Source organism: Urocampus carinirostris, chromosome 19 (genome assembly GCF_059441175.1).
Source record: "Urocampus carinirostris isolate Australia breed hairy pipefish chromosome 19, RoL_Ucar_1.0, whole genome shotgun sequence".
Taxonomy (NCBI): domain Eukaryota; kingdom Metazoa; phylum Chordata; class Actinopteri; order Syngnathiformes; family Syngnathidae; genus Urocampus; species Urocampus carinirostris.
The window spans coordinates 22279502-22345340 of record NC_142367.1 but is presented as its reverse complement, the minus strand read 5'-3'; the positions used below and the strand labels follow the sequence as shown (position 1 = coordinate 22345340).

The window sequence follows — 65839 nt, the reverse complement described above, 5'->3', positions numbered from 1 at the left end:
ATTCCTTTATCACTCGTTTTCTGTTGCAATACCCAATACAGGAACATCTAGTGGTCAGGTATTACACAGTGTCCCTTTAAGTCAAGTCAAGTCCTGTTTATTTGTGACGCCCTTAATCACAAAAAGTCTCAAAGGGCTGCACAGACCACAGATTATTGCAAACCACAGACTATTATGACACCATCCCCTGATCTGAAACCTTCATCCACCTGCTACTCCAATGGACCAGTTAAAGTCATGTCACACAAAAGGTAGATACAATATACTTTTTCCTTCACATGTTGATTATAATGTTATTTAATAATATTACGCTTTAAGCACATGTGTTGGTTAAACATCACAATTTCACCCTGAATGGAAAAAAAGGGAGGAAATTAAGGAAAGGTGGTCATTATTTCTCCCTATTATGTGATCACAATAAAAGCTAGCCAGTAGCAATCTGTCACTCTCCCATGGCTCATAATTGGTCCATTATCCCCAGTCAAAACCTCTTTTATGCCAGGCGGAGGGAAAGAAAATCCATTGGATTGGCCTTTTATCCCCCTTTTGTATGGATATATTTCATTTTATTTTAGCGTTGGTGGCTTTTCTCTAACATTTAATTCGTTTTTGAGTTTCCTTCGAAAACACTCTACATTGGAATTTGATGTTAAGGGAAATGAATATCATCTGGTATCGAATTAAAACAAGGCTCCACAATGTCCGCTTAAGCCAGGGGGTGTTGAACTCACAGGGGCCGGAACAGTAGATTACAAAGAAGAGAGAAAGAAAAAAGTGAGGAATAGAGAGAGAGAGAGAAAATTGAAGGGAAAAAATAGATGGAGAGAGAGAAAGTAAAGAAAGGACAGAGGAAAAAAGGTAGAGAGAAAGAGAGGGAGAAAGTGATATAGAAATACATAGCGAGTAATTCAGAAATAAAAAGAGAGAAAAAATATGAGAGAGAAAATATGAGAAAGAGAGAGAGAGAGAGGGAGAGGGGGGAAGAGGGAGGAGAGAAAGAGAGGGAGGGAGGGTAGGAGAGAAGAAAGAAAACAAAGACAAAAGTGGAGAAAAAGAAAGGAAGAGAGAAAGAGAAAGAAAGATAAAACAAAAAAGAAAGTGAGAGAGAAAGAAAGAGACAAAGAGAGAGAGGGATGAAGGGATTCATAGAGGAATATGAGGAAATAAGAGAAAAATAAAAAGAGGAAGAAACATTAAGAAAAAGAGATAGGAAGAAAGAAAGACAAGACAGAGAAGGAAGAAAGAAAGGTAGAGAGAGAAGAGAGAGCAAGAGAGACAAAAAGAGAGTGAAAAAGAAAAAGAAAGAGGGTGAGATAGCAATAAAGAAAAAAATAAAAGAGAAAAAGAGAACGAAAGTAAGGAAGAGAGAAAGGGAGAAAGAAGGCGAGACAAAGAGAAAGACAAATAAGGAGGAAAAAAGCAAGAGATAAAGAGAGATAAAACCAAGAGAAGTACAAAGAAAGAAAAAAAGATAAAAAAAGAGACAAAAAGGGAAAGAATAGAGGATACAAGACAAAAGAAAGGAACTAAAGAAGAGGGGAGAGAAGGAGAGAAAGAGAGAGAAGAAAGAGAAAGGGCGACAAAAATGGAGTGAGAAGGAAAGAGTGAGATAAAGAGAGGCTGAGATAGAGAGCGAGAAAGAAAGAAAAAATAAAGGAGAGAAAAATAAAGAGAACAAAAGAGAATACGAGCAGAGAGTGCAACAAGGGAGAGAAAAGAGAAAGAGCGAGAGAGAAAAAAAAAAGATAAATGGACTTCAGTCATATCGCTGAAGTCTTCCCAAACCACAGTGTCTTTGGAAGTGGCACTCAAGTTTGGTGACACCAAGCGGAACTTATTTGAACCTGCATCTTGTTTTTCTCTCGCGCTTCTCTCACCGGCCAGATCGCGTCTGTGAACCGGCCCGGTCCGGCCCGCGGCCATTACGTTTGACACCCTGGGCTGAAGCGAAGTGGCCGAGGCGTGTTGCCTTCGAGGGAAATCGGACACATCCTATCAAGTGCCTTCAAAGAGATGGATAGCATTACAACACAATTAGTGGGATGGAGTATTTACTTCATCTCAAGTATGCTAGTACTCCGGTCCAGTACTTCGGTCAACCCCGAGAAAAACTGCAAATGTGTCACATGGACCAATCAAAACACAGAGATTAAAAGTTAAAAGTTATGTAAAATCAACAACAACATTTGTAGAATAAGAAGAATAATCTTAAAATGGGCAAAATTATTTCCTTATGACTACATTTGTTCCCCAATTTTACTCTTCTTTGCAAAATTGTTTCAGATCTGCCATATTGAAAGGTTTTCTAGCATGAACTGCTTCATTTTGGGGTTTTCAAGCCATTCAGAGGTGGACTTGCGAGTGTGTTTTGGAAGGTTGTCCTGCTGCATGATCCAAAAATGAATTTTGTCCCACTCTTCTTTGCAAAATTGTTTCAAATCTGCCATATTGAAAGGTTTTCTAGCATGAACTGCTTCATTTTGGGGGTTTTAGGCCATTCAGAGGTGGACTTTCTAGTGTGTTTTGGATGGTTGTCCTGCTGCATGATCCAAAAAAGAATTTTGTCCCACTCTTCTTTGCAAAATTGTTTCAAATCTGCTATATTGGAGGGTTTTGTAGCATGAACTGCTTCATGTTTTAGCCAATCAGATGTGAACTTGCTGACGTGTTTTGAATGGTTGTCCTGCTGCATGATACAAAAATGAATTTTGGCCCCCTCTTCTTTGCAAAATAGTTTTAAATCTTCCATATTGAAGGGTTTTCTGGCATGAACTGCTTGTTTAAAGTCACAACACGGCGTCTCAATTGGATTTAAATTCAGTCAAGGCCACCTAAAGGGCTAATGAGGATAATCAAGATGCTTTTTGACGAATGTGAGACAACTGTGTGTTCTTTTGTGACGGCAGTTATTTTGCCTGGGAACACTACCTCGGATGCCATTTTGGCCCGTGCCTTTTTTATGGCGGAGTCATGAACACTAAGTGGTCTGCGACGGCATTGCTGCCTCAGGACAAGGACAACTTGCCGCGGGAATTCCCATGTTTACCAGAAGATCCTGAAGGAGAACATCTGGCCATCAGTTTGTACCCTCAAATTCGCCAGGTCGAAGTCTGGATTTGAAACCAATAGAGATGCTGTGGTGTGACCTTAAACTAGCAGTTCAAGTTAGAAAACCTTCCAATATGGCAGATTTGAAACAATTTTGCAAAGAAGAGTGGGCCAAAATTTCTCCACAGCGTTGAGAAAGACTCATTACCAATTTGCGTAAACGTTTGATTTATGTTATCGCTGCCAAAGGTGGCCAAACTTCCTATCAGCTTCAGGGAGCAATAACTTTGGTTCTGATTTTTATCGGTTGTCTCTGTGATATTTAAATTGTTTTGATGATCTAAAACCTTTGTGAGTGCATAGATATTGAAGGATTTTAAAGATTTGACTATAAAGGATTTTATACGATTGACTCATAATGCAATGAAGATTTTCAATGAGTAGGCTTTAGTTCAAGGACAGGTCGGGCTGTTCCAAATGCAAAATATTTTGTCTAGTTCTGTTGATAACAGTACTCTAACGGAGGAGGGCAGGCCCCGATGACGTAGAAACGCTCGGCATTGTTTTGAGAAGCCTCACGTTGGGCTTCCTTGGCACACCCATGGGAGGAGCCGGCACACCATCTTGCGGGGATACGTGGGCCAAGGAGAAAAAGAGCCAAAGGACTTCAGAAGAGGGCTAAATCTCATCTCATTAGCTACACCGCGTATCCTCAGTAGGGTCGCGGGGGTGCTGGAGCCCATCCCAGCAATCATCGGCAGTGGGCAGGGGACACCCTGAACTGGTTGCCAGCCAATCGCAGGGCACAATTTGGTATACGCAACATTTTGATATTTTAATTCCCAACAATACGCAAAAAACATGGTAATCGGCAGGGTTGGGTAGGGTTACTTTAACTTGATTACTTTCAATTACTTTTGGATTACTCCAATACCAAAATATGCTAATAAAAGACAAAAGAAACTAAATATAAATAAAATGATGACTCGCGGTAAGCTTTCTCTCCTGGCTTTGATCTCTTTGATCTCCGGGAAAACTATTTTTGCCGTTCCATGTATTCCGTTACTCCCCAAGCCTGCACAAAATGAAGTCATTTGATTGATATTTAGTTTCTTTTGTCTTTTATTAGCATATTTGGTATTGGAGTAATCCAAAAGTCATTGAAAGTAATCCAGTTCAAGTAACCCTACACAACGCTGGTAATCGGGAAGGCAGGAAAGATTTTCAGAGAATTGTAACTCACTGCCATTCTACGTTTCTTCTTCCCATGTTTGAGACATTTCAGGATGAGGATTTTGGAAAACAGAGTGTTTACATTTAAATTCAAAATAGATAATGGACATCTATAGCCGTCATTGGCATTTAACGAACAAATTGAATTGTAATGGCAAAGACTTTAGTGTTCACCACCCCCCGCCAAACTTGATACGTGCAGGATATCGATGACATTTTTCAATCTTTGTGAGTGGATTGCGCTCCATGAGCCAACGTTCTCAAGGAATTAAAGACGCTTGGGTGAGCCTGGCCTGCAGGCGGGTCTTCGTTTACCCGGGCGGTATCCCACGTGGTGCCCACAGGCACCAGGTAGCCCCCTGAGAACAGCTCACCAGTGATGGGTGTTTGTGATTCTTCCAGGAATATTGATTTCGAACTGGGGTGATGTTTTAGTGTATGCACTTTTCGCGGGTGGTTTTGGTCCCCATTAACCGCGATAACCGAGGGATTACTGTATTATGACCCCGTCCCCTGACCTAAAACCTACACGAGGGAAAGGAAAAACTCAAGTCAAGTCCTGTTAATTTTTTGGGCCCTTAATCACAAGGAGTCTCAAAGGGCTGCACATACTATTATGACACCATTCCCTGATCTAAAACCTACATGAGGGCGAGGAAAAACTCAAAATCCTTAAGAAGAGTCTAGTCAAGTAATGTTTATTTGTAAAACCATTATCACAAGGAGTCTCAAAGGGCTGCAAAAACTATTGCAAACTACAGACTATTATGACACCATCCCCTGATCTAAAACCTACATGAGGGCAAGGAAAAACTCAAAAACCTTAATATGAGTCGAGTCAAGTCATGTTTATTTGTGACCCCCTTAATCACAAGGAGTCTCAAAGGGATGCACAGACTATGGCGAACTACAGACCATTATGACACCGTCCCCTAATCTAAAACCTACATGAGGGAAAGGAAAAACTCAAAAACCTCACGTCAAGTTCTGTTAATTTTTTGGGCCCTTAATCGCCAGGAGTCTCAAAGAGCTGCACAGATCAAAGACTATTGCAAACTACAGACTATTATGACACCGTTCCCTGATCGAAAACCTACATGAGGGAAAGGAAAAACTCAAAAACCTCAAGTCCTGTTAATTTTTTTGACCCTCAATCACAAGGAGTCTCAAAGGGCTGCACAGACTATTGCAAACTACAGACTATTATGACACCGTTCCCTGATCTAAAATCTACATGAGCGCAAGGAAAAACTCAAAAACCTCAGGATGAGTCAAGTCATGTTTATTTGTGACGCCCTTAATCACAAGGAGTCTCAAAGAGCTGCACAGATCAAAGACTATTGCAAACTACAGACACCTACATGACAAACTACATGACACCGTTCCCTGATCGAAAACCTACATGAGGGAAAGGAAAAACTCGAAAACCTCAAGTCAAGTCCTGTTAATTTTTTGGCCCTCAATTATATCAAAGGGATGCACAGACCATAGCGAACTACAGACCATTATGACACCGTCCCATGATCTAAAACCTACATGAGGGCAAGGAAAAACTCAAAAACCTCAACATGAGGAAAATGACGAAACTTTGAGAAGGGACCGCAAAGAAGATGCGGTGGAGATAAGTGATCATGGCTTTTTGAAGTAGAGAATATCCTACTTTCATCTTTTAAATGACACCGGACCTTTAAGTAGTATCTCAGCCATACTCTGTAATAATGAAACCCGTTGTGCTCCTCTTAACGTGTGGTTTCTCATGTCCCAGGCTCACCGCTCATAACGCCGATTGAAGAACGGCGCAGAGATGTCCACGTTGGCCGACTCCATGGTCACGTGCTTGCTCCTGCGCAGCCTGGTTCTGATGACCTTCTGCTTCCACCACGCCGCCACAACCTGCTCCAAGAACTGCTACTGCTCGGAAAACGACAACGGAGGCAAGACCGTTCGCTGCAGCAACCAGCGCCTCACCGAAATCCCTCGAGACGTCCCCAACGACACCCGCCGCTTCTACCTGGACTTCAACCTCCTGACCTCCGTCCCGGCGGACGCCTTCCTCGGTTTATCCCGCCTGGTCGAACTGGACCTCTCGCACAACGACATCAGTCTACTGCAACCGGGCGCCTTCCGAGGCCTGAGCTCTTCGTTGCAGTTCCTGGACCTTTCTGCGAACAAGCTGGTCCACTTCGACGCCGACTCCTTCCGAGGTCTTCGGGCCAGGGCCAATTTGACCGACAACCCTTGGCATTGCGACTGCAACCTGCAGATGGCCATGCCTCACGTGGACCTGGAGCCGGTGTCCCTGACGGGAATCGTGTGCCGGACTTCGGACCCGGAGGAAATGAGCGTTCAGGGACTGGCCTTCCTCTTGGAGCCCGACGTGGACTTGTGCGTGGTGATGAAGAGGACTACGGACGTGGCCATGCTGGTGGTTATGTTTGGTTGGTTCACCATGGTCATCTCCTACTTGGTCTACTACGTGAGGGCCAACCAGGAGGACGCCCGTAGACATTTGGAGTACCTCAAGTCCTTGCCCAGCAGGCAGGCCAAGTCGGAGGAGTCTTCTACCATCAGTACTGTCGTTTAGCTATGTTTCTCAGCCTTTGAAGACATGAGGAGACCACGTGACTTTTTGGGAAATCCTATCCTCACTGGGCAAAATGGTTGCTTTTCTACCTTTTTCAAAAGAGTCCAAAGTTTTTCATCTGAGAACAACAAACAGGAAAAACGGAAGGGTTTGAAGCAGGCGTCTCTGACACACAATTGATTAAACTCAATAATAATCGCAATTTCACTCACGATAGAACGAGCATTCTCTGGGGGGCCGGACTAGTAGATTAGAGAGAAAGAAAAAGAGAGAAAAAGATAAAGAGAGAGAGAGGGAGAGAGAGAATGTGAGAAACAAAAGATACATAGTGAGAGAGGGGGAAAGAAAGAGAGAGAAAGAAAGACATAAAGGAGAGCAAAAGAAGGTAAAAAGACACAAAGAGAGAAAGAGACAAAGAGGAACAAAGAAAGAGAAAAAGAGAGACAGAGGTTGAAAGAGAGAGGTAGCAAGTGAGAGAAAAAGGGAGGAAGAGAAAGAGAGAGAGAAATAAATAAATACAAGTACAGCATTTGTGAGAGGCACCTGGCTCTAGGGTCATCAAGTGGACATATTTCTACCTGCAGCTCGTTTTTCTCTTGTGCTTCCCTCAACGTTGTCTCGCGGGCCTGATCCAGCCCGCGGGGCGCCTCTTTGACACCCCTGGTCTAAATCAAGTGCGTCAAACTTGCGGCCCGCGGGCCAGATCAGGCCCGCTAAGGGATTGAATTCGGCCGCGAGACAACGCTCAGAGAAGCGCAAGAGAAAAACGAGTAGCAGGTTGAAATATGTCCACTTGATGTTGCCAAAGCCAGGTGCCTCTCACAAAGACGCTGTACTTGTATCTCTCTCTCTCTCTCTCTCTCTCTCTCTTTGTTTCTTTTTGTCTCTTTGACTCTCTGTCTTTTTACCTTCTTTTGCTCTCTTTCTTTTTTCTTTTTCCCTCTCTTTTCTCTTTCCCTTGTTCTCTCTTGCTTTCCCCTCCTCTTTTTCTCCTTCTCTTTCTTTCTTTCTAAATCTCTTTGGATATCTTTCTTTCTCTTCCTTTCCTCCCTCTCTCACTACTTCTGTCTTTATCTCTTTTGTTTTTCTCACGTTCTCTCGCTCTTTCATTTCTCACTCTCTCTCTTTTTCCTTACCTCTCTTTCGCTTAAATATTTCTCTCTAATCTACTAGTACGGCCCCTGACAGAATGTTTGATCTATTGTGTGCCCCCCCGAGTTAAGCGAGTTCGACACCCCTGGTCTAAATGAAAGGTGCCGGGCAACCGAGCTCATCTTAACTGTCCTGTTGACCGGATAAACCCGCATTAATAAATGAATAAAAAGCTAACTGAGCTAACTGTGGCTGATACGTTTCTTTGCATGAAAATCAAGCTAATGCAACGCAGCTCAGATGAATTATTCATCTTTTAGCGGCCCCATTAGTACTTTTAGCAGGATGTGGTCGGCTTGTTTGATCAAGTAAAAGCTGTGCTGTGTTTTAGGTGATGATATACAGTGCCTAGCGAAAGTATTAACCCCCCCAGTACTATTCCTTCAGGGTTGGGTAGTGTTACTTTAACTGGATTACTTTCAATTACTTTTGGATGACTCCAATACCAAATATGCTAATAAAAGACAAAATAAACTAAATATGAATCAAATGATGACTCACAACACGTGGTAAGCTTTCTCTCCTGGCTTTGATCTCTTTGATCTCCGGCAAAACGAACATAAAATGCGACAGAAACAAAATGAAAACGAAAGGAAGTTCTTCTATTACAATATACCACTTGGAAAAAAAACGCTACCTTCGTTTTTGCATAACCCAAAATAAATGTCCATACATGATGCATAATACAGCAACAGATACACATATTTATTCAATGCGTGGTCTATTAAGTCAGACTACCGGGAAACATGGCAACAATTTCAAGCGTTTACAAGCACTTTGTCCCAAATTCAAGCCATTTTCAATCCGTGAAAACACATTAAACGACCAATTTTTTCCAGGATTTCAAGTACCCATACGAACCCTGATTAAAATCAATGCAAAATGAACTCTTAGCAGTTATCATTATCAGGGTTGGGTAGGGTTACTTTAACCTGATTACTTTCAATGACTTTTGGATTACTCCAATACCAAATATGCAAATAAAAGACAAAAGAAACTAAATATGAATGAAATGATGACTCACAACACGCGGTAAGCTTTCTCTCCTGACTTTGATCTCTTTGATCTCCGGCAAAACGAACATAAAATGCGACAGAAACAAAATGAAAATATATCCAACATCATTTTTGCCGTTCCATGTATTCCATTACTCCCCAAGCCTGCACAAAATTGAGTCATTTTATTCATATTTAGTTTCTTTTGTCTTTTATTAGCATATTTGGTAATGGAGTAATCCAAAAGTAATTGAAAGTAATCCAGTTAAAGTAACCCTACCCAACCCTGGCTACCTTCGTATCATACTATCGATATTGACAACTAAAACCAGCAATACAGGAAGAATCTTTTCATGACATTTGTGTATTGCCATTTGAAGATGTTTGTTTTTCGAAATGTCAGTCTCTTTAGACGGGATGCTTTCAAGGAAGGCAGAGTGCCAAAATGAATATTAATGAGGAACCCGCTTTACATAATAAAAATGCTAATTCCAGGAGTAGCGCCTTAACTATGTTTGCACAAAACAAGGAATTATGCAGCATGAGAGGCTAAACAGCCTTTTCTTATCTTACCTTGTTTTGCTCAGGAGTGGAGTTGTTTTAAAAGCATTTCGTCTACCAAGACCTGCCAGTCAATGTAAACTTTCAGCCCAAACAAGGAAAAAAAACCACCGTAAATCCTGGACTATAGAGCGCACCTGATTATAAGCCGCACCCACCACATTTTAAGACGATAACCGCTTTTGTACTTATACAAGCCGCACCTGTATATAAGCCGCACGCGCCCACATTAAAACATGTAACACGATCACAAAATGAACCCAAACCCGTCTTTGAGTCTCACGATTGTAACTGAATATAAAGTACACAGTCTTAAAACCACAGCCGGCAAAATGAACGGAAAATGATACCGGTACTTAACATTTGATGCAGACCTGCAGAGTCCGGGTCCCGTTGAAAATAATCCAAGGAAAAAAAAATGTATATTTCCAAAGGTAAGGGTGGGAAAAATATATATCCACTATTGTCCGCTGCGTTCACAAACACGTCTCACCTTTACTCCACTTCCCGTCAGCCCCCGTTGTTTTCGCCCCTTCTTTTTGATTCGCCCGTGGAAAACATATCAGAACAATTCTCTAAAATAAATACATTACAAAAATATACAGTTGCAAATGCATATTATACATGGTTACACATATTTACACAGAAAGACGGTACACCGAGAGAGTTTTCAAAGCTTTAATAATAATATTATAACTTTCATCCCAAACCCTGCCTGTGAAGGGTAGCAAAACGCTACTAGCAACACGCTCGCAACACAGTAAACGGGTCTGTTAAAAAAAACATACCGTACATGTAGAAATCACGGTAAACCGTCCTCATCTTCCTCCTTATAACTGACGTCATCAAAGTCGTCTTCCTTCAGAATGGGAAAGAGACTTTATCATATAGACGTCGTCCCACGCTCCCTTATTCCAAAACACGCTAGCAACACGCTTGCAAAGTGAAGTTTACGTGCAGTAGCTCTGTTTCCTTCTTTATCAGACTGCTCGTTTGCTTTTAGCTTGAAAGCTACGTCATGTGCCTTTCTTTTTGCAATTTGTATGATGAGGATATGTCTACTCTAATTTAATTTGTGCACAAGCTAAGAAGTTGCAGTCTTCCTCAGCGCATATATTCCAGCTGTCTAAATCTTACCTTTTGTACTCGAGCGCCGCTGGCAGCTGATAGAAAAATGACATAAATTGGCCGTATCACTGAATAAGCCGCAGGGTTGAACGTTTGGGGAAAAAAGTAGCGGCTTATAGTCCGGAATTTACGGTAATCAATGAAGCAACCAAGGGGTTCATGAGCACATTGGATGACCTGCAGGCTTACAAAGGCCTGTTTGGTGTTTAAAAAAAGCCACACTGCACATTACCCTGAAAACACCATCCCCGCTGTCAAACATGGTGGTGGCAGCATCATGGTCTGTGATTGGTTGTTTCAGTCTTTTCTGGGCAAAGATTTTACGGGGAATGTTTAAAAATTTCGACAGTATGTGTATGACAAATTTGTATTGTGTATTTTTGTATTAAAACATTTTTGCATCTATTTTTATGATCGTTTGTAGGGTAGGCAAAAAAGTAGCGTAGGTTATTCCAGTAGATTCCTTGATATTACGTCCGTTCTGAGGTGAGATCGTAAAGAGAAAATCGCTGCGTAGCGGGAAATAGAAACCTAGGGGAATTCGTAACTAATGGGTTCAGAACCAGTTGTACATCAAATATAAATATAAAAAAAAAAAAAATGGTATATAGTCATTACTATGTCTGTATGGATATTATTGAATAAGATTATGAATGCATTAACATGTAAATGAAAAATTCTCATTTTTTACCTTTGGTGTGACGTGACGTAAACTGGTCGAGTAGAGTAGCGGGTGGATGCTGGCAGTGACTCCAGATTAAAAAGGAAAAAAAGGTAAACTTGTGAATATCATTATCTATTGCTTCAACCACCAGCTTGTTTTTAATAATAGTCCCAATCATCGAATGGTTAGACCAGGTAATTTAGCGAGTATAGTTATTGTCAAATATGGTATATGTATAACATACAGCAGAGATGAAATTACTTCCCATTACCCCTCATGCAAACATGCAATAAAATACACAAATACAACAACTAGGAAAAAAAAGTTAGTACATAAAAATATATGAAGTTTGGAATAAAAAATGTGCAAAGTATAAGCCGGAATCTAAATACTGCGGTTGTGCATTGATTTGGCAGAAGAGAGAGGGGTGGGAGAGTCCTGAAAGCCTGATAGAAGAAGCTGTCTTTGAGCCTGCTGGTTCTGGCTCAAATTCTCAGACTTATTTCTTAATAAACGCAATCTTTGTTTCCATGACTATTATGTTTTTCCTTCTCCCTTTAGCATCTCTGCAAGCCCTAGAACCATACCGAATAAATACAGTATAAAAATATACAGTACTGTATCGCTAACTTGCCAAACCATAACGAAGCATTCTGAACTCAATGAAAAGAGAAATATTGTGGGAAGTAATTCAGACAATATTCAGCCAATAGCATATCAAAGTTTACATTTTATTAAGTTTGTGCATGCGAGATAATGTGTTAAATAATTTCGATCGTTGATTATTTCTTTATAGTAGCTTTGTTTCCATGGTTATCATGTTTTTGCTTCTCCCTTTAGCATTACTGCAATTCTTGGGACCCAGAGCAATAAAATACAGTACAAAAAATACAAAAATAAATACACAAAAAATTGAAACAGAATACCCCAACTGCACTCCCTCACGGCTCATGGATCCCTTACTTTCCAGGGTCATCAGGGAACCACTTCCTGTGGTGTATCTTAGGCAAGTACAGCCTGGCGGCACCCATCGCTCTCCAGGCTGTTTTTTTTCGGGTAGGGGTTTGCTCCATCACACGAAACAAATAGTACTAGTTTCCATGGTTATCAGTAGCAGGAAAAACCTCCTGATCAGACTCAGATACAGCACCTTCATCATCATTACTTTTTTGCTAACTCTCAGTAATTTTTTAACCAGGTACTCATCCTTTCTCTGAAATATTTCTTCTGCTAGATGGCCTAAATAGAGCACCTTGAATGTTTTAGGTATCCAATATCCCGATATTTTCTTTGAATGAAGTCGCAGGTTCAATTCCCGGTTTCTTTGGGAAGTCCTGAGTGACTGGTAAGACGCTATATAAATGCAGTCTGTCCATTTACCCTTAGTGGCGAAAACTTGTATTACTGTTTAGCTATGGTGAACGTTTATTCGGAAAAAAAACAGAGTAGGCAACAGCCATAGAAAATGCAAGCGATAAGGATAGATGTGAGAAGTTGCTTTCTGTCAAGTAGGCTTAAACGTATTTGCTCAAAAGTGTGTATTTCTAATCAGATTGTATGGCCCTTTTTGGCTTTTCTGAGTTTTTCTGTTTCTTTGTTTAAAAGTGTCGGTACTGTCCCAGGTAGGAGGGCCAGAGGGAGTTTATTTTCCTGTTCTTTGTCTCAGTACTATTTCACCCTTGTGACTTCAATAAAACACAGCGCAGTGGGCGCGGCCGGTGAGAAAAAAGGAACCTTCTCCAACTGCAGTTGTCTAGTAAACTCAAAAAGTCTTTGCCTGAATTTCCTTCTACAATTAGTCAACATATTTTTAGCTCTCCCACACCTAAGTGGTCGCTTTAGACCCGACACTTTCATACACCCGCTTTTAAAATAGAACAAATAGGAGAAGCCCGTCTTCCTCCTGAGTAAGGAAATCCCTCGCTGAAAATGTGAGCAACGCTTCGTCAACAAGGGCTATCCCGGTTTCCCGACACAACGCCTGCAGAAATAAGCGAGATCCATGAATGATTCAAGATGACTATTAAAAAAAAAGCACTTGAAAGACCATGAATGCTCACAGAATTGGAGTGAGTGGGCGAGGGAATAGTTTATTACACAGCTCAAGTTCCTTGAGGTTTGATGCTGATTGTTTTTGCACAGCATTTTTATCAGTATTATGGCTCCATCCGTATTCCCATGAACTTCAATGATTTTCCCAGTCCCTGCTGAAGAAAAGCAATCCTCGAGCATGATACTGGCACCACCATGTTTGACAACAGTGAGGATGGTATTTTCAGGGTGATGTTCAGTGTTACTCTTACAACAAACGTAACACTTTGCGTTCAATTATGGTCTCATCTGACCAGAGCACCTTGTTCCACATGTTATTTTTCTCTAAAATGTGGTGTCATGCTAATGCCAAAATCGCCTTGTTATGGTATTTTTTTATAAAGAGCTTTCTTCTTGCCACTCTTCCATAAATGACAGATTTATGCAGAGTATGACTAATAGTTGTCCTACCTCAGCTGTGTATGCCTACAAGACATCCAATGTGACCATGGGACCCATGGTTGTTTTCATGATTAGTTTTCTCTAAGTTCGGGCTGAAAGTTTGCAGGGGTGGCCAGGTCTCGGTAGGTTTTCAGTGGTTTTAAGCTCTCTCCATTTTGATATTATTGGTTGCACGCTGTTTGTCATTGTTAGTCATTTAGGTCGACATTGGATCATTCAGAAGTCATCAGGGAACTTCTAGTTGGCTGAGCTGAAAGGACAAGGGGCCAACATTTTCGCAACACCTACTTTTTAGTTTTTTTCTGAGTAAATATAATATAAAATGTTGAAATAACTTGGTTCCACTTCTTGATTGTGTCTCACAGATTGTTGATTCCATAGCCATCAATGGCAGCCTAGCTAAAACAGATCGTTGACGACTTTAGCTGCCGATAGCTGCCTAGCTTGAATGGAACTTGCTTGATGTCTATAGCTGTCAATGACAGCCTAGTTAAAACAGATTTTTGACATCTCTAGCTGCTGTCCTGACGGCAGCCTAGCTTAAAAATTATCTTTGACGTCTACATTATTCAATGGCAACCTAGCTTACTGGATGCTTGACAGCGACAGCCGTGTTTGGCAACCTAGACAAAATGGATGCTTGCTGTCTCTAGCTGTCACTGGCAGCCCAGCTAAAACAGATCTTTGGCATCTTAGCCATCACTGGTAGTCTATCTACAATGAATCTCAAACATCTATAGCCATCAATGGTAGCCTAGATAACATGGATCTTTGACGCCCATAGCAATCAATGGCAGCCTAGCTAAAACAAACCTTTGATGTCTCTAACTGCCAAGCTTAAATGGATCTTTGTCGTCTAGATTCATCAATGGCAAGCTAGCTTGACGGATGCTTGACGGCTCTAGCCGTGTATGGCAACCTAGACAAAATGGCTGCTTGACATCTCTAGCCGTCACTGGCAGCCCAGCTAAAATGGATTTCTGACATCCATGGCAGTCAATGGCAACCTAATTCGACTGGATGCTTGACCCCTATAGCCGTGGATGGCAACCTAGTCAAAATGGATGCTTGACGTCTGTAGCAGTCATTGGCAGCCCAGCTAAAATGGATCTTTGACAACGATCGCAGTCAATGGCAACCAAATTCAACTGGATGCTTGACCCCTATAGCAGTGTATGGCAACCTAGTCAAAATGGATGATTGACGTCTCTAGCAGTCACTGGCAGCCCAGCTAAAATTAATTTTTCACATCTAAAACTTTCAATGACAGCCTAGGTAAAATGGATCTTTGACATCTATAGCCGTGTATAGCAACATAGACAAAACCGACGCTTGACGTCCCTAGCAGTCGATAGCTGCCAAGCTTGATTGGATCTTTGTCCTCTAGATTCGTCAATTGCAAGCTAGCTTGACGGATGCTTGACGGCTCTAGCCGTGTATGGCAACCTAGACAAAATGGATGCTTGCCGCCTCTAGCCGTCACTGGCAGCCCAGCTAAAATGGATCTTTGACATCTAAAACTGTCAATGGCAGCCTAGGTAAAATGGATCGTTGACATCTATAGCAGTCAATGGCAACCTAATTCGACTGGATGCTTAACCCCTATAGCTGTGTATGGCAACCTAGACAAAATGGATGCTTGACGTCTCTAGCCGTCACTGGCAGCCCAGCTAAAATGGATCTTTGACATCTAAAACCGTCAATGGCAGCCTAGGTAAAATGGATCTTTGACATCTATAGCAGTCAATGGCAACCTAATTCGACTGGATGCTTGACCCTAATAGCCGTATATGGCAACCTAGACAAAATGGATGCTTGACGTCTCTAGCCGTCACTGGCAGCCCAGCTAAAATGGATCTTTGACATCTCAGCCATCACTGGTAGTCTATCTACAATGAATCTCAAACATCTATAGCCATCAATGGTAGTCTAGATAACATGTATTTTTGACGTCCATAGCCATCAATGGTAGCCTAGCTAAAACAGACCTTTGACGTCTCGAGCTGCCAAGCTAAAATAGATCTTTGACATCTAGAACTGTCACTGCCACCCAGCCTTGATCTTTGACAGTCAATGGCCACCTAATTCGACTGGATGCTTGACCCCTATACCCGTGTATGGCAACCTAGACAAAATGGATGCTTGACGTCTCTAGCCGTCACTGGCAGCACAGCTAAACTCATATTTATCATCTTAACCATCACGGTTCGTCTGGCTACAATGAATCTCAAACAGCTATGGCTATTAATGCCACCCTAGTTTGAATGGATGCTTGACGTCTATAGCCGTCTTTGGGAGCGAACACGTTACTTCATATATATATATACTATACATATATACATACACGGTGTATTCATTAAATACACCCTTTCCTTTTGTCCTCCGGCTGGCGTGCCTGCATTCAAGGGTTAGCTGTAATATAACACCTGACACAGATGTCACCTGGTGGGGTTTCATTTAAAATTTGCCGAAAGGTTCAGGTTGCAGCCGCATGCTAGCTTAGACACGGCGGTGTGAGCGGTATACCTGCAGGCTAATGGCGTACAAACTCAAGTGGGAGGGTGGGATAAGGTGTCATGCATCGCCGTGGGGAGCCTGGTCGGGGATCAGGTAGCGGGGAAAATTGCTTTCTGCCCTTTTAGAGAATGAAGGAATGAATGCACAGGGTAGGTGAAGTGTATCTAGAGCAGGGAGCTGAGGACAGGAAATCAGGGGGACAGAAATCTAATTTCACCGGTTTGATTAGAAAAATGGAAACGGTGTGTCACGAATCGGGTCGGGAAGCAGGACGTTGGAACTCATTTGACCAGGGGTGTCAAACTCATTTTAACTCGGGGGGCCACACGATAGAACAATTATTCTGTCGAGGGCCGGACTAGTAGATTAAAGAGAAAGAAAAAGAGAGATAAAGAAACAAGAGAAAGAGGGAGGGAAAAGGAGAGAGGGTGGGACAAAGAAAGAAAAAGAGAGAGAGGGAGAGAGCGTAAGAAACAAAAGATACAAAGTTGCGAGAGAGGGGGAAAGAAAGCGAGAGGAAGAAAGAAATCCAAAGAGAAATAGAAAGACAGAAGGAGAGAAAAAGGAAAAGAAAGTGCAAAGGGTATGAAGAGAGAAAGAAAAAAGAGAGAAAAGGAAAAAAGGAAGCTAGAGCAAAAGAGGTTAAAAGACACAGAGAGAGAACGAGACAAAGAGCAACAAAGGAAGAGAAAAAGAGAGACACAGAGAGAAATAAATACAAGTACAGTGTCTTTGTGAGAGGCACCTGCCTTTGGCAACATCAAGTTGACATATTTCAACCTGCAGCTTGTTTTTCTCTTGCGCTTCTCTGAGTGTTGTCTCGCGGGCCGGATTCCATCCCTTAGCGGGCCTGATCTGGCCCGTGGGCCGCCTCTTTGACACCTGTGGTATAAAGGGTTCACAACATACACACACTACCTTGAGATTAAATCCCCTGCTCAATGTTGATCTAAATGACTAACGATGATAGATGGAATCCACCTGAGCATGGATTCATATGACATCTGGGGGTCTATTGTAACTTCAGCTAAAAAGTTACATATAGAGTCAAATGAACGGTACTTTCAAATGATATCAGTACGTAGCATCGGTATTATTGATGAATTTGAGCATATGAGAAATGTGGTTTCAAGCATCCATATTCATTTTGGAACAAAGGAGGAAGCCTTGCTGTTAATTAAGAAAGAATAAGCCAGTCCTTGACTTACCCCTCAAATATTAATAATTGCCTAAAAATGTCACCGTATGTTTTTCTTTTTCTTTTTTAATAAGAGTGCGCTTGCCTGAGGACAAAAACAGCATAATTGAGAATGAGTCACTTCATTACCAAAGAAAGGATACCTTCAACAATGCTCATACTAAAAAATATCAGTCTCATCAGCCATGCAAGTCAAGTGATTGTCAGGACCAGAACGGAAACAGGACCCAATTGCGTAACGTTTACCACAGGTTTTATTGAAAGAAAGAGGAAAGCAAGTCGCTCTCGGACTCGGATAGTGATCCGAACACGGGAGTGGATCTTTCGTAGCGAGCGATGGCGGTGTCAGGGATGGAAAAACTGGTCAGTAGCCGGGACTGGGAGAGCAAAGCGTGGTCGGGGGTCGGAAACGAGTCGTAAGCCAGAATGGGAGAGTAGACATAGTCGGGGACAAAAAAGGTCGTAAGCCAGGACGGGAGAGCAGACGTGGTCGGGATCCAAACAGGTCGTAGCCGGAGACAGACGGGAGCAAAAACGGGTCGTAAGTCGGGACGGGAGAGCATACATGGTCGGGATCAAAACAGGTCGTAGCTAGAGACAAACGGGAGCAAAAATGGGGCAGGCGGGAGTCAGGGTCGAAAAAGGCTTACAGACGGACTGACAAGACAGGGTTAAAATAGGGACAGGGAGCCAATCAGAGCCTGCAGCGGTTGGCGGCAAATGAGCAGGCAACGGTGATTCACATGGGTAATCATGACAGTGATGCTACTGAACAGACTGAAACCACAAGCTGAAAACGTCCTAGCCGAAGAACAGGCTGGTTTCAGGGAGTGAAGGAGCCCCAAAGAGCAGATTTGGAATCTGCGCATCCTATGTGAGAAGTTTCAACAATACCAGAGTAACTTCTATCATGTTTTTGGGCCACCATGCGGAAGTACAACATGGACCAGAAACTAGTACGGACCATTGCTAATGCTAATGCCAATAGTGCGGTACTGATCAATGGTACCATTGGAGCGTGGTTTCGGACCACCGGTAAGAGACAAGACTGCATTCTCTCTCCAACTTCATTCAACATCTTCCTGGAGAAGATCGTGTCCGAAGCTCTGGAGCAACATAAAGGTATAGTCAGTATTGAGGTCATCACTAACCTACGTTTGGCTGATGACATTGCCGGACTGGCAGGAGAAGAGGAACTCGGAGATCTGGTTAATCCCCTGGACAAAGCATCAACCCAGTATGGGATGGAATTAAGTCATGACCAACAACCCCCAAGGTATCACCACCAATCACCAAGAGCTTGAACCTGTTGCCAAATTTAAATATCTAGGAGCTGTTCTATCAGAAGAGGGGTCAGAACCAGAAATAATGGCAAGGATAGCTCAACAGATGACTAAAACCCATCTGTAGGGACAAGAACGTAGCAGTGAAATCCAAGATCAGACTCATCTTAGCGCTGAGTTCTTCCACCTTCTTCTACGCTTGCGAGATATGGACTCTCTCAGCAAAACTGGAGCAGAAAATCCAGGCCATGGAGATGTGATGCTATAAGAAACTTCTAGGCATCAGCTACTTAGCCTGAGTGACAAAGGAAACGGTGCGCAACACCATCAGGGGGCACATTGGACCCTACGAAAAACTGGGTGTAAAATCAACCCAAGCGTCCCAAAAAATGACATATTTAAAACTCTCTTTTCCAAAATAAAGGACAGGATAGGCTTACACGGAATGCAAAAGGCAAATAAATAAAAATAAAAAGTAAAACAAAACAAAAATGTGAACAATGCAGTCGGAAATACTCCACTGGCTTTTGATTCCTGGATCCACTCTCTCTCTGCTAATGTCACTTAGCGGCGGAGTCTGTGGAGGCTCAGGTGTGCTACAATGAGAGTATGCGTGTGGACACTTGCTGTTTCTAGTTTGAACTCACTCAGGTTTAGTTTTTACTTCTGATTTCTTGCTTGGATATTTTAGCTGATTTGTGCCCAATAGTTCCTTTGGTCCTGATTTTAATAATTACTGTCCTTGTTTTTGAGCACCCCTCCTTCCAGTTTCTGCCTCCCCCACATGGGTCCATTCATCTACCCTTAAAACTTAACACTTGTCTTTATTTCTTTAGATTTTTTTTCTTACTTTTTTCCCCTGCTTTTCATCTTTCTTCTGTTCTTTCATTTTTTTATTTTGTTCTTTTTGTGAGTGTTTCTGTCATGAGCTCTCTCTCTACCGGTAACCAGATATGACCCTGATATGATCTTGATTATTCAGGGTTCGTACACCTTTTTCATGGCTAAATTCAAGCCCTTTTTATGAACTTTCAACGCTGATTTTTGCAATTTCTCCAGTTCCATAAAAAAAAAAAAAAAAGAATTCTGGTGTTGTCCTGAGCTCTCTCTACCGGTAACCAGCACCAATCATCTCCCTGCTCCGTCACAGCACCCTGATCTGTTCCACCTGTCAGTTCTCATTTTCCCACCAGCTGTCTTGAATTCCCTCCCAATCAAGCTCTGTATTTAAAGCACTGTCTTACAGCCTACCTTTGTCAGATCGTCTGCAAAGCCTACACCCGGAACCTGTTTGTCTGCGCTTCTGACTCTGAACCTGGACCTGTTTAACCCATCTGCTTTCTTTTCTGCCCCGGTCTTCCAGACTCGTGTTTTACCTACTCCAAGACCTGCCACACCAACCTTGTTGCTGGGTTTTCTCTTTGTTCCATCTTTCAAGCCATCTTCCTTAAAGGTAGTCCCAAATCCAGTTTAAGATTTCTCTTCACTCCAAGACCCTCTCTCCCGTTTCCCCCATCCCTAAATGAACTTTCTTAACATGACGCAATTGTGATCCGTGACAGTTTTTCCTTTTTCTTATCCTTATTCTTAATTTTCTTTATTTTGCTTCTTTCAGTCACAAAAGGGTGGCCAAAATAGGGTAACAGTGTATTTTGTCTCAGTAATTTATATTTTTTCCTCGTGATTTTTCGTTCCACGACACAACACAGCGACATGTGGTGGTCAAATATAACACACTGTCCCTTTAAGGACTGACGCCAGCTTGGCCAGGAACCGTCAACAGTGGAGAATTCTGTCCAGAGTAGCGTCCTCATCGGTGCCCAAACCACCCGGCCGGTTTAGGGGATTCATATAGGACACATTTTAAGAACTGGGCGTGCAAATAGGAGCATTGCAGTGTGATCCAAATCCACCTGATTATTTTTTCTCATTTCCGACTCGGCTTGAGTGGAGGAACCTTGGTCGTGCCTACTTGTGTATTCCTTTGCATTCGCACATGAAGAAGGACCTCTTCAATCAGAGGCGGTTGACCTCTAGGTGCACGTTTTCAATACCTGTTGATCCTCCACAAAACCTTGTTTTTGTCAGTTGCGGGCGAGACATACTCGTGATGGAGAGCTGCGGGATTTCTGGGGAGAAAAAAAAGAAAAAAACACAGTCTGAACATGACATTGCCACAAAATCAAATCAGGCACTGCTGGGGTGGACAACAAGTCTATTATTATTATATTATTATTATATAGTTATTATTATTATTACACCTATGGTCATGAACTTTGGGTCATGACCGAAAGAACACGATCCCGGATACAAGTGGCCGAAATGAGTTTCCTCCGCAGGGTGGTTGGGTTCTCCCTTAGAGACAAGGTGAGAAGCTCAGTCATCCGGGAGGGACTCGGTGTAGAGCCACTGCTCCTCCGCGTTGAGAGGAGCCAGTTAAGGTGGTTCGGGCATCTGATAAGGATGCCTCCTGGACGCCTCCCTCGGGAGGTGTTCCGGGCATGTCCCACCGGCAGGAGGCCCCGGGGGCGGCCCAGGACACGTTGGAGAGACTATGTCTCTCGGCTGGCTTGGGAACGCCTCGGGGTCTTGTCGGATGAGCTGGAGGAGGTAGCTGGGGATAGGGACGTCTGAGCTTCCCTTTTAAAGCTGCTGCCCCCGCGACCCGACCTCGGATAAGCGGAAGACAATGGATGGATGGATGGATTATTACACCATCCCCTGATCTGGAACCAACATGAGGGCAAGGAAAAACTCAAAAAACCTCAACATGAGGAAAATGAAGAAACCTTGAGAAGGGACCGCACATGTGGTAATCCCCCTTCCAGGATTACCAGACAGCAAAGGATGTTGCAATCACAAGTAATACACAGATATTGTCCACGAAAAGTATAAGTTACTCATATGCTATAGAGTACAAGTGAGTTTTAAGCTTAGATTTAAACATTTCCACTGAGGTTGTAGATCGGATCTCAGGGGGAAGAGCATTCCACAGCACGGATGGAGAACGCTCTCGAACCTGCGGAACACTTCTTGGCTCTTGGGATCACCAGAAGACCGGCGCTCTCAGAACGAAGGCTTCGGCCCGAAACATAGGGGGTCATCAGATCTGAAAGATTTGAGGGAGCAAGACCATGTATGACTTTGTATAATACTAAGAGAACCTTGAAATCACATATTAGGCTAACCGGGAGCCGATGCAGGTTAGCCAAAATCGGGGTGATGTGATCGGATTTTTTTGTCCTAGTTAAAAGCCTAAAAGACTAAAAATACTACAAACCTAAATATCAAATGTAGTCCTTAAAAACTGGGACCTCATATATGATTATGTCATCAACCTGAGAAGAAAAATATACTATAGAAATACAACAATGAAAGCACACGGGATGTAGGGGCAGCATTTCCTGTGGTGTGTCTTGGGCAAGTACAGCCCGGTGGCGCCTATCCAATGGTTAGCACGTTCGCCTAACATGCAAAAGGTCCCCGGTTGGAGACCGAGTGGAAACATATGTTAGCCAGGAGAGGGATGGGCGCCACCAGGCTGTACTTGCCCAAGACACACCACAGGAAATGGAGCCCCTATGACCTTAATGGTGATGGGATCCAACCAACCAACAACACTAATACTATAATCTAAAAATAACACTACAGAAATATTACAAAAATACAACGAAAAAACTACTATGGACATACAAAAAAAAATCTAAAAAAATACTATCAGAATACTACTTTGGAAACACTATCTCTATAATACAAAAACACTTCTTCAGAAATATTATTACATTATATTATAAAAGAAATACTTCAAAAATATAATTACAAAAAGTAAATACTACAAAAATCAAACGACAGTGATCCGACAAAAAACTACCGATATACAACAACAATTCTACCATTGAAATACAACTACATTAATACTAAAGTACTAAGAAAATTAGAAAGATATATATAAGATTATATTGTTAAAATACTACATAATAGTACTATGGAAACACTGCAAAACTGCAGAAATACTACTAATTACTCCAAAACCCAAACTATAGTAATACTACAGAACTCAACAAAATCCTACTACAGGAATACAAAATATAAAATCAAATTAACAACAGTAATACTAGGAAAAAACTACCGATATACAACAACAATTCTACCATTGAAATAAAACTACGTTAATACTAAAGTACTACCAAAAAACCTACAGTAAAACAACAAAAATTCTACAGATATATATATATATATAATGATATCGTGGAAATGCTATATAAAAAAATACTACAGAATAGTATTATGTAAATACTACAAAAATACAACTAGAACATTATTACAAAAATACTAAAGAAATACAACAAAAATACTACTCTGGACATACTAAAAAAAATTACAGAAATACCATTAGTGTTTCCAAAGTAATATTCTATCTCTATAATACAAAACACCTTTACAGCAGTATTACTACAGAATACTATTAAAGAAATACTGCAAAATTCCAAAAAGTATACTAAGGAAATACTGCAAAAATTAAACCAGAGTAATTCTACAAAAAAAGCTACCGATATACAACAAGTCTACCATTGAAATACAACGACGTTAATACTAAAAGTACTACAATAAAACCCTACAGTAATACAACAAACATTTTACAGATATCTCTCTCTCTAACTGTCTAACTGTCTAACTCTCTCTCTCTAACTGTCTAACTGTCTAACTCTCTCTCTCTGTCTAACTGTCTAACTCTCTCTGTCTAACTGTCTAACTCTCTCTCTCTGTCTAACTGTCTAACTCTCTCTGTCTAACTGTCTAACTCTCTCTCTAACTCTCTCTCTCTAACTGTCTAACTCTCTCTCTCTCTCTGTCTAACTGTCTAACTCTCTCTCTCTCTGTCTAACTCTCTCTCTAACTGTCTAACTGTCTAACTGTCTAACTCTCTCTCTAACTGTCTAACTCTCTCTCTCTCTCTGTCTAACTGTCTAACTCTCTCTCTCTAACTGTCTAACTCTCTCTCTCTCTCTCTCTGTCTAACTCTCTCTCTAACTGTCTAACTGTCTAACTCTGTCTAACTGTCTAACTCTCTCTCTAACTGTCTAACTGTCTAACTCTCTCTCTCTCTCTCTGTCTAACTGTCTAACTCTCTCTCTCTCTGTCTAACTCTCTCTGTCTAACTGTCTAACTCTCTCTCTAACTGTCTAACTCTCTCTCTCTGTCTAACTGTCTAACTCTCTCTCTCTAACTGTCTGTCTAACTCTCTCTCTCTCTCTCTGTCTAACTTTCTCTCTAACTGTCTAACTGTCTAACTCTGTCTCTCTCTCTGTCTAACTGTCTAACTCTCTCTCTAACTGTCTAACTGTCTAACTCTCTCTCTCTCTCTGTCTAACTGTCTAACTCTCTCTCTCTCTGTCTAACTGTCTAACTCTCTCTCTCTGTCTAACTCTCTCTGTCTAACTGTCTAACTCTCTCTCTAACTGTCTAACTGTCTAACTCTCTCTCTCTCTCTCTGTCTAACTCTCTCTCTCTAACTGTCTAACTCTCTCTCTCTCTAACTGTCTCTCTCTCTCTCTCTGTCTAAATGTCTAACTCTCTCTCTCTCTCCCTCTCTCTCTCTCTCTCTGGCAAACGACAAAAAGATATATATATATATATATATACATATATATATATATATATATATATATATATATATATTATATAAATATACATAAAGATTATATTATATCTACAAATACTACAGAATAGTACTATTGAAATACTCCAAAACTGCAGAATTACTACAAAACGAAACTAAAGTAATGCTATAAAATACTACAGAACACAACAAAATCCTACTGCAGGAATACAAAAAAAAAGAAAGAAAATAAAATGAACGAAAGTAATACTACAAAACTAAATATTCATGGTGTGCTTAAAACAACAACCTAATATAGTATTTTGTTTTAATTGCGTTACAAATCCAATTTGATGAAACGAATAGATTTAAATACAAATATAAAGAAATATAATATGTGTTTCCGTTGTGCAAAGGTTAGGTGGAGAGGAATGGGCGCCACCAGGCTGAACCTGCCCAATACACACCACAGGAAATAGCGCCCCCTGCGACCATAGAGCTTAAGGGATCCCATTGCATAACATATAGATGTATGCATGAATATTTATTCGTAAATGGCCATATCTTTAAACCCAATGCGGCCCCCAACTTCTGGGGTGCAGGTAAGATTTAGCTTGCAGTATCCGTTTCTCTCCACTAGAGGTCAGTCTTTCACCAGGCAGAAATCACGACTCGACTGCCGCTTCTTTGCAGAATACTAAGCACTTGTCGAAATTGAACACTTTGCAAGTGTTAGTATAACAATATCGCACCCATCCCTATCAGTGTGGATGAGCCTCCCTCAGGTTCCTTTCCTCACACGGTTAGTCTGTGCCTTGAGTAACCCCCGTTAATAAGTGCGTTAGTAATGAATAAATGAAAGGATTTTTCTTTAAAGTAGTTTAAAAATATACATGTAAATATTTAACATCGTATAGTGTTGGTGCAATCGCATTTTAGGGTAAAAAGAAAAGAGGAAGAAATATTTGAAAATAATTTCTATTCTTAACTGGTTGATTTTGTTGCGTTCCACCTTCCTCTACGGGGGAAGAAAGGGAGGGATGAAGAGGGGGAAAGAAAGCTAGATCGAATGAGGAAGAGAAAGATAGAGCTAACGGGAGAGAGAATAAAGGGGAAAAAGTGAAAAGGCAAGATAGAAAAAAGAGGAGGATAGAGAGAGAGAGGGAGAAGTGGAGAAAGAAAAAGAGAAAGAAATAAAGCCAGAAAGAAAAAGAGAAAGAAAAAGAAGAGAAACTTTCATTTCTCTTTGTCTCTCTCTCCTACTCTCTCACTTTCTTTCGCTTTGCTCTTTCCTTGACACTGTCTCTCATTTATTCTATTTTTTTCTCTTTCTCTATGTCTCTTAGCTCTCTCTTGCCTTCTCATCCTCTCTCACTTTCGTTCTATCTCTTCACTCTCTCTTTTTAACTGGCTGTCTCTCCTCTTCTTCTTACTCTGCATCTCTCTTTCAAACAATCTCTTCCCGTTTCTCTCTTTCTTTCATTCTTTTCTCGCTCTCTTTCTCATCCTCTTCCACTTTCAATTTCTCTCTCTTTTTTATTCTCGGTCTCCGTTTTCTTCTATTTTTGTCTCTTTCTCCAGGTCTCTCTTTCTATTGTTGTATCTCTGTCTCTCTTTCATCGCTGTTTTTCTTCTCTTTCTCTATGTCTCTCATTTTCTTATCTTTCATTATTCTTTCTCTTTCTTGTCTTCTCTCACTTTCTCTTTGTTTTTCTTTTCTTTTTTCTCTTTCTCTATGTCTCTCTTACTAAGATTCTCTTTCTGTCACTCTTTTCTCAATCTCTCTTTTATCCTCTCTCGCTTACTTTCTTTCTAACGTTTTCATTTTTTCTCTTTATGTCTCTCTATCATTCTCTCTCCTATCTTTCTCTCTCTTTTTAACTCTTCGTTTCTCTTTTTTCTCTTTCTTTTTCTTATCTTTCTCTATTATTTAAGCCTCTCTCACTTTCTCTTTCTCTTTCCAACTACTTGTCTCTGTTTTTTCCTCTATATGTCTCTCTTTCTAACATTCTCTTCCTGTCTTTCTTTTTTTCCCTTATCTTTTTCGATTTTCTCTCTCCCTCGCTTTTCGTTTCTTTATTTCTCTCCAATCTACTCATCCAGCCCCGTGAGTCTTATCATCTACCTCAAATGAGTTCGAAACCCCCTTCTCTGAGGAATTAAAACACATGGAAACGGTTTTAGTAGTCGAAGAGGATTTCGTCCCACAAACGGGGAGTGAAAATACATCTTCAACTCGAATATCGGTATTGGTCACCAGCAGTCACCAAAATGGTCTTTTTTTTCTCTCCAAATTAAAAGGAACTCGCTGACAATGACACGCAGTCCGAGTATTGGGAAAGCCCAGGATATCTCCACTGCTTTGCCACTCATATATAAATATAAATGCGGATGTTTGACATTTAGTTTGCTCAATCAATCATTTGCGTGCACTTGAGGTCACTACTCCAAAAGACATGAACGTCCTGATGGGTGAGTTGTGACGTCATACCGACCGTCTTCTTTTCATTTTGTTTTCACTTTAATAACCGTCAGACTTTTTAAAGGCACGTCGAATTTCGATTTTATGTTGTATTATCATTATTATTATTTATTGTAACATTTTTATTTTTTAACAAAGATCCGATAGCGGCGATCTTTGACGCACGATTGGCAGATAGTGATAGCAATTCCGGCTCTTATTAGAGAATAGGCTATTCCGACTCGGCTCACTAAAAAGAGCCGGCTCTTTCATCTCGCAAACGGCTCTTCGGATTGATTTTGCCGCTTTAATCCGGATATGATCAATTATTATGTGGCATTTTGCACGAAATGATTTCGAAAAGGCGAACTAAATTAGTAAAAAGACCCCAAAAGAGGACATATAAAAGAAGAGAGAGGTAAAAGATAAAAAAGACAAAGAAAAAAAAAAAGATAAAATAAGAAAAAACTAGGATTAAAGAAGAGATGAGAAACAAGATGAGGAAAAGAAGTAAATGAAAAGCTGGAAAAAAGACAAGAGAGAAAAAAAGACAAAAAAAAAGAGTTTTGAAGGTTTACTTTGGATGGTAGATTACCAATAATAATGAAACATTATTCACAAAATAAATTGATATTTAAAATGAATTTTTGGGGTTTTTGGGTCAATTTATATTTTTGGGGGATATTTAGTTGGTCGTTTTTTGTCATATTTGAGTCATTTCTCGGTCAATTTTTTGTTTGTTTTGGTGTCATTTTTGTGTGATTTCTCTGGTCATGTTATGGGGGTTGTGTTTTGGTCATTTCTTGTCGTATTTTGGTCGTTTCCTCATCAATTTTTTGTCCGGTTTTTTTTGGGTCGATTTTTGTTTTGTTTTCTTAGGGTTGTTTTTGTCCGAATTTAAAACAGTTATCATATTTTGTTCGTTTCCTGGTCAAATTTTGTCAATTTATGATCTTTAAAAAAAAAAAAAAAAAAAAAAAGTTGGGGGGTTGTTTCTTGTCAGAATTTGGTCGTTTTCTGGTCAATTTGACCAATAATTTAAGTCAACAACAGGGGAAAACATTTTTTTTGTAGTTTACTGTGGGAGTTTTTTTTGGTTGTATTTTGTTGTTTCCTGGTCAATTGTTGTTCTATTTTGGTGAATTTTGAGAGGTGATGTGGGGCATTTTTTGTGTGTTTGTTGGTCGTTTTTGTCCATTAAAAATATATATATTTAGTCATATTTTGGTCGTTTCCTGGTCAATATTTTGCTTGTTTAGGTGTCATTTTTGTGTGTTTTCTTTGGTCATTTTATTGTGTCGTATTTTGGTCGTTTCCTCATCCGTTTTTGTTTGTGGTTTTTTTTTTTTTTTGGGATACATTTTTGTTTGTTTTCTCAGGGTTGTTTTTGCCCAATTTTTAAACAGTTCTTATCATTATTTGTTTGTTTCCTGGTCAATATTTGTCCATTTTTGGTCCTTGTAAAAAAAAGAATGTTTGGACAATTTTTGTCTGTTTTTGATTGTTTCTTGTTATAATTTGGTCGCTTCCTGGTCAAGTTGACTAACAAATTTAACATGGGAAAACATTTATTTGTAGTTTACTGTGGGGGTTTTTTGGGTTGTATTTTGGTGGTTTCCAGGTCAATTATTGTTCTATTTTGGGTGAATTTTGAGAGGTGATGTGGCGATGTGTTTGTTGGTCGTTTTTGAGGTTTGGTTTTTGTCCATTTAAAATAAGTATTTCTTGTCATGTTTTGGTCGTTTCCTGATCAATATTTTGCTTGTTTTGTGTCATTTTTGTAATTTCTTTAGTTATTTTATAAGCGTTGTGTCGTATTTTGGTCGTTTCCTCGTCCATATTTGCTAGTGTTTTCTTTTGGGGTCCATTTTTTTGTTTTTCTTGGTTGTTTTTGTCTAATTGCTAAACATTTCTTGTCATATTTTGTTTGTTTCCTGGTCAATTTTTCTCCATTTTGGTCTTTTTAAAATACATGTTTGGACAATTTTTGTCGGTTTTTGGTTGGTACTTATCATAATTTGGACGTTTCCCGGTCATTTTATCAACAAATTTAGAGTCAACAACATGGGAAAAAAAATATATATTTTTTTAGTTTAATGTGCTTTTTTTACTGGTTCTATTTTGGTTGTTTCCTGGTCAATTATTGTTCTATTTTGGTGTGTTTGTTGGTCGTTTTTATCCATTTTTTTTAAACATTTCAAGTCAACAACAGGGAAAAACATCTGATTTTGGTAGGTTTTTTTTGGTTGTTTTCTCGTTAATATCAATTCATTTAGGTGGGTGGGGGACGGGGGTTGATTTTTCTGGGGTGTTTTTGTCATTTTGTTCGTTTTCCAGATAATGTAAATCAGAAAAATCAAAGTCAACAAGAAATCCCTGGAAAAAAGCACATTGACCTATCACAACAAGTGAAAGTGTCTTGAAGAGAACCGGCTCTTGACAAGCAGGGAGCCGACTCCCGTCGTCCGCTTCCAAGAGCCGTCTCATAGAGCCATTTCGTTCTCGAACGACATATCACTATTTGCAGCTACTTCTGCCTGGAAGACTGCACAGCATTGGAGAGAAGCCAAAGAGTGTGTCGCACGCAGCTAAAAAGTCCACATTTTTGTTGTTTTTCAACAGTTTTCGCTGTGCACTTTTTCCACATGGCCAAGTTTGCCGGCTCGGCGCCTTTACCGGAGGTGCGTGCACTTGTTGACGGGGCGCAATTCCAAGCCTTAGTTCGGAGGAGCCGCAGTTTAAACGAGAAGATTTTGCTCGCCATTCCCGATGCGTATAAATCCAGCATCCACACCGAGGTGAGAGATTTTACGCATTTTTTCCTAGCTTCTACGTTCATTCATATTTGACTCAAGTTGCGAGCAGGTTGCATTTAATTGGATTGTCGCACACGCAGCGGCTAAAAAGGCAACTAGGCATTAATAATCGAGTTGTATTGAATCGAAAAATGGATTATTCGCCCTTCTGCTGAGGGGCTCATCAGAAGTCCTACGAATAAAAGAATAGGAAGGAAACTGACAAAAAACCCTTCCATTTGCAAAAGAAATGAACAATATTTTAAAGAAATACTTTGAAAATTCAACACAATAGATTTCCTTAATTTTGCTGTTATGATTCCCTTTAAAAATAGTTAATAACTTAAGATAAATCATTTATAGATGATTCCAAGTGGCATATAACAGGTGGGGTGTTAACTATGACTAAATCCCCTAACCCTAAATCTTTGAGTTCACGATTTTAAGACTTTGGATTTAAGACAATGAAGGCCTCGTTTTTAGAATCATGAATTCAAGGCCTTTTAAGACTTTTCAAGGATCCGCTGGAACCCTGATTCTATAACAATTCACGAAATCATTTCAATTGAGCAATTAGAACAAAACTGCCCGCTGAAGGTTAACTTCCGACACGTCTTTTCTCCTTTCCTCACCTCAGACACTGAAGCTGAATTCTTCTGAAAACGCTTTGCTCGTCCAAATAAGATACAAGATCAACTTCCCCGACGCTCCTGTGCTCAAAATTTCTTCGGGAAAAGTTCAGTTGGTGAGTGTTTGCTGTATGTCCAATTCTAGCATGAATACACTTAAAAATAACATTATTGTCCTATTCTTAAGAATGAAAGTTATTAATTTCCTCAGTATTGTAAATTCTGGACGACAAGCCACAATTTTTTTTGCAACCTTTTTAAACACTGCGGCTTTAAATACGGTGAGGCTTTTTCTTCTTTTTTTCGTGATCGTAACAAAGAAAATGGCAGGCTGAATTTTTTTCTATCATGCGTGCGCTCTAAATATAAAACACTACAGTGACGTCTGAAAATATTGATGACGCCCTTCAAGAGAAAAAAGTTTTTGCTATTATTCATATCAGGAGCAAAACGAGAGGTCTGACAGTACCTTACTCAATATTTACAATGTACTCGCTTTACCCATAAACCAAATCCTCAATTTATTCATCCGAATCGAACAGCAGTGAAAGTTATCCATCACAAACGCTTCACTTCTCTTCCCTTATCATCAGTGTCAATGTAATGTCACGGACGTTTCCTTTAATCCTCAAGGAACGATGACAAGCAAATGCAGCAACCACCACCAACAACATAAAAAGACATGTCTGTGCATGCATGCCAAGATTACTGTTCTACAGGTTACACTTACTCTTTTACTGATTTAAAAAAGTATCTACTGCTTTTTCAAATTCAAACAATAACAAAAACATCTTGACTCAAGACGGGTATTTTATTCTACAGCTGCCTTATTTTGAAGCAAATTTAAGTTTTGCGCGTGAATTAACCGCTCCAACGTTAAAATAGTTTTTGAATGTATATTTAGATTAGATTAGATTGAGATTAAATTAATTGGTCCCTGTAAGGAAATTCACTTCTACTAACAGTACCGGGGGAAATAAAAAATCTTTACCTTACAAAAAATAAAATAAACAAGCATACATGACAGTAGGACAATGAGGGCAGAATAATGGGTCAGAAAGTGCCGATAACAAGCAAATGCAATTTAGTCCATGACTGCAGCAACCTCCACTGACAACAAAGACATGTCTGTGTTGCAATCTGGCACTATTCTCCGCACTATGAATGCCCTGGCGCTGTCATCTGAAACTATAGGGCGCACATTTTACTTGGTTTTCTTCTGACTGCTCTTGATATGTGCTTGCTTTTATAAACGCCATCTTGAATGGTAACATGATACAAAATCACAAGACATATACAGCTGAAAACGGCACCAGCTGTAAAATTTTAAAAAATGACGTGAATGACTGTGCCTTAAAAACCAGTGAGGCTTGTGCAAAGAAAAAAATGAATTTTGTTCTTGAATGTAATCAGGTTGGCTCTGTTGTCCGGAATTTACAGTAACAGAAAAAGTTTTGGCTTGTTTCAGGAGAGCAGCCTGATCCAAACGCACGAGGGTCTGCAGCTGCACCAGGCCTTGCTGAGCCTCATCTCAACCCAGATCGAAAACCCACAGAGACTGACTGACCTCACTAACACCGTCCGGGATCTCGCCAATCAAATTGGAAAGGTAGTTTCAATTCTCTTTCTCGCTTCTCTTTTTCTTTCCCTCCCTTTTTTTTTTTAAATTGTCCCCTTTCATTCTCTTTCTCTGTACGTTTCCTTTTCTTTTTCTTCTTTCTTCCCCCTTTTCCCTCTTTTTCTGTCTTTCTCTTCTCTCTTTCTCCTTTTTCTATATTTTTCTTTTTTTCTAGCTTTCTCATTCTTTTTTTTCTTTCTGTCCGTCTCTCTCCCTCCCTTTCGCTCTCTCTCTTTTCCTTATTGTTCTTTGTCTATGTCTTTCTCTTCTTTTTCCCCCTCTCTCCTGTTCTCATTCTCTTTCTCTCCCTTTCTCTTTGAACCACTAGTTCAGCCCTGAGGAGGAGGTGTGTTTTCGTCCAGGCTCAGACCTTACCTCAAGTCTTTGTTACAAAAACAGGCTATTAATTGTTATAAATCAACTCTCCTCCTCCCGAGTCCTCCAAAATAAAAAATGAGGGCTCGGTCCTGCAAAACGAGCTAAATTGTTGGGCTGGGTGGATATTTCAAGCCCCGTCTTACCTCTAGTCAAGATTTGTGACTTTACTGTTGACATTTCTGCCGATCGACGTCTTGCAGATGCTGCGAGCTCTCCCGACGGATTACGTCCCGCAGACGACCCCGAACCCGGTGACTTTAGACCTGCAGGGGGACTACGAGGTCCAGGTGGCCACCCACCTGGCTCTGGTGCAGCTCCGTTCTCTGGGCCAGGATATCCGCCGCTTCCTCAGGGGTCTGGACTCGAGCCATGAAGAGGGATCAGACACTGATCTGCTGACAGAACTGAAATAACACTTTTTGGGGGGTTTTAATATATGACGGAAATATTTATTGATCGAATGAGCGATTTATTTTTTTATTTGCGTATTTATAGTTATGTATTTATTTATATTTGGTTGAACAGCTAAGATGACTTGTCGCATGCTGCCTCGTGTCTACGAAAATGTCACCGTTTGCCTGCGTTATGCAACTACTTTGTCGCAATCTTTTAAAATACTAATCTCGAGATCAATTACGCACTCGATTTTGAGAATGAACGAGTTGTTTTTACGAGACATAAGAGGGCATGGCAAAATACTAAGTTCAATCCAAGTTGAAATCTTTTATTTATGGAATATTTTTATATGCCTGTAAATGACGTTATTTATAATCTGTCCTTCAATAAAGTGTTTTATACAAATTTGCCTCTCCGATTAGTCTTTCTAGGTGGACATGATAAAACTACACAGCATAAATAAGAAAAACTGGTGGATGTAATCACTTTATGTATTATTTTTCTATTTTTTTAGCCTTTTGAGACATTATGTGATTAAAGACTATACAAATACATGTGACTCACGGTAGTTATATACATTAAAGGATTTTATACGATTGACTACAAAGTACACGTAATCAGTTTGATGCAGTAGAGATATTCACTAACTGTTTTTATTCAAGGTACATTAAGTTAGGCTGTGTGGAATGCATCAGACGTATTTCTGATAACAGAATTCCTGTGAGTGCTGACGGAGAAGGCCAGACGTAGAAGGGCAGACGTCGGGCGCTGCTGGTATGCCGAAATTGCGGAGCCCAGCCGACACGCCCTCATGTGAGGGGAATACCAATAAAAGAAAGCCAACGTTAACTACAGATGACACATAGCACATAGCCAATGGGATGTCTTTTCTTTGTTTGTGAAATGTATAAATGATCCGGGGAAACTGGGAGAACGCAGTCCCCTGTTGTTACACTTAGGTCTTCTGTTAGGAACAATAAACATGCATGATCCTTCTGGTCATTTCTCTCTAAAAAACGAGCGCGCATAATTGTTGGATGAATGTGGGTCGTGTTTGATTAATGGAGTCAGATAACTCATTTGAACAATTTGGTCAACGGTACATTTTGATAGGTAAATTCCCAACAACATCAAATGGATAAAAAGACAAAACAATAAATGAGCAAAACTATCAAATATGACAACAGTTATACATTTGGTAAAAATAATTCCTAAAATGAGAAATGGATAACAAAAAAGCCATCATGTTATATAATGGCTTTGCAAAAAAAAGAATGGAAAAAAATCTTAATTTGAAGAATTATTTTTGAGTAGTGTTAGAAAATAACTTTTTGTTATTTCAAATACTAAAAAGATATTTTGAAAGAAAAACCAACACAACAAAAATGTTAAAAGTTTGAACTTATGGAGTAAAATAAAAAAAGGATAAATATTAGGTCAGGGGAGTTTTTTAACACTTATTAAATTTAGTGTTCAAAAAAGGGGCGTATTGCTTTTCCTCGATTCTGAGTTTTTTTAATTAAGCAATTTTATGAAATTAATGTATTTATAAGAGCAGCACAATAGTGTAGTGGTTAGCACGTGTGTGGCACAGTTCTAAGGTCATGAGATAAAAAATTCCTGTGTGGAGTTTGCATGTTCTCCCCGTGCTTGCGTGGGTTTCCTCCAGGCACTCTGGTTTCCTCCCAATTTCCAAAGACATGCATGTCAGGTTAATTGGCCGGTCCAAATTGTCAAGTTGTCCACTGCCCACTGGGATGGGCTCCAGCACCCCCGAGACCCTACTGAGGATAAGCGGTGAAGATGGACGGATGGATTTATAAACAAATCTAAAATAAGATAGAACACATGCATGTATATGTCTCCATATATATTAATTCATAAACTCAAATCAATTTTTTTTAATTCCTCATGAATCTTTCAGGTATCAGATTTGAGACGGTATCAGCCCAAAAAATAAAAATCATTTTTTCAAATTCTGGCTGGCAATTCGGGCAATTTTTTTTTTTAACCCAAGGTGGCCAGTGACTCAAAGACTATGCCCACTCCTGGGTTAGGTCCTTATTTTTATTATTTTACTCAAATAACATTAAAATGAGAAACATTGCTTTTAAATAAGCTATAGTTCTGGCAATGAAATACATTATTGTTTGCAAAGAACATTTGATTATTGATTGATTATTGCTCCAGCGAAGGTCGGGGGGTCCCGTCCCTGTACGTTGAGCCGACCAGATGAACCAGGTTTTTCCAATGCTGGCGGTTTTGTGCCAGCTGTTCTGCATCCTCTACAGCAGGGGTGTCAAACTCATTTTAACTCGGGAGCCACACGATAGAACAAACATTCTGTCAGGGGCCGGACTAGTAGATTAAAGAGAAAGAAAAAGAGATAAGGAAATAAGAGAAAGAGGGAGGGAAAAGGAGAGAGGGCGGGACAAAGAAAGAAAAAGAGAGAGAGGGAGAGAGCGTGAGAAACAAAAGATAAAAAGTTGTGAGAGAGGGGGAAAAGAAAGGGAGCGGAAGAAAGAAATCCAAAGAGAAATAGAAAGACAGAAGGAGAGAAAAGAGAGAAGAAAGCGCAACGGGTAGGAAGAGAGGAAGAAAAAAAGAGAGAAAGGATAAAGGGAAGTTGGAGCAAAAGAAGTTAAAAAGACACAGAGAGAGAAAGAGACAAAGAGCAACAAAAGAAGAGAAAAAGAGAGACACAGAGAGTAAAGAGACAGAGAGTGGGAGAAAAGGGGTGGAAAAGAGGGAGAGAGAGAGAGAGAGAGAGAGAAAGAAATACAAGTACAGTGTCTTTGTTCAAGGCACCTTTCTTTGGCAACATCAAATTGACATATTTCAACCTCCAGCTAGTTTTTCTCTTGCGCTTCTCTGAGTGTTGTCTCGCAGGCCGGATTCAATCCCTTAGCGGGCCTGATCTGGCCCACGGGCTGCCTGTTTGACATCTGTGCTCTACAGCAACTCCGTGTTGTTGGAGGTCGCCCGCAACGACGTCGAGCCATCGATTGCGAGGTTTCCCTCGTGGTCGTCTCCAGCCTGCGGCCTTTGGGTCAAACTGGAGAATGGCTCGTGTCGGATGGTCTGGTGGTAGACGAAGGACATGGCCGAACCAGCGGGTGCGGCGTTGTGCGACCAAGGAAGATGCTCGGGGCTGGCGCGTGCAGGCACTGAGCTCTTTATTGGAGACTCGCTGGGGCCACCTGATGTTCTCGATGGTTCTGAGAGCCCTGCTATCAAAACCGTCGATTCTTGTGGCCAGGGTGTCGTTCAGGGGCCATGTTTCTGAGCCATAAAGCGGGATAGAGAGTACGGCGAGGTTGTAAATGCGGAGCTTCGTCTTGCGTGCGATGGTCTGGTGCCGCCAGAGTGGTTTCCAGAGAGACTGCAGAGCAGATGCTGCCAGGGCTCTTCTGCAGAGAATCTCTGGTTTTAGGTCCCCATTGTCTGTCACCATGGACCCCAGATACACAAAGCTCTTGACAGGCTCTACGATGTCGCTACCAATTTGGATGGGAGGTGGATCTGGTCCATCACCGACATACATGAACTTGGTTTTCGTCCAACTCACTTGGAGGCCAAGCCGCGCTGCCTCTTCGCTGTAAATGCCCAGAGCGTCTCTCAGCTGGCTGTAGGAAGTGTTGAGCATGATGGTGTCGTCAGCATACTCCAGGTCAGTCAGGTGGTAGTTGCCGAAAGACACTCCGGGGATGCGCTCACTAACCCTGAACATCAGATGGTCGATGATGCAATTAAAAAGATCGGGAGCAGCCACGCAGCCTTGACGAACGCCGCTGGAGATAGTAAACCAGTCGGAGTCAATGCCGTTGATACGGACACAGCTCTCTGCGTTGCTGTGGAGCAGCTTGAACCGGGCTATGATCTTGGGTGGTGCTCCGAGAGCTTGGAGGATGTTCCACAGTGAAGGGTGGCAGACGGTGTCAAAGGCGGCCTTTAGATCAATGAATCCGATATACAGATGGCGATCTTTACGGAATTCATGGGTCTTCTCTATCAGCAAACGGACGGCAGAGATGTGGTCCGTTGTGGAGCGGTTGGGCATAAAGCCAGCCTGCAGCTGCTGCTGCTGGGGACGGCGGCAGCTTCTGATTGCTGGAAGGGCACGGCTGAGCAAGATCCTGGTAAAGACCTTACCCGGGATGGAGAGTAAGGTTATACCTCTGTGGAACATTTATATATATTTTTCGTGCATCTTAAAATTATTAATGTAAAGTAAAAGAAAATCTCCTTTTTGAATGAATTTCCACGAATTGACCAGTGAAATTGTTATGAAAGAGACTGGAAAACTCTGATAAGTATTCCAATTATTTACCGTATTTTCCGGACTATAACACGCACCTAAAAAGACCCAATTGGCCAGAAATGTAAAAGTGCAAATTGTCCTGGTCCTGAGGCAGCAAAACAGCCCCAGACAATTAAACTGCCACCATCGTGCTTTACTGTTAGCATTCAGTTCTTTTTGTCAATAGCTGTGACATTTTAATGCCAGTAACCTACCAAACGTTTAATTTTTGACTCATCATTCCACAGAATGTTTCTCCAAAAGTCGAGGATAATCAAGATGCCTTTTGGCAAATGTGAGACGACTTTGTGTTCTTTTGTGACAGCACGAGTTTTCGTCAGGGGACCCTTTTAAGGATGCCGTTTTTCGCTAGTTTCTCCCTTATTGTAAAGTTATGAACGCTGACCTTAACTGGGGCCAGCGATGCCTGTACTTCCTTGGATGTCTTTCGAGGTTCTTTTGTAACATTGCCGTCACTGCACTCTTGGACTAATCTTAGTTGGTCAACCACTTCTGGGAAGGTTTGCCACTGTTCCCAGTTTTCTCCATTTGTGGATAATGGCTGTGGCAGTGCTTTGATGGAGCTCTACAGCCTTGTTAATGGCCTTGTGACCTTTTCCGGACTGATAGATTTCAATCCTTTTTTTTCTCTTTTTTTTCTGGGATCTCTTTAGTTCGTGGTATGTTAATTAGGCTGGGGGAATTACTTTATCACATAGGGCCAGATATGCCTAGATTTTTCTGCCTTAATGAATGGATAGAATCAACCTATCAAAACTGCATTTTGTATTTCCTTAAGTTGTCTGTGTGATATTACAATTGGTTTGATGATCAATTGTAAAATTAATGTGTAAAAAAACACAGAATTGAGGAAAGAGGCAAATACTGTATACAGTAACGCTTACTGTAGTGTCAACTTGATGAGTCTTAGTCCGGTGCGCCTTATCTATGAAAAATAAAAGACAAAGGAACATTTCTGGGGGGCGCGTCTTATAATCCGGTGCCCCTCATGGTGCGGAAAATACAGTACATAAGATTCAAAGGATAGTGATCTCATGGGAGCCACAGGGAAGAGTGCTCGTGCCTTACGACTTGCAGCTTTCCGAGAGGAAGTGTTGAAAGGGCTTAGACGACCGCAAGCGTCACTCGGGGTGATGAAAAGGCTCCTTCAGTCATGTGATGACGTCGCCAAACATGTGACCTTGCACCTGACTCACGGATGATGCAAACATTAAATGACAGAACAGGATATAGAAAGAGAAATCCACCATTTATTTAAATGTATTCAAAAGGTAACGAGGGTTTACAAACACAAGAGCATTTCATGTTGGTGTCTGTGATATTATCGATGTCTCCAATGTCTGCTTCACGTGTTTTAGAACTCGTGCAGATACATTTCGAGACAAGGAACGATCTGCACTCAAAATTTTAGATCCGGTTACTAAAATTTTAAGTGCATTTCATCTTGAAGCAGATATTTCATTCTTAAGATAAACCCAATTGTTACAAGGCAGCGATGGCTTTGGCCGCAACTCTCCTCCCGAGGGGGAGGCTCAAGTCGGTCACAGCTAAAACCACTTTGGGTTTGGCCAGGGCAGGAAGTTTCACCAGTTCAGAGACCTAGAACATGAGAAAAAGGAGAAAATAAAAATAATGAACTCACGCAATCTATTGCACAACAGATGAAACACCCTGAGTAATGTTTTTATTTGCCAGTTGACGCATCATTTTTGGGGTAAATTTTCTTGTACATGTCCAGGCATGTACATGGCCCCTAAAAAAGAGAAGTGGATGGTAAGAGGCAAATAAAAACCCCATAAAAAAGGTAAGTCAATAACCAACACAATAACAACACTGTGGTGTAACTGATTACAAACTGATTATACAATTAAATTACAGTATTTTACACACTATAAGGCACACCCCAAATTGCGTGCGGCTTATAATCCAGTGCGCTTTGTAGAGGGTTCATAACACCTTTTTCATTGGCATATTCACACACTTTTAAAGGACTTTAGAAAGCCAATTTTTCAATTTCTCAAATACAATTAAAAGAAAGTCTGGAGTGAATCGTGTATTTTGCAGAGCCACAAATATATCTGCGATTTATATAAGTGATTTGTAATTTTTACCAAGACACATGATTTTTAGATCTATAATGAAAAAAAATTTCTTTTGAGACAAAGTTGTTAAATAATATGTAGGTTACTTCCATTACAATTTACCAAAGGGAAACGCTAACTTCATTTTTGCATGGCTCAGAATAAATGTCCATAAATTATACGCAATCCTTGCACTAGCGCACACTTCAGTGCCTTGTTTAGGTGTGGCATGCATCTGTCCTCATAGAATAGAATAGAATATGCCTTTATTGTCATGGGCGCAAACCCATGTTTCGTGCACATCTGCAGGAACACGATCGCCATGGTGACCAAAATCGTGTGATCACGTCACCGGTAATATCTAGTGCTGAAAAGTACTTGCATGAGTTGTGTTCTTGGGATGAAGTGTTATTTTGCAAGCAAAGTGCCCTTGTGTTTATGGAAAGCATTGTTTAGATATTTGGTGGTTTAACAATTGTTGCCTTCCGGCAGACGCTACAGGTCACACAAAACCAAAACAAACAGACAAACAGAGATTTTCTTCCCCAGAGCTATCACCACACTGCACAAAAAAACTGAAACTTTTGCAAACACTACCTCATACAGATGTAAAATTGTATTCATGTCTATGCTTACTGTGCACAATGTTGCCTATTTTGCACTACTGCATATTGCACTAATACGATCCCAAAATTGTATGTAAACACCCTACAAAGCCACACTTTCTTTGTGTAAATATTAAACATATTTTTTGTTTTCTTTTATCCTCACTGTAAAATGTGAAACTGGAGTGCCACGTCCAATTTTGTTGTCACAATATGTTCAACCCATTTTGTAACAATGATAATAAAGGTATATTATATTATACTCTAAGTGAAAGTTGTGCTTAAAATGGATCCTTTTGCAAAAAGCCCTTTTTCTCAGATGTAAAATAAGTATTTTCAACAAACGTAGCAATGTTCAACTGTAGTTTACTAAACAATGGTCAAGAAAGATACTTGCTTTCTGTTTAAAGACGAAAATTCAAACTCCTCTTTGATATGTCCTATGTGTGTTTAGCTTCATAACAAAAAATTCTGTAGGCCTTCAAAAATGGGAGTCAAAATTGCCTGGCACCGGTTCTTCCCATAAGAGAGAAAGGTCTGGCATTGAATGATGTATGTATATAAGGATTCTACTTCATGGATTTTGCCCATCACAGGTTCTATTAGGAATTTAAACCCTACAATAAACAAGAGTTCACTGTACACAAAAAATAAATATTAGATGAATTCCTATCTCCAAAAATGTAAGTAAGCTCATGTCCCCTGCAATACCCCATTGCAAGAAGTCTTGCCGAAAGGGCAGTTTTTAAACCGGATCAAGTCCAACACCACAAAGGAATTTTAATCATCTTCTAAGTTTGAGTCAGCATGATTTTATCAAGAATAAGCACATAATTCCAATATTTTCCAGTAAAGTGTGTCCTGCCCCTTCCCTCACCGTCACCTGTCCGGCCTCCCTTCTGACTCACCATTGTAAAAGGCATGAACTGCAGGATGCTTCCACGACTTCCCTGCTCTAAGCATTCCACGCACTCCTCCATGAAACTGTGCACAAACTGAGTATGAGGCCCCGCCATCTTAGAGCCCAGGATGGAGGAAATGAGAAGGAAAAGGTTGGCTGTGGAAAGGGAAACGGATGCCATAAATTATCTGGGTTAGGTATATGTTGTGTGTTATTACACAATCTAGTACAGTCAAAAACAATTAAAAAGATCACTATGACAGGGTTCGTACACCATTTTCGTAGCCAAATTCAAGCACTTTTTAAGGAATTTCAAAGCCAATTTTCCAATTTATCCAGTACCATTAAAAGAAACAATCCGGTGTAAATCATGTATTTCAAGGAGCCACAATTATATCTGCAATTACATATGCAATATCTTCTTGCGCGTGCATTTATGAATGCATATGATTCTTCACAGTAGTGTGCAGGAAGTTCTTCCAATTTCAAGTTACCACAATTTTTTACATGGCCCATAATAAATGTCCATACTTGATATGTAATCCTCTCGCTAATACACATTTCAAAGTACTATGTTCAGGCGTGGCATGCCCCTGTCCTGCCCTGATGACTGTTCATAGGAAAACACCATGCAAACTAATGCCAGCTTTAGTTATTCACAAGGGAAGAAGAAATGCAATGGCAGAGCCACAAGAGAGCGGTGTTGGCATCATTTTTAAGCAGACTTGTTGAGAAACATTGCAAAGATTTTAAGCATTTGCAAGCACTTCAACCAAAATTCAAGCACTTCTCAACCCTGAAAACACAACATTGAAAACCAAGCATTTTCAACGATTTCAAGCACCCGTAAGATCCCTGCCACCAAATGCACAAATTTGAGGAATACAGGACTTTCTAACTGAATATTGAAAGACGCAGATGAATTATTTTGCAGTTTTATTCCTGAGACCTCTCCTTCGTTATGCCAACAAAATGAATTAGGAGACTGGGAGGCAAGGACTGGAATAAATGGGTAAACCTCCTGATGAGTAATTAACTTATTCAGTCCCATAATGTATAAATACGCTTTCAGAAGCATTGTCCCTGAGTGCCAAAGGTAAAAATAGTTTTTATTTATTTATTTAAAAAAACAAAAAAGAGTTTTGCGCAGCTCATCAGGAAGTATCAAACCTCTGGGAATGATTTCAGTATGAAAAATCATTATTAGATGGGAGAAGTGGCTTTGATTAGATCTTTGTCCACACATCATGGGAGGCCCTATTCTTTAATCTTTCCTACTGTATCCAGCGATTGAAGTGTGTAGATGGCCCCGTATGGCAAGTATAGGATAAGTGAAGCAGTGGGTTCAAAGTAGAGAATATATGGATAAGCCAAGACAGTTAACGCTTCAAGCTTTTTTCTTTATAAAAAGATAACAAAGTCCCTTTGTCATCGTTGGGGCAGAGAGGGATGACGTTTCATGCATCGCCATGGTGACCAAAATTGTGTAACCGCGTCACTGGAAAGTGCTATTGTGTTTATGTGGAGCAAGATGGGTCAGCGTCTGGCACGGGTATGCATCTCACCCAGGACGCGGTTAAGTGGCTCTCTCATGTTGACTGTGTGCAGTTGGGAGGCAGAGAGGGAGCTGCTCATAGATCGATCTCCTGAATGAAACCAGAAAAAAGTACAGGTATCAGAATATGCACGGCTTAATATTACAAGGGGTGCGACTGCGTTGCATTTCCTCTATTTAAATCATTTGATATCAATATCAAAGGTATAATTTAACAAAGCTAATACAAGACTTGGAAGTACTATAGTTTTGTGGCCGTCACAATGTGGTAATCAAGGTTCTTACAGCTTAAGGCTCATTAAATTCAAGACTTGAGACTTTTTTTTAATGTTTGTTTAATTTAAACTTAAGACCAAGTCGACACAATTGAAACAAACAAAACCAAAAAACCCCAAATACTTCTTGCATACAGTCCAAATTATTTGGCACAGCTTTTAGCCATGGCGAAAAACATTCGTCGAAAAGCAACTTTTCATCAAATGTACACTTTTCGGGTATGGTCCAAAGTAAACTTCTCTATCCAAAGTGGCTATGAGTATTGTGGGTAGATCTAAGACATGCACCTCCTCTAAAAGGCCCGACTGAAAGTACATCGCCGTTTTGCTAGTTCCGTTATGGATGTCACGATAGTACCGTATTTTCCGCACTATAAGGCGCACCTAAAAGCCTTTATTTTTTTCAAAAGCTGACCATGCGCCTTATAATACAATGCGCCTTATTTATGGATCAACATTAAGTTTTCCAACTAACTTGCAGCCGCCGACTCGATTTTCCCCCGAACGCCAAGTAGTACGCGGTGGATGGTGGGATTTATTTACCGGCGTTTCATTGGCTAACCAATGTGTCAATCATCAGTTGAATCGATCACTATTGGCTAAAGTTATTCGGAGGTCAAGAGGCGGATCCTTCTTGTCATTTACAGACTGCCATTGGCTCAAACGGCAAACAAAGCCTGCAATTGGCCGAAAAAGACGTGTCAATCATCAGTTGAATCGATCACTATTGGCTAAAGTTATTCGGAGGTCAAGAGGCGGATCCTTCTTGTCATTTACAGACTGCCATTGGCTCAAACGGCAAACAAAGCCTGCAATTGGCCGAAAAAGACGTGTCAATCATCAGTTGAATCGATCACTATTGGCTAAAGTTATTCGGAGGTCAAGAGGCGGATCCTTTTTATCATTTACAGACTGCCATTGGCTCAAACGGCAAACAAAGCCTGCAATTGGCCGAAAAAGATGTGTCAATCATCAGTTGAATCGATCACTATTGGCTAAAGTTATTTGGAGGTCAAGAGGCGGATCCTTTTTATAATGTACAGGCTGCCATTGGCTTAAACAGCGAAACAAAGCCTGCAATTGGCCGAAAAAGATGAATGCGCATAGCATGTGGCCGATGGCATAGAGAAAGCATTTTTTTCTATTCTGTATTTGTAAATATTGTATTCTCCTGGATTTACTACCCTCACGGATATAAGAGGACATTGCCTGCACATTATTATGAACACAATGACTTCGGTGAGCTATTCCCGGTTTTATATTGTCTTGTTTCAGACTGAACTCGATGTTTCTGTGATAAGCGGTGCAGATAATGAATGGAATGGAGTTTTTAAATTAAACTCAATTCCAAGTGTTTATTGTCATATGCACAGTAAAGTTGCGAGCGAAAAAGAAAATAGATACGAAGGAATGGTTATCATTTCTTGAATCCCAAGACTTTAACCTTCCGAATGATGGAACGATGCATTTGAGTGACATCTTACGGACACCGCATTCGCACATGTTCTCGACACGTATTTGCGTCTTTGCAAGCTTTCGGAATGTTAAGGGGGTAATAAGTTGGACTGAATCATCTGACTGTTTTGTCCACGTTCCCATTGTAGCGCCTTATAATCCGGTGCGTCTTATATATGTCAAAAATAGGACCAAAAACTATTTTTTCGGGGTGCGCCCTATAACCCGGTGCGCCTTATAGTGCGGAAAATACGGTAACTAAATATAATACAAGACAATTAATAAATGTTACTAAATCTTTTTAATAAATCTTAGTAATGTGTGTCTGCATCTATTCTGTTAAAAAAATCCTTTGCTTGAAGTATGATAGCAAAGGCATACTATAAAATGTCATTCATTAGCCCTTAGAAGGAGTTTCCGATCATGTTTTAGAATTGACCTAGTGGGCTATAAGACTTCATGTTAAATTTGACTGTAATTTTCCAATTGAAGCGGAAATAAACTATTTGAAGCCTGCAAAAATACCACTTGAAGCTTGGAAGATCACTGACAAAATGCAGCACTCATAAACGTAAACATTACTGTACTGGCTAGTGTCTAGCTTTTATTTATAGACTGACCGGGACTGGAAAGGGCAACAGGCTCATCCTCATTGGAGCTGAGGAGACGCATGAGTTTGGAGGGTTGAGTGTCATCCAGTGGAAAAAGGCTGCTGTAGTCCTGCCGTTCAAAAGGTTTTATAAACAGTTGACAGGCATTAAATGTTATTGTATTTAACAATGTAATGCATGAGTGGGAAATTAACCTCGATATCTTCTCTCTGCCTTCTACGTTGATGAGCTGAAGAAGTACCTTTATGATTGGATGAGTAGGAACTCAGCGCACACCACACAGACAACCTAAGACATCAGATAAGGTTAAAAAGTACAATCAGCACCCAATAAAACTTCAGTGTTTCCCATAGAATCTTTTGGGACCCCGGTGGGTAGACAGTCTAGGGCAGAGGTCGGGAATTTATGGATTGCAAGCTCTTTTTATGAGTACAACTGTTTCGGAAACAAAATGAGACAGGTGCAATTATATACTGCATTGTTACATGCCAAACCAAATCGTGCATGTGGGAAGCTGGGACAATATTGAATACATTGACGGTTCTGTCCAGTAAATATAGGGCACAGTCTTAGCCTCAGGTTACAGTCATGGTGTCACACCAACAGACCCTGTTTTGGGTTATACAGCGCTAAAAAAATCCTTTATATGGAAGCTCATTAAACAATCTATGTTCACTATTGAGACACTTTATGACGAAAACCCACAGAACCAACTGCAAAAACCCACAACGCTAACAAAACACCTACAGCAATTTTATTAGGTGAGCACTAGGAATGGGCAGATTGCCTCTGACACCGGCCCAGTGCTGTCTGCACCGAAGCTAAATATGCTGGTATCCTTGTTTGGAGTATTTTATGACATTTTCACAAAATAACTTTGCTTGCACATTGTTTTCTCCACAATGTACTTTTATTTATTTTTCAAATTTTCTTTATACAAAGCAACTTTAAAGTCAAACAACACAGAGTCCCTAAGAACAAACTACTATTAAAAGGTTAGATGTTGGTTTAAGATCAGGTAATTGTAATTGTGTAATTGTAATCCTGTGCAGTCCTTTAAGACATTTTTGTGATTAAGGGCTATATAAATAAATGTGACTTGACTTGACTAGATATATTAACTCTTCAGTGCTAAAAATATATTTTTAAAATAAAATACCGGTGACTTTTAAATAGTTGCAATTAAAGTTGACACGACACAGAACCTGTAAAGACACGGAAACATAAAAATAAAAATGTGTAAAACAAAAAGAAAAATATCATTACTCTCTTCTGAATATTGACAGTTAGGAACAGAAAGTGCCTAAGCGTTGAGGGACAAATTAGAGTTCTTCTGTAAGTGATAAACATTGCCCTCTGCTTAATATTGTTGAAATTAATCAAAATTAGGATGATTTTCGTGCTTTGACCCATTTTTCCATTTCCTTTCCTTCTTTTTGTCCTCAATATTACACTGTGTTCAGTATGCTGCCAGAACACCCCCAACCCGCAAATTAGCGCAGCAACAGGGAAGAAAGCACGCATATAAACCAATCAACATTCAACCAAAAGTGAGTGAATACTTATTTGATGTCTTCATTTGTTGTTATTTTGATTAACTTTGCATTTATATACATTTAAAAATATTATAAATATATATATTTTAAACAATACATGATTTAGAGGGGACCAATTTAACCAGGAGGCCCGCCAGAGACTTTTAATGGTATAGGAAACATTAAACTTCTTATGCAGTATATATATTCATGTCTTACTTTGCAAGTGCTTTCCCAGGTGGGTCCACCAGATCGTGCCAGTGGGCGGGGTCAGTGAGCAGGTTTGGCACAATGGTGCCGAGCAAAGTGAGCGTGATCTGCTGACTGTCCAGACAGAAGATGCTGTAAAGCAACTCCGCGACTCGATGGGCCCACTCCTGCCGGGTTTCCTTGAGCAGCTCCTAAAATTGGTTTTGAATTTAATAGGACACAACACTCATGGGGAAAGCTTACACTTTGTAAACTTGATCAGATAAACGCTATAATCAGTTTGTAATGATTTTTTCCCCTTTTTTTATATCAAGAAACTTGGTGTTTTTATTTGATAACGTGATAGCACAAAATGATTTGAACATTAGGCAAATCATGTAATAGTTTTGATTAGGTGAATGATAAATTGTGGGCTACATGAAAAATGTTATAGGAGAAAACGGTTACAAATAAAACAAAAAATGAACAGCATTTTCTACCAATTATTCAGAAAGCCAATTAATTCATTGTTCAGACTAAAGGTGTGCATTTACAGGGTTCGTACATGTTTTTCATGGCCAAATTCAAGCAATTTCAAAGCCAATTTCTCCAGTACAATTAAAAGAAGAAATCTGGTGAGAATCATCTATTTTGAGGAGCCACAAATATATCGGCAACTTACTTTTGATTTTTAATTTTGCGCGTGCATTTATCAAGACATATGATTTTAAGATCTTGAGGAAATCGCCAATATGTTTGTTTTTGTGACAAATCTCTCCCCATATAGATGCTGTTTCATACAACAATGCCATACAAACTAATATCAGCTGCCGTTAATCACAAGGGAAGAAATGCGATGGCAAAGCGAAGCCACTAGAGAGGAGTGTCTGTCATTAGAGCAGACTCGTTGAGAAACATGGCAACCATTTGAAGCAGTTGCAAGCACTGACAGTAATATGTCGTTTACATAGTCCGTTTCAGGAAGTTCTTCCCACTACAAGTTACCACTGGGAAACGCTACTTTAACTTTTACATGTCCATACTTGATATAAAATCCTTGCACTAATACAAACTTCACAGTACCATGTTTAGGCGTAGCATGCACCTGTCCTTTAGGGGGCGATGACGCTTCATAGGACAACGCCGAACAAACTAATGCCAGCTGTAATTAATCATGAGGGAAGGAGAAATACAATAGCAGGGGCCACAAGAGAGCGGTGTTGGCGTCATTTTTAAGCAGACTTGTTAAGAAACATGAAGTTTTCTATCTTTTGAAAACACGTTAAAATTCAAAGGAAGCACCTGTACGAACCCTGAACACCCTTTCAAAAAAATCTTATGCAGGACAAATGTATTTAGATCTGTATTTTGTTTATATGTTCACTGTATATCCCCATACTTTTATTTTAAGTCCATTTTTACTGTTATTTCCTTCGCTTAAGAGTGTCATCCTGAGAAAGGGACAGAATTAGTAAGCTTTTCTACAAAAACTCGCCTTGACCAAATTATTGGTGAACCAAAAGACTCCGCCCATGTTTAGCAGACTCTGGAACAGATGCAGAGCTTGACTGTCCACCCAACCTTTGCGCAGGACCACCTGGAACTGCTTGGCAAGGGCGGCCCGAATGGGTTCCTTGGCTGGCAGCAAGTTGCGGTAGGGTATGGGTTCCTGGCCTTCCATGGGGGGCCGCAAGGTTGCCGCCGTTTGTTGGAAGACATCGGCACACATGTGCTCCATGATGGAACTCATTATTATCACGCTAGGAGAGATGTAAAGGGGAGGAAGTCATAGTGTTACATACATCCACCACCATCAGGTGATTAAATGATATATCTTTCAGGATGACTTTCCGTTTACTCCTTAATCGAACATGCACTTTGGTATAGTGAATTTTTGGCTCGCTGCTCCAAGTCCGGGATATTACGCATGATCAGCATCTTTAAGCTTGAAAGAGGCATCGTATGCAGAACGTTTTGTCTTTGCAGCCCGGGTTGCAATCTAATGGGTACCTATACATCATTAAAGGGACAGTGTGTAATGTTTAGTGCCTCCTAGGTGTACAATTTTTTTTATGTTCATCGCTTGATAAATTTCTATTTCTTTTAAATGGCAGAATTCATACCAAGTAGTCACTGCCATGTTTGGGATCTTACTACTACAGAGTGCTCATTTTGCACTGGTTTTAGTTCGACTTGGACAATACAGTGCCATCTAGTGGTCCCATATTACACAATGTACCTTTAAAATTATGAAGAGTGAATGTTTAGCTCACGTTTCAGTGTGCGTGAGAAAAAAAACCCGAAGAGGCGTCTTTCTCTTCGCAGGAGCCATCAAAAGTTAACGTAATTATTACACAACGTTCACGCAAGTGATCTGGATAATGTTATTAAAATAGACTGTTGGTGTTGAGAGATGTGCTTGCTTTCAACGTTTTGTGATTTTAACTGATAGCACAAATATGGCATTATACTACATAGGTAGCCAAACCATGCCTGTATAAAATTAAACTGCTCTAATTACCTAACCACTAGAGAGGGCTGGAACTGCACAAATGAGCATATTTTTGTTTCTTAATGTGACTTGACAAAAACTATGTGGTTTTAATATCTTGATAAGAGTATTCATACATGAAATATGCATATTTATCAAAATTATTTTTGTCTGTACATAATGGGTTTCACTTACATCATAAAACAGGCATGAAAATAAGTCACAGGTTAAAAAGGTGAGAATGTTGTAGCGGAAATACTGTATTTATTCGCAAATAACGCATACTTGTGTATAACGAGCATCTCCATTTCTTATTAAAAAAAATCTTCATAACATTTTGTTTCACTTTTTCTCAAACTAAGTATTGAGCGTGACAACCACTGTTGAATATGTGGGGCCATGATTCAAATCATTTAATGATAACGTTAATGATAAACAAAATACCAACAAAAAAATATCCAATATATTTATTTAATGTCCCTCAAAGTCTGTTTCATCAGATATTCTCGTTGTGCTTTCTTGGTTTTATTTATATGACGGCGACTTTCCATTTTCTCCATTCACTAACACTCATCTCTAGTACTGTGAAAAAATATAGTATGTGAATGAGATATGATAATGCCTTTTTGTAGGTCATCCTTATCAATGGTGGTCTTTTTTTAGGTCTTGGTAGGCTCACTGCCACGACCTGGTTTCGATTCCTGTTGCTTTCAATGTTTTGCGGTTGTGATCATCTGTATTTTTTTATATGTATAAAAAAAAAAGTGTTATACCGAAATGAATTAGGTACTCCCACCAGCGCGAAGTACATGGATTTGAATCCATGCACAACTCTAAACACCTGATGCACTATCTGCAATTTCTCAGGATAGCTTCTCTTTCCCAAAAATGTTTCTACACAATTCAAATAGGTCACCTTTTTATGACTTTAAAATAGTGAATTTCACCAAATGTGAGAGGTTTTCATGCCTGATCAAAGCATATTTTTATTTATGCTCTGATAAAGGTGATCACATATCAATCTTAAGATGTGGATGTACCGTTCGCTGTAAAACTGCAGCGTGTTCTCGCCGTAGAGCGGGGTAACGAGCTGCCGGATCATAGTCTGAGGCTTTTCCCTCTCGTCCCGCCCCAGCATCCTGACGTGGGCGACCAGCCACGCCACCGCGCAGATCGCCAAACTGCAAACTTTGCCCTTGATGTTGTCGGTGATTTTCTGCACTCAAAAGGAAGGAGATGATGTGGGTCAAAAAAGAGGAAGGTTGTGAATGGAAAGAGAATGTGTGACAAAAACGCATCCGCAATGAGTCAAACCAAAACTTCAATGGAAGAAGTGAATGAAGACACTTGATAAACAACTCTAAGTGATGTCACAGTTACTACACAGTTAACTCCCCGACTTTCCAAAGAATGCGATGCTCGATTAAATGGCACACATAAAAAAAGAATGGCTACACAAACCTGAACTGCCTCCACAGAAAGCACGCCATTCTCCCATGCATTCAAGACTTCCAAAATAGCAGCCGGAGTGCTGAGACAGATCTCGTGCCACTTGACCTGACTGTTAAAGCAGACATATGACCAATTGAGAGGAGAAATCCACTAAGCTGTTAAAAGATAATTCTACTCATTTAAAGTATTGTTCTTATTCTATATTTTTTATTATGGAAGTAGTACACTTATATGTTTCGGCAGACACTCTAGAAATATAAACCAAGCATTATTTTTTCAAATTTTTCTCAATGTAAAATGCTTTTTTTATTGTATCCTTTCATCAATCCATTTTCTGCACTGCTTATCCTCACCAGGGTCGCGGGGGTGCTGGAGCCCATCCCAGCTGTCCATGGGAAGTGGGCAAGAAACACCCTGAACCAATTGCCAGTCAGTCGCAGGGCTTTCTTATTTTACCATATTTCAAAGTATTTTCTAATAAATAAGAAAAAAATACATGTTGATAAAAGTTGTTAGATAAGCAGATGGAAGACCACGCCGATTTTTCTTATTCTACAATTTTGACTTCCTTTTTTGTGTGAATGTATAATATTTTTTAACTTACTATAGTTTAAACTGATAATTTTAATATAAAATATAAACAATATAAACAAATATAAACAATGACCCTCAAACTGCAGATGGGGCGAGATTTTTTTTTTCTGTGAGTGTTGTGGAAACTACTACTGCATCATATGGGTGGGAAACCATATTATGATGAAAATTTAGGATGTGTGGGAACCCTAATTGTACAATTTCATTTCTACAAGTCATACGGCCTGCAAATAGTAAGGACAAGAAGACCTCATTTCAAAATGCCATATTTCAAGATATAAAAAAGGCATTCACTGTGACACTATTATTCTTAGCAACTCACACAAGCTTCATCTCAGAGGAATTGTTCAGCAGGGTCACCAGACTCTCTACTTTCCCAGGCTCGGGCCTGAAGCAGGGGTGGTCTGGGTTTAGAATCTTCCCTTCCTCTGGCATACACGTTTGAAGCCATGTCTCAAAAAAGGGAGTCTCCCCTGAGGGACTAGGGTCAGACAGGACCACCTGTTGAAGGGAAGCAGAGAAGAATCAAATCTAGAGAGCTGTCGATGCCATCTTGTGGCCGTGCACTAAAAACATTTGACAAGGAGCCAAACATGACCAAGTGCTGACCTCAGAGCCATAAGTCTGAACCACGTGGCAAAGCATCAGGAAGGAGATATCAAAGAGCAGGGCACGAACGGAAGCAGACTTGGCTACAGAGAAAAATTAAAATAAATCAAGCATCCAACATATTGCAAATCAAGAGTCATCAGGAATTTGAAGTGCCTGACGAAAGTATTGGCCCCCCAAAGCATTTCGTCATAATGCAACAATTCAGGCTTCGTATCTAAAGCCAAAAAACTAAGTATTTTCTAAGAGTTAACAACATGTGAGACACAAAAATATTGGACCCTTCCCTCTTTGCCCAGCCAACTGACTCCAGAAGTTCCCCGAAGACTTATGAATGATTCAATGTCGGCCTAAATGACAAACAATGGAATGCACCCGCTCTGTGATGGGCTCTGGGGTCAGTGGAAGAAGACACTAGCATTATGAAAACTGAAAAACACATCGGGCAGGTCTGTGATAAAACTGTGGTAAAGTTCAAAGCAGGAATGGTATACAAGAAGATTTTGCAACATTTACACATCTCCTGGAGGACTGGGTGAGCAATAACGTTAAAATGGAAAGAGTATAAAACCACTGTAAACCTACCACCTCTAAACTTTCGGCTCAAACAGGTAGAAAGCTAATCGGATAAGCTACCAAGAAACCCATGGTTTTGTTGGATGACAGGCAGACATACACAGACGAGGTGGGACAATTTGTGCATTAGACAACTATTAGTCATGCTCAGCATAATTTTTCCCGTTGTGGAATAGTGGCAAGAAGAAAGCGCTTTCTGAAAGAATACCATATTAAGGCCAGTTTAGCGTTTGCAAGAAGCAACATTGGAGAAACAAATAACATGTGGAACAAGGTGCTCAGGTCAGATGAGGCCAAAATTGAACATTTTGGACTGAATGCAAAGTGTAACGTTTGGCGTTTAAAGTAACACTGCACATCACGCTGAAAAAAGCCATTCCCACTGTCAAACATGGAGCCTAGATTGCAACCCGGGTAGCATCGTGCAACAAAAAGCAAAATCTACAATTAAATAGTTTTAAACCAACAATATAAAGTGTTAGATTGGCAAGACAAAGTCTAGACTTCAATCCGACAGAGCATATGTGGAAAGATCTGAAAAATGCTGTGCACAAACGATTGCCATCAAACCTTAAGGAACATGAGCTGTTTTGTGAGGAGGAATGGGCAAATTTCTGTTACGAGATGTGCAAAACTTATAGAGACATACCCACAGCAAAAGGATGGTGAATGAAGCATTATCTTTAAGGGGGCGAATATTTTTTCAACCTACTTTTCAATAATTGATCTGTTACCATAATATAAAATGTTGAATAAATTTGCTTTCTTTTCACAACTGTGTTTCCAATGTTGTTAATTATTAGATTTTTTGGGGGGAGTTTTTATCTATAATTTTGCCGACTAAAATATGGCAAAATCTCAAACAGTTCTTGGGGGGGGGGCAATAATTAGGAAGGCACTGTATCACACTGGAATTGTACTTACATCCTTCACTACTGATGTGCTTGGGGAACTCATTAAGCCTGTCAACAAAAGCAAAGCAAACACAAAACTCACACAACAGCTCTAGTTAAAGAAGTGTCGGATACATGCACTAACTTGATAAACTTTCGGGCGAATGACTTCAGCTTCCCCGTGGCAGCTGCGGCGGCCAGAAGAAGATCCAAGCTCTTCCCTGACAACATATGACCCAGGACACCTAAAAGGCCCTCCAGAGATTTGGAGTGGTCCGCATCTACTGTCTGATGTGCCAAAAAAGTAGAGAATGATCAAACAGTTCGAAAACTGTTATAAAACCTTTGATTCAATTTGGTTAAGTTTCTTATTTCTTACACGTGTCAGTACTGTTCTCACAGACAAAACATTGCACACACACACACAAAAAAAAATCATGGAGTAATCTAAAAATGTATTCACATCTAGTTTTGTACAATGTAAAGCAGAAATTCCCAACCTTTATTTTTAGTTATGTACTCTCTGTGAACTATTTTAGGTAAGAGGTGATAATTTGAATGACTATGCCCATAAAAAAAAAAGACCAGGTATGAAGTAATTTCTGAAAACAACCAAACTATTTAGACTTATCATTTACTTAAGATTGATTTCACTTTAACATTCTGGTTTAGTTTTTACCTTGCTAAAAAATAAAATAAATGGGTTATTTTAGAAAAATTGACATTTTTTCCCCAAAATGAAAAAAACAACACAATTTTGAGTGTTTTAAACATTATGTGTGTGTGTCGTTTGCAACTATTAATCCACTACTTTGGGTTTGAAATCAAATTAGCCCATTGTTAAAGGGCTTTTTTTCCCAAACTGTCTATAATGGGGGTTTAAAATTAAATTACACACTTTTTTTTGTAATTTTAAAGAAAATGGCCCATTTGCAGGAGTTGTTTTGTGCGACGGAACATGATTTTGAGACAAATGGACTCAAGTATTAGTGGATGGATCTATTGACCCATTTTCCCCCAACAGTTTTGAGTGTAGCCTCCCTAATACAATTTTCTTTTACAATCAAAGAATGACAATGACTTCAAAATTATTTTAAAATGAACTCCCCACTACAAATGTATTTTAAAATCTTATGTAACCCCTGGAGTACCTTTAAGTACCCCCATTGAAGAACCATTGATGTAAAGAATGGTGCAGTAGTCACTGATGGAGCCATTCTACTTTAAGATTGTTTCTACCTTAAGAATATTGGTGACGGTGGGCTCAGCTCGGAGAATGAGGCCCGGGTTCGGCTGTATATTTGCGTTTTCCGCGGTTTTTAGTTTTGGGGAGAACTTCCTGTCCTCCGTCCTAAATCAAAGGTGCAGTGAGGTAGGGGCGGCGGATTGGAGGGGAGGTTTGAGAGGGGAAGAATAACAAGGGAAGGGATGCGTGATACTTTATGAATACATTGAAATATAGGGATCATAGTTAGACATGTTAAAAAGATTGGAGGAGGACAGTTTACCGCTTGGATGTGAGGACCTCCGTGTTGGAGTCGGACAGCAGGCCGAGCTTATTGCACTCTTGCAGCAGCATGCCGAGGCAGTCACAGCTTGGAGGGAAATGATTCATCATGAATGGTACGGCACTTTAACAAAAGCCTTCCGCAGTCTCTTTACATTGTGCACACTCACTTGCATCTTTGATCAGCTTTGTCTAGTAGTGGCGTCAGTTTGAGAAGGTACTGAAAGGCTACGTTCACGTCCTCCGTAAATTCCTGGAATACAAAATGTCATTTTGAGGAACAGACTCTTGATTGGTGGGGAGCCGGCTCCTGTAGGTAACCCCCAAGAGCCAGCTCTTAGAGCGGTTTTGTTCGCGAATGAAACCGCCGTTCATAGATTGTGCGTTACGATCCAATTCCGCGAACACTGAAGTCGCCTTACACTCAAGTCTGCTGACCCTCGAACGAGTTCTAGCCATTACTGAGCAATATTTCACAGAAATAAGGTTAGGAATAAGTTTAGTTTAGTGTCGGTTTAAGAGTCCAGGACTATACACAGAGTAACATTTTAAAGAATTGACATTCTTCATTAAAATTTATTTCAAAGAAGTATTAGCACAACGTGGTCGTTTCTCATCTCTGCCTCTTCATTATGTGCGTGAGGCATCGGAGTTATACTGTTAAACGTTAGTTTTTGTAAAGGGTTAAGGCACAGGTGTCAAACGGGCGGCCCACAGGCCAGATCACGCCCGCTAAGGGATTGAATCCGGCCCGCGAGACAACACTCAGAGAAGCACAAGAGAAAAACAAGCTGCAGGTTGATATGTCAACTTGATGTTGCCAAAGCCAGGTGCCTCTCACAAAGACACTGTACTTGTATTTATATTTCTCTCTCGCTCTCTTTTCCACCCCTTTTTCACTCTCTGTGTCTCTCCTTTTCTCTTCCTTTGTTCCTCTTTGTCTCTTTCTCTCTCTGTGTCTTTTTTACTTCTTTTGCTCTAACTTCCTTTTCTCTCTTTTCTCTTTCTCTCTTCCAACCCTACGCGCTTTCTTTTCGCTTTTCTCTCCTTCTGTCTTTTTATTTCTCTTTGGATTTTTTTTTTCCCCCCTCTCTCACGACTTCTCTTTTTATCTCTTATTTCTCACGTTCTCTCCCTCTCTGTCTTTCTTTGTCCCGCCCTCTCTCTTCTTTTACCTTCTCTTATTTCTTTATCTCTCTTTATCGTTCTCTTCTATCTACTAGTCCGGCCCCCAACAGAATGTTTGTTCTATCGTGTGGCCCCCGAGTTAAAATGAGTTTGACACCCCTGGGTTAAGGGATCCGTGAATGTATTCATTCATATACCCAAATTATTTGAATATAGAAATAATATAGAAAAATGCAAAATCCTTTAAGGGACAAAGAGCCTTTGTTATGTGACATAACGTCATTGCCACAAACACAAATATGAAGTGATGCAATGCAATATGTATAATGTGATGGTCATTTGATACTTATCATTTAAATAGTTTTTCCCCAGTAGTAAACCCTTACGCAAAAACCGGCCTGGAGAGGGATGGGCGCCTCAAGGCTATACTTGCCCAAAACACAACACAGGAGGTGGTGCCCTATGACCCTAGCAGTAAAGGGATCCAGGAACCGTGTATGATATCAGCAACAGATGCTAAAAAAAAAAGAGAAAAGTGATACTCCAAATATTTTTTTACCTGTCCTTTGTCACCCTGGGGGTACTTCTTAAGCCGAAGCAAAACTTGCGGAATCTAGAAATGGAAAAGAAAATAATGTGCTTAGTAGTGTAGGATAGTTTGTCTTTTCTGTAGGCGCTGGGACAGACAGTCTTATGCAATCTCATACAATTCTCAACAAAGGATTGATTAGACAGAATTGATGAAATGAATGAACAAAGGCTCTGATGTTTTTTATAATTGTAAACATTTTAATAAATTGAATTTAAACATGACTGTGTATGCCTGATTACGACATTCATAATAAAGTTAAAATTGAATAATCTGTGCAAGGGCTTTTTTCAGTGTTCACAAATTCATATTTTTCACCTTGAGAAACGTGAAGGCAGTCCATTTGAGCTCCTCTGTGCCCTCTGGTGACTCGATAAGGCCTGTGAAACAAGCCTTCCAGATTTCCAACACAAAGAATGGAGTAGGAATTCTCTGTGGATTGCAGAAGGTTATTTCAAGTGCATTTATGTCCGCATACACCTATCAACCTATTTATCAGATCAAATTTAATTGTAAAGAACTTTTCAGGCAAAATAATGCCTTTCAAAGTGCTGTATAAAAGCATTCAGCACACAAGACAATATATATATATATATATATATATATATATATATATATGGGGGTTTATAAAAATATACTTAGGATTGCGTGAAAGCCACAGATGTAAGCCACTAAATTTTGCAATCATGATTCTATGAGCTTTGAATACTGAGATAATTCTCAAAGCATAATCAATTGATTTTAAGTTTAATTTCCCCCAAAAATCCCCAGTTTTCATGGGCAGGTCCAAAGCCACTGTCAGGCTTTAGAGACATGTTGCGCCACGCCTTTTGAATTAAGCGTGAGAATTCAGGAAAGCAAATAAAATAATCAAAAAGCAATAAAAAAAAAGTAATTACCTGCATTCTCTTGATCATCATCAGCTGCTCAACCATCGGCTGTGTTTCCCCTGTCAAATTCATGGTCCCTTCCAGCATGACAAATGCATGGATTGATGGGAAAGAGGCATGCAGCAGCGGGTCACATTCTACCGAAAGCATCAAAGGAATGCTAAGGAAAAAGAGGAAATCATAGAAAAATTGATGTGAACTTGAGAGGTTTTTGTCAGTGTTTACAAATGGAAACATTTTTACCCTTTTACTAGTGACAAGCTTTCCTCCAATTGAGTACGGAGTGTTGTGTTGGACACGCAGCTGAGGCCGTCACCCACCTTAAGAACGGACTGCTCTACATTAGCCCAAGAACCTTTAGAAAAAAAATCAGGATATCAACACTGTGACACATCACCACTGCAGAAAACAATCATGGTTTCCAGTTTTACAAAAATAAAATGTTTGAAGGATAACGCAAACATCTGACACCTTGGTCTTCTAATCGGGCAATGTGCACCAGGGCTCTGTTCTTGGTGCTGCCCATCAGTTTGTGAAGCCTCTCCTGACACTCTTTCAGGCAGGCCTCCGTGCCGCTTAAAGGTTCCCTCAGCTTCTCGCAATACCACGCGCATCCCTCCAGCAGCCACACCACAACCCCTAGCAGGGCTCGACACAGTCCGATGCATTCCTCTGCCTTTCCGTGGCAACTTCAGAGTCAACCACATGGAAAAAGAAAGAAAGTGAGAAGATGAGTTGTTTTCTCCTTTGTTTTGGTGGATGCCGCACATCAAATAGAAATGGCTTACGTGAGGCGGTGGCAGAACATGTCCATGATTTCCAGAAGAGCCTTGACGCACAAATCTCGAGAAAAATCATCAAACTGTAAGAAAGGAGATTTGTTTCACCACCTGCCACTAAATATGCCCGAGAAACTACAGTCAACCTTCAACAATTCACATTTAGCTAATTCAACTTTTCAAAGAATGGTTCTGTGGTGAACAATAAGCTCATTCAGTACAATTGGTGGGTTTAGACATAAAATGTTTAAGGTGCTGGCAGTAAACTGTGAAAAATGCTTGTTTAATAGGAACATATGACAAATTCTTCTTCTTAGTATTACATTTTTGTTTAATCTAATCTGTAATTATGTTTATTGTTTCATTATCTCTTGTTAGATTTATATTATTTGCAACAAGACTTGATGTCCATTTCCAAAAAACTGCAATGGCTGACTGTATCGTCACGATTATAATGACATTATTTTTCCTCTTCTTATTTTCTTTGTTTTTGTATGTGTTTGTCTTGCTGTCGGTCACCCCTCTCGAGGTATGTGAACAGGGTAGATGGATAGATAAATAGATAATGACGGAATTACCTTACTAATGGCAATGAGCACACTGGAATACGACACCATCTAAAGACAGAGAGGGAATAATCAATGATTGCAAATAAAAACAATAGAATTGTATATTCGGTGCTACCTGTGAACTTATAGCATATTTGAGATAGGACAAGATCAGTGGGTTCGGTGATGGACCAATTAAGGCCTGCTCCATTAATGCCTCTGGAAGAAAAGAAGTACAATGCTGTAATACATACAGTAGGTCATGAATTCCACCCTTTGATTTACTGAATGATAACAAAAATGGTACAAAACGGACTAGGACAGGCATTATTGGAATAAGGGAAGGACAGTAGGACGTATATGCAATACTACATTAAATAAAAATCTGGTGCAAGGGATAAAAGAGTAATATTGAAAAATGCTAGGGATATACCTTAATAAGTAAAAACTGAGTGCCAAATTGTGTACTAACCTGCAAGGTTAAGATACTCCCATGTTGCTCCTTTTGGGAAATTCTTCTTGATATTAATTGCCCACTGGTAGTCACTCCAACGCTCCTTCCAAGCTTGCAGGATGGCTTGCTTCAGATTGACAACTTTCATTCTGCAGGAGGAAAAGACTCGATGTGAAATTCAAATATATGACAACAAACACAACAATTGATGCTGTCCTGCCATTATGTTTGAATGGATGCTAGCCCATCGCTAGCTGTACATTTATTAACTTCTTGATATTAAAAGCCGCGTGAAACAAAACGCAAGAAAAAAAGCATCCGTTTAAATACATAATTTATTATTATATCACTTACTTTGATTTATTTGTGCTTAAAACCGTAACTTTTGAATCTTTCGAATCACCGTCGTCAATATTTTTCAGGATCCGAGCACAAACGACGCCATTCTGCTTTCAGTAATCCATGCGATCATTGGTCAACACGCTTTAGCAATTCAGTAATCTGCGCGGTCATTGGTTATTAATATTCTCTCCGCGGATTGGATGAATCTGACAGCGCTATCACTGACTCAACCACTGGATGCCACCCCAATACTATTCAACTTTTTAATTTCATTTAAAATCTAATTGTTTAAAATAACTCATAGTGAATTATTTGAGGCATTTTTAGGTATTTAATGACGTAATTATATTTTGACAGGAATTAATTTTACTTTGATTTTTTTTTCATATAATTTGGGGCTAGTAAACTTACAAAACTGTAAAAAAATACATTTATATTGTACTTTTTTACACGTATTCCTGCATAATGCTGCCGCAAAGGGCAAAGCATGACTTTCTGATTACATACGATTTAAGTTTGCAATTGCTACCTTGTAAATATGACCTAAATATCCTCGTGTTATTTTTATTTCATTTTTAATCTCGTTGTAAACGATCTACACTTGTAATCAATGATAATACACACTCTTCTGTTCTGTTCTATTCTGTTCTATTCTATTGTATTCTATTATATTCTGTCCTGCCCTGTTTTCTGTTCCGTTCCATTCAATTGAATTCAATTGAATTCAATTGAATTCTATTCTATTCTATTCTATTCTATTCTATTCTATTCTATTCTATTCTATTCGTGTTTTCTGTTCCGTTGAATTCAATTCAATTCTATTCTATTTTATTCTATTCTATTCGCGTTTGTTCTTTTCTGTTCTATTGCATTCCATTCAGTTCTATTCTAGTCGATTTTGTTCTATTCTTTTCGATTTTGTTCTATTCTAATCTATTCTATTCTATTCTATTCTATTCTATTCTATTCTATTCGTGTTTTCTGTTCCGTTCCATTCAATTCAATTCAATTCAATTCTATTCTATTCTATTCTATTCTATTCTATTCTATTCTATTCTATTCTATTCTATTCTATTCTATTCTATTCTATTGTATTCTATTCTATTCCATTCTATTCTATTTGTGTTTGTTCTGTTCTGTTCTATTGCATTCCATTTAGTTCTATTCTTTTCTATTCTAGTCGATTTTGTTCTATTCTATTCTATTCTATTCTATTCTATTCTATTCTATTCTATCCTATTGTATTCTATTGTATTCTATTCTATTCTATTTGTGTTTTCTGTTCCGTTCCATTCAATTCAATTCAATTCAATTCAATTCAATTCTATTCTATTCTATTCTATTCTATTCTATTCTATTCTATTCTATTCTATTTGTGTTTGTTCTGTTCTGTTCTATTGCATTCCATTCAGTTCTATTCTTTTCTATTCTAGTCGATTTTGTTCTATTCTTTTTGATTTTATTCTATTCTATTCTATTCTATTCTATTCTATTCTATTCTATTCTATTCTATTCTATTCTATTCTATTCTATTCGTGTTTTCTGTTCCGTTCCGTTCCATTCCATTCCATTCAATTCACTTCAATTCTATTCTATTCTATTCTATTCTATTCTATTCTATTCTATTCTATTCTATTCTATTCTATTCTATTCTATTCTATTCTATTCTATTTGTGTTTGTTCTGTTCTGTTCTGTTCTATTGCATTCCATTCAGTTCTATTCTTTTCTATTCTAGTCGATTTTGTTCTATTCTTTTCGATTTTGTTCTATTCTATTCTGTTTTTTGTTCAATTCATTCAATTCAATTCAATTCAATTCAATTCAATTCTATTTGTGTTTGTTCTGTTCTGTTCTATTACATTCCATTCGGTTATGTTCTTTTCTATTCTATTTAATTTTGTTGTATTCTATTTGATTTTGCTCTATTCTATTCTATTCCATTCTGTTTTCTGTACAATCCAATTCAATTTAATTCTATTCTATTCTAATTTTGTTTGTTCTATTCTGTTCTATTCTATTCTATTCTATTCTATTCTATTCTATTCTATTCTATTCTATTCTAATTTTGTTTTTTCTATTCCGTTCTATTCTATTATATTCTATTCTATTCTATTCTAAACTCTATAAAACTCTAGTGTGTATTATGATCAACAAATTGAATTATCTAAAATCATTTTCTGACAACAATACTTTTATTAGTTTAGCTTATGGTTTCACCTTGTATTCCACTCATCTGTATTTTCCCATCAACTTATAAAGACACATTGTGTTTTTTTCTCAAACAGAATCACTTCTGGAGGCACTTGGGGGTCCCGTGAAGGCCACATAAAAGCAGCCTTTCTAATTTCTGCCGGACACCGGAGACATCCTACCGGCAGGAGATAACCCCCGTGTCTTGGCAAGGCTCATGCAGGTAAGAGATGTCTGATCTGTTTTCCGTCCACTGAGAGATGAAATAGAGAAGATCGCTGACAGGAGAACTTGGTGTGCCATCTCTGTCCCTTCTCACACTTCGGACAGATGCACTTTTGTTGATTGGAGCTCGCGTCAGTGCAAATGTTGCTTGGTTTACGGATACAAAAGATTATTTACATCAGGGGTCTCAAACTCAATTGAATTGGGGGCCCTCGGAGCTCGGGTCTGGGTGAGGTTGGGCCAATTGGAGTTTTCTACCAAAAAATTCGGATTAAAACATGTACGTTTATTAGATATCCTACACAAAATAAGATCAGAAAAAAAAAATAAAATATTGAATCAATAATTCATAATCTATAATTGGCCAGGGTTGCACTGGTGTCAAACAGGCGGCCCGCGGGCCGGATCAGGCCCGCTAAGGGATTGAATCCGGCCCGCGAGACAACACTCAGAGAAGCGCAAGAGAAAAACAAGCTGTCAACTTGTTGCCAAAGCCAGGTGCCTCTCACAAAGACACTGTACTTGTATTTATTTCTCTCTCTCTCTCTCTCTCTCTCTCTCTCTCTCTCTCTCTCTCTCTCTCTCTCTCTCTCTCTCTCTCTCTCTCTCTCTCTCTCTCTCTCTCTCTCTCTCTCTCTCTCTCTCTCTCTCTCTTTCTCTCTCTCTTTCTTTTCCACCCCTTTTCTCCCACTCTGTCTCTGTCTCTTTCACTCTCTGTGTCTCTTTTTTTCCCTTCCTTTTTTTTGCTCTTTGTCTCTTTCTCTCTCTGTGTCTTTTAACCTCTTTCGCTCGAACTTCCTTTTCTCTCTTTTCTCTTTCTCTCTTCCTACCTATCGCGCTTTCTTTTCTCTTTTCTCTCCTTCTGTCTTGTTATTTCTCTTTGGATTTCTTTCTTCCTCTCCCTTTCTTTTCCCCCTCTCTCACGACTTTTTATCTTTTGTTTCTCACGCTCTCTCCCTCTCTTTCTTTCTTTGTCCCACCCTCTCTCCTTTTCCCTCCCTCTTTCTCTTATTTATTTATCTCTCTTTTTCTTTCTCTTTAATCTACTAGTCCGGCCCCCGACAGAATGTTTGTTCTATCATGAGGCCCCTGAGTTAAAATGAGTTTGACACCCCTGACTTAAAGGGACAGTGTGTATTATTCAGTGCCTCCTAGTGGTAAAAAAAATGTTGTTCATTAAAATCAGAACATGATATTTGTAATTGTTCTTTTCAATTATGTCGCAACAAACACATCACAAAATGAAGATATCCCCTGAAAAGATAATAACGAAATATTATGACTGTCAGGACCAGAACGGAATCAGGACCCAATTGCGTAACGTTTACCACAAGTTTTATTGAAAGAAAGAGGAAGGGTTGCGCCCACGATCGGGTGTTTGCTGGACGCGGGAAGCAAGGCGATCTCGCACTCGGATTGTGATCTGAATACGGAAGTGGATCTTCCGTAGCGAGCGATTGCGGGGTCAGGAACAGAAAAACAGGTTGGTAGCCGGGACAGGGAGAGCAAAAACGTAGTCGGGGTCGGAAACGAGTCGTAAGCCAGGAAGGGAGAGCAGACGGGGTCGGGATCAAAACAGGTTGTAGCCGGAGACAAACGGGAGCAAAAACGGGACAGGCAGGAGTCAGGGTCGAAAAAGGCTTGCCTTGTATCAACAGAGATTCGCAGACGGACTGACAACCGGAGAGTGACAGGACTGGGTTTAAATAGGGACAGGGAGCCAATCAGAGCCTGCAGCGGTTGGCGCCAAATGAGCGGGCACATTGGTAATCATGACAATAACAATCATTTGTTAGTCCATTTATAACTGATCACATCGTTTGAATCAAGATATATATTTTACAGTTTCTGTTGTTTTTTTTCTTATCCCATCCTTCTCTACCTTACTCTCTAACACAATATTGTGTAAAACCTGAGACAAATAGGCATTTTTTTGTGAAAACTTTCAAATGGGATTGGACATGAACCAAGAAAGTGAATTACAAGGACCTGGTGAGACCAAATGAGAGTCTGTTTATTCGATTAATTAGACAAAATACATGAAATATTATATAAAGGTGTATTATTTAAATACTTGGTTGTAACATGAGCCCCACCCAGAGGGAGATGACATAATTGTCATCCATTTTGTTTCTACGGGTGCCCCAAACACGTAGCTTTGAGCCTCCATAGTTTGTATTCTTCTTTGTGCTTTGTAGCACTTGTTTCCCATATACAGAAACACCTAGTGGTCAGGTAACACACTGTCCATTTAATGACATTCATGATAATATTTATTACTTAAAATGTCATTTTAAGATAGTTTTAATGGTCACTTCACAGTCTTCATAGGTTTTATTCTTACTTGTGATTTTCAGCACTTGTTTATGGTTGCATGTAAGAAAATGGCAACCTCCAGTTGTCATGAATACTGATGTAACTCACCTGTGCCCGCACCTTTGGCGCCAACCACCGCAGGTTCTGATTGGCTCCCTGTCACTATTTGAACCCAGTCCTGTCAGTCCCCTGTTGTCAGTCCGTCTGCGAACCTCAGTGTATACTATGCAAGCCTTTTTCGACCCTGACTCCCACCTGTCCCATTTTTGCTCCCGTCTGTCTCCGGCAACTACCTGTTTTGATCCTGACGACGTCTGCTCTCCCGTCCCGACTTACGACTTCTTTTTGTCCCCGACTACGTCTTCTCTACTTTTCTGGCTTACGACTCGTTTCCGACCACGCCTTGCTCTCCCGGTCCCGGCTACAGACCAGTTTTTCCGTCCCTGACACTGCCATTGCTCGCTATGGATGATCCACTTACATGTTCGGATTACAATCCGAGTACGAGAGCGACTTGCATTCCGCATCCAGCGAACACTGGATCATGGGCACAGCCCTTCCCCTTTTCTTCAATAAGACTTGCGGTACGCTGTGCGATTGGGTCCTGTTTCCGTTCTGGTCCTGACACTAGTAGTCAATTAATAACACAATTTCTTTTCAACTTTCATATTAAGGCAGGGGCCTCAAACCATCATCCTCTGGGCCGGAGTGAGCCCCAGGCCACAAGAAGACCCCTGATTTACATAAACATCTACCTGAGTTAAGTTCAATGAAAGCGTAAAATAGGAAATTATTCTTCGTATGGTATTCATTTAAGCAGAGTATTACTGTATAACCTAGTGCAGGGAAACATGAATTACCAATTGATGTAGGAATCCAGCTTTTGTATTTCTAAAGGATTTTTATTTTCTTGCTACTTCGTGTTTATTCTGGTGTTTCAAGCACCGCAGTCCAAGATACATTGCTCCCTTCAACGCAAAGCACATAATAATTGCTGCGAGCATCAATCTATGTATCTGGCCCTATGAGAATCATCCTCACGGGCACAAAACCCTAAACTCCGTCTTAAGATTTTTATCTTTTCCTATTTTTTGCCATTATAACCGTTTACAGTTTTCAACTGTACTTTACTTTCAGACCATTTATATCCCTTTATATTAAATGAGAGCCCCATCCATCTGGTACCTTCGGGCAGGGTCATTATCTACGGTGAAGGATGCGGAAATTAGATGGGGGGGCCCCTCAGGTTTTCCATTCATGTTTTTTAATGAATCAAGATATATACAAAAGAGAAATCTGTCTTTGCAAAAAGGTTCTTAAATCAGGGGTTCTCAACTCACTGATCCACTCGAATGACAAGCTGCGACCTAAAAAAAAAAACAAACAAAAAAAACAGGAAAACCAATTTGGCTTTAATTAACATATATACTCATATATAAGCCTACATAGCATATAAGGTACCCTCTAAAAAGGCTTTAAAATAGCCACAAACTAAAAGAAGTAAGTAAAATGCTCCACGGACAGACTGAGGAGATCATTTATTCCTCATGTCATGAGGCTCTTTAACTCCACCCGGGGGAGTAAAAGCCCACATTAAACCACACCCCCACATTTGCATATTACTCTATTTTTATTACAGTGTGTATTTTATGTAGCACTATTTAAATACTCTATATCAACACATTACATTGGGTATTTATGTATTTTTTTCATTTTACTTATTATTGTTTTATTTTTAACACAAGGATACTGCTAGAAGTGTGAATTTCCCTACACGGATGAATAAAGTATCTATCTATCTATCTATCTATCTATCTATCTATCTATCTATCTATCTATCTATCTATCTATCTATCTATCTATCTATCTATCTATCTATCTATCTATCTATCTATCTATCTATCTATCTACCCAAAATATAAATAAAATGTGTACCTGGTTGGTTGGGTACCTTAATCCCTCGGGTCGTACGGGCACCATTTCCTGACGATAAAA

The 65839-nt window shown here is 39.8% G+C and overlaps 3 protein-coding genes across 5 annotated transcripts in view; 2 read left to right on the top strand and 1 right to left on the bottom strand.

Moving 5' to 3' along the window:
• Positions 1-7333, top strand: part of lrrc3ca (leucine rich repeat containing 3Ca) — a 9910-nt gene extending 2577 nt beyond the window's left edge. Inside the window, exon 2 of the mRNA XM_088323759.1 lies at positions 6047-7333. Coding sequence (XP_088179885.1) covers positions 6086-6865 — 780 coding nt within the window. The 5' untranslated portion in view covers positions 6047-6085 and the 3' untranslated portion in view covers positions 6866-7333. The remainder of the gene's footprint in view (positions 1-6046) is intronic.
• A 22066-nt stretch (positions 7334-29399) lies between these two features.
• LOC148347733 (uncharacterized) lies at positions 29400-33131 on the top strand. 2 transcript variants are annotated; one of them, XM_088323723.1, is made up of 4 exons: positions 29426-29714; positions 30349-30456; positions 31809-31949; positions 32537-33131. In XM_088323723.1, the coding sequence occupies exons 1-4, from the start codon at positions 29562-29564 to the stop codon at positions 32747-32749; spliced, it is 615 nt and encodes a 204-aa protein (XP_088179849.1). In that variant the 5' UTR covers positions 29426-29561; the 3' UTR covers positions 32750-33131. The 2 variants fall into 2 exon arrangements, with proteins under 2 accessions (XP_088179848.1, XP_088179849.1); XM_088323722.1 differs by lacking the exon at positions 30349-30456 and having other exon boundaries at positions 29400-29714.
• Positions 33132-38283: 5152 nt separating this feature from the next.
• On the bottom strand, positions 38284-59253 carry med24 (mediator complex subunit 24). Of its 2 annotated transcripts, none has more exons than XM_088324053.1 (26): positions 59125-59253; positions 58789-58919; positions 58453-58535; positions 58347-58385; positions 57778-57851; positions 57461-57678; positions 57233-57344; positions 56999-57149; positions 56418-56531; positions 56070-56123; positions 54553-54635; positions 54384-54470; positions 54115-54226; positions 53021-53163; positions 52907-52944; positions 51407-51489; positions 51120-51298; positions 50213-50312; positions 49792-49967; positions 47756-48020; positions 46291-46472; positions 44731-44824; positions 44546-44645; positions 42206-42286; positions 40648-40796; positions 38284-38652 (listed from the first exon to the last, which is right to left on the bottom strand). In XM_088324053.1, the coding sequence occupies exons 2-26, from the start codon at positions 58916-58918 to the stop codon at positions 38536-38538; spliced, it is 2964 nt and encodes a 987-aa protein (XP_088180179.1). In that variant the 5' UTR covers position 58919; positions 59125-59253; the 3' UTR covers positions 38284-38535. The 2 variants fall into 2 exon arrangements, with proteins under 2 accessions (XP_088180179.1, XP_088180180.1); XM_088324054.1 differs by having other exon boundaries at positions 54115-54214.
• Positions 59254-65839: the final 6586 nt, after the last annotated feature.

Bases quoted from the DNA above. Each gene is read 5' to 3' on its own strand.
- LOC148347733 (XM_088323723.1), top strand. From the start codon at position 29,562: ATGGCCAAGTTTGCCGGCTCGGCGCCTTTACCGGAGGTGCGTGCACTT. The intron at 29,715-30,348 runs GTGAGAGATTTT...TCCTCACCTCAG, and splicing joins AATCCAGCATCCACACCGAG to ACACTGAAGCTGAATTCTTC. The intron at 31,950-32,536 runs GTAGTTTCAATT...GACGTCTTGCAG, and splicing joins TCGCCAATCAAATTGGAAAG to ATGCTGCGAGCTCTCCCGAC.
- med24 (XM_088324053.1), bottom strand. From the start codon at position 58,918: ATGAAAGTTGTCAATCTGAAGCAAGCCATCCTGCAAGCTTGGAAGGAG. The intron at 52,945-53,020 runs GTTAGTGCATGT...TTTTGTTGACAG, and splicing joins TTCGCCCGAAAGTTTATCAA to GCTTAATGAGTTCCCCAAGC. The intron at 38,653-40,647 runs GTGAGTCAGAAG...CTCATGTTCTAG, and splicing joins AGTTCATGCCTTTTACAATG to GTCTCTGAACTGGTGAAACT.